Source organism: Anopheles ziemanni, chromosome 3 (genome assembly GCF_943734765.1).
Source record: "Anopheles ziemanni chromosome 3, idAnoZiCoDA_A2_x.2, whole genome shotgun sequence".
In the NCBI taxonomy this organism is placed as follows: domain Eukaryota; kingdom Metazoa; phylum Arthropoda; class Insecta; order Diptera; family Culicidae; genus Anopheles; species Anopheles ziemanni.
Window position 1 is genome coordinate 31315232 of NC_080706.1, and position 70212 is coordinate 31385443.

The 70212-nt window shown below is 44.7% G+C and overlaps 8 protein-coding genes across 8 annotated transcripts; 1 reads left to right on the forward strand and 7 right to left on the reverse strand.

Annotated features, from left to right (window-relative positions):
* Window positions 1-4111: 4111 nt before the first annotated feature.
* LOC131284546 (pupal cuticle protein 36-like) lies at window positions 4112-6213 on the reverse strand. Its single transcript, XM_058313407.1, has 3 exons — window positions 6204-6213; window positions 4509-4634; window positions 4112-4431 (listed from the first exon to the last, which is right to left on the reverse strand). Exons 1-3 carry the CDS (start codon window positions 6211-6213, stop codon window positions 4112-4114), a joined length of 456 nt encoding a protein of 151 aa, XP_058169390.1.
* A 2325-nt stretch (window positions 6214-8538) lies between these two features.
* LOC131284547 (uncharacterized) lies at window positions 8539-11139 on the reverse strand. Its single transcript, XM_058313408.1, has 2 exons — window positions 10695-11139; window positions 8539-9374 (listed from the first exon to the last, which is right to left on the reverse strand). The coding sequence occupies exons 1-2, from the start codon at window positions 11137-11139 to the stop codon at window positions 8539-8541; spliced, it is 1281 nt and encodes a 426-aa protein (XP_058169391.1).
* A 612-nt stretch (window positions 11140-11751) lies between these two features.
* LOC131284548 (keratin, type I cytoskeletal 9-like) lies at window positions 11752-13006 on the reverse strand. The gene is made up of 2 exons (XM_058313411.1): window positions 12990-13006; window positions 11752-12463 (listed from the first exon to the last, which is right to left on the reverse strand). The coding sequence occupies exons 1-2, from the start codon at window positions 13004-13006 to the stop codon at window positions 11752-11754; spliced, it is 729 nt and encodes a 242-aa protein (XP_058169394.1).
* Window positions 13007-13126: 120 nt separating this feature from the next.
* LOC131284549 (keratin, type I cytoskeletal 9-like) lies at window positions 13127-14158 on the reverse strand. The gene has a single exon (XM_058313412.1). It carries the CDS (start codon window positions 14156-14158, stop codon window positions 13127-13129), a length of 1032 nt encoding a protein of 343 aa, XP_058169395.1.
* A 13287-nt stretch (window positions 14159-27445) lies between these two features.
* Window positions 27446-30178, forward strand: LOC131286579 (glutamate--cysteine ligase). The gene is made up of 4 exons (XM_058315555.1): window positions 27446-27773; window positions 28124-28868; window positions 28937-29719; window positions 29902-30178. Exons 1-4 carry the CDS (start codon window positions 27512-27514, stop codon window positions 30068-30070), a joined length of 1959 nt encoding a protein of 652 aa, XP_058171538.1. The 5' UTR covers window positions 27446-27511; the 3' UTR covers window positions 30071-30178.
* A 1829-nt stretch (window positions 30179-32007) lies between these two features.
* On the reverse strand, window positions 32008-41300 carry LOC131286394 (kelch-like protein 5). The gene is made up of 6 exons (XM_058315341.1): window positions 41142-41300; window positions 36368-36428; window positions 34395-34956; window positions 33450-34268; window positions 33044-33376; window positions 32008-32306 (listed from the first exon to the last, which is right to left on the reverse strand). Exons 1-6 carry the CDS (start codon window positions 41146-41148, stop codon window positions 32232-32234), a joined length of 1857 nt encoding a protein of 618 aa, XP_058171324.1. The 5' UTR covers window positions 41149-41300; the 3' UTR covers window positions 32008-32231.
* Window positions 41301-42473: 1173 nt separating this feature from the next.
* LOC131286067 (pre-mRNA 3'-end-processing factor FIP1) lies at window positions 42474-44942 on the reverse strand. The gene is made up of 2 exons (XM_058314932.1): window positions 42852-44942; window positions 42474-42783 (listed from the first exon to the last, which is right to left on the reverse strand). Exons 1-2 carry the CDS (start codon window positions 44822-44824, stop codon window positions 42654-42656), a joined length of 2103 nt encoding a protein of 700 aa, XP_058170915.1. The 5' UTR covers window positions 44825-44942; the 3' UTR covers window positions 42474-42653.
* Window positions 44943-55318: 10376 nt separating this feature from the next.
* LOC131288078 (actin-binding Rho-activating protein-like) lies at window positions 55319-64535 on the reverse strand. The gene is made up of 4 exons (XM_058317177.1): window positions 64482-64535; window positions 57069-57211; window positions 55699-55858; window positions 55319-55543 (listed from the first exon to the last, which is right to left on the reverse strand). Exons 1-4 carry the CDS (start codon window positions 64533-64535, stop codon window positions 55319-55321), a joined length of 582 nt encoding a protein of 193 aa, XP_058173160.1.
* Between the last annotated feature and the right edge of the window lie 5677 nt (window positions 64536-70212).

Genomic DNA, 70212 nt, shown 5'->3' on the forward strand with positions numbered 1-70212 from the left:
TTTAGTGTCAACGAAAGAGTGCGATCATCAGATGTACATACACCTCATCTCAATTCTCGGCAGGGGATATGATAGAGTCTTGCCATCAAATCAATGGCCATCAAACGTTTTATACTCCGTTTTACTTCCTGGGTGTCCATGCCGTGTAGGTTTACAATAATACATTCAGTACTGCAATTGAAATATATTTCTGATTGAGCAAAAGAGCGGAAATTCTGCACCACTCGTTTATGAGTCCATGTTCGAATCTTCTGTCATACAAAATGTATTGACTCGTATGAGCAAAGAACAAAGCACGCTACTATAAACCAGCTTCGAACGATGTGTCTAACGACGAAAACCGAGTTCGACGAAAACCGGGGCCAGCCTGTATCCTGTCACATTTACCGCATTTTCAGCATTATAATTTTGATGCAATCACCGACGATACCATAGAAAGATGAATCGAGGTGCCATAAATGACCCATCAAACTATTTAGTTATTGCACACAATTGTTTTTATTACACTAGGTATAACGGCCCGGTTACACGGGCCCATGTTGATGAAAGGGGAATTTGCATTAGAATCTACTAAAGTTGTGGTAAAGCCTCAGTCCAGTTAAAAGATTGAACCTGTATCAAACTGAGAGAGGCAAAATCCAAATCCCGGTATGAGAAAGATAATCTGCAGGCCATTGCATATTTAAAAACCGTGTCTAATTTTGTTTGAAAAAAAATGTATGTACAGTATTTTCAAGGAAAAATATGCTCAACTTTAAAATCACGTGAGAATGATGATTTTCTGAATCCCGTTGTTAACAAAATGGTACTTACCAAACCATAGGTACTTAATGGTTGTCCCACTGTCCCATAACAAACCAAATCAATTTAAAAATATATTTGCTTCAAAGTGTCTACTCAATACCTTCATTCTTTCGTTCGTTCGTGTGAAGTTCTAGGCCACTGTGAACGCCTGTTCAATTGATCGCGATTAAAAATTCCACTTCTGTCATATGTACTTGTTTTTAAGTATTTTTCTACTTTTTTGTGACATTTCGAACTTGTTTAAACCTTTCGAAGAATTGTTCGTGCATTACCAGTATTAGAAAAGATACAGCAAAGTGATTCAATTGAGCTTGCCCGTGCATGTTGAACACGGATTTGATGCACATTTTTTGGAACCATGTTGAAAGATTCATCCGGTATTTCCTTTATATATCTGATCAATCGAACGCATAATGCCCGGAAACGGCGTCATTATTCTTTTCATTTTACAAAATTTAGAAACATTTTGAAAAACCAGTTTTCCATTTCTCCAATCGAGCACGTTTCCCCAGGTCAACTGTGGTTGCTATAGCGATCCTTTCATTTTCCCCAAGCAAACTGATTGCTATGGCGATCAATGCAATGCAATGGGATGAGCGTTTAGAGAATTTCCATACAAAGATGTGGTTTTGCATCGATTTTAGTGCGTCACTTTATCCAAGTAGGAGCAGCGTTAGGATTTGCAGCGTGACGTTAAGGATTTTTTATAATAAGACTAGGTAAAACGGCCCGGTTACACGGCCCAGTTACAGGGCCCGTTTACAGGGCCAGGTTACAGTGCCCGTTTACAGGTCCCAGTTACAGGGCCCGTTTACATGGCCCGGTTACAGGGCCCGGTAACACGTCCCGTTTACATGGCCCGGTTACAGGGCCCGGTAAAACGGCCCGGTTACAGGGCCCGGTAACATGGCCCGTTTGCAGGGCCCGGTAACACGGCCCTTTTACATGGCCCGGTTACATTGCCCATTTACAGGACCCGTTTACAGGACCCGCTTACAGAGCCAGGTAACCCGGCCAATTTACAGGACACCGTTACATGGCCTGGTAACACGGCCCGTTTTCAGGGTCCGGTAACACGGCCCGTTTGCAGGGCCCGGTAATACGGCCCGTTTACAGGGCCCGGTTAAAGTCCCGTTTACTGGGCCCAACCTTATGGAAGTAGTTTTATGATTAATTTTATTCTGCGTTGGTTATTTTCATCTCGTTGCCACCTTTCCCAAGAGTAAATGCAATGTTCGATTCGAAATTGTCCTCAAAATCACGAAAACGTTTCATTTCCTTTTGTATGCCCAAAGAAAACGGAAACTATTTTAGTAAGATGGTGCAAACAGTATTACGCATACGGTACATGGGGTACACGGTGGTGCAAACATTTTTACGCATACGGTATTTGGTTTCCCTTAGCAACCGCCTAGCGGTTAAGGGGAAATTTCTACGCTGTAAAGGGGAACCTAACGCGTCAGCACAGTCCATCTCACTTTCGCCCTCCCATCGCTCGCTCACTTCTCGCTATTGCTATCTAATGCCAACGTTACGTTTAAGCGCAATTTTAGAGTGGACTAGGTAAAACGGCCCGGTTACACGGCCCTGTTACAGGACCCAGTTACAGGACTCGGCTACAGTGCCCGTTTACAGGGCCCGGTAACACGGCCCGTTTACAGGGCCCGGTAACACGGCCCGTTTACAGGGCCCGGTAAACGGCGGTAACATGGCCCGTTTACAGGGCCCAGTAACACGGCCCGTTTACAGGGCCCGGTAACACGGCCCGGTTACAGGGCCCGGTAACACGGCCCGTTTACATGGCCCGTTTACAGGGCCCGGTTACATTGCCCATTTACAGGACCCGTTTACAGGACCCGTTTACATGGCCCGGTGACACGACCCGTTAACAGGACCCGCTTACGTGGCCCGGTAACACGGCCCGTTTGCAGGGCCCGGTAAAAGGCCCGTTTACTGGGCTCAACCTTATGGATGTAGTTTTATTGTTGATTTTATTCTGCGTTGGTTATTTTCATCACGTTGCAGCACCACCTTTCCCATGAGTAACTGCAATTTTCGAAAAAATTCGAAAATTTCGAAAAAAAAGTCTATTACAAACTATGAATGAAATTGTGTAGCAGATTTCCGATTTGCTTTGTTTTATTTTCCGGCAAAGTAATCATCGATAATCAAAGTAACCATCGATTACCAAAAATCAGAGCGCAAGGAAAATTTCCCCTTCCATCCTGCATCCTTGGTATCCTTAGCAACACAGTATAGCGTTATAGGGGAAACTAACGCGTTAGCAGAGTGCATCTCACTTTCGCCCTCCCTACGCTCGCTTTCCATGCTATTGCCATCTAATAACAACGTCACCTCTAACTGTAATTTAAGAGGGCGATTGTTGTAATTGTGTTGTTGAACAGCATATGTACTGAGTCTTTCTATTATGAATAGATGTGATTATATTGTTACAGAAATTGAAATTTTGTCAGCCGAAAGTCTGTTCCATTACTTACCCGAAAAACAACAGATTTTTTATTTCGCCGTGAGAAAGATTTCGTCATTCCGTATGCGACAAACCTTTGGTATGAGAAAGACTTGGACGATCAGCAAGCGACGAACCCCCGATGGCGACCTTCATGTTCACCTTCCAGACTGTTGCGATGTGATCAACGATACCTCGCAAGCGCCATCAAGCTCACGCCATTCGGATCAAACACCCAAAACGGTTATGGTCCGATTGTTTTCGATTCAGATGACCCACGGCAGAACCAACGGTGGAGAATAATAATAAAACGCACGTGATTTTTGTGTTTCAAATAAGATAAAGCAATGAAATTATTATTTATCCAAACGTATCACAATCAACCACCGTCAGTTTGCTGACTTACTGTTGTACGTGTAAATTGTGTGGCAGTTGTCGTCCCGTCGCTAAGTAATGCCATTCGGAACGGACAACGTCCTCAAAGTCTCATGAGTGCCATGGGAAATTTCAATGTTTTTTTTCTTCCGTAACATTAAATTTATGAATCGTTGTTTTGCTGTTTTCAACAACGTGTTATGTGTTTCTCGCGTGTTTCTGAGTGTATTTTGTACAGACTACCGATTTCTAGAACGTAATCCTGGCCGTCAGTAAAGTAAAAAGGTGTTGAGGTTATGTTTTTCCTTCCTCTCCTGTTCGGCGCTTAACTGCGACGCGGATGTTGTTTGCGTTGCAGTTGGTTTTTTCGTGCTCGTGTTGGTTCTCCGTGTGCGAATTCTGTCAAGGAAACGACGGACCCGAGCGATCGGGACCTAGTCACCATTCGGGGGGGAGGCATTCAACTTAACCGCTGAACGACTGGGCGCCAGCGTTGGCGGCCGATCCGGAGAATCCACCGAAGCCAGGGAATCCACCGGCACCGCCGGAGAACGATTGGGCGCCGGCCGAGGCAGCCGAGCCAGACAGTCCACCGAAGCCTCCATGGCCACCGCCCTGCGAGAACGACTGCGAGGCAGCGTTGGCCGACGAGCCGGAGAATCCACCGAAGCCGGGGAAGCCGCCGGCGTTGAACGACTGGGCGCCGGCGTTGGCCGCGCTACCGCTGAACTGGGGCGAGCGGGCGACACGCACCACCGTGGCATCCTCCGGGATCAGGTAGGCAACTGTGGAAAAGCGGGAGGGTTGAGAGAACGTTCGATCCCATCGCCGGGCGCCACACGGAGCACAACCGATGACTCACTTTCGTACGGGGCACAGTTGGCGACGGCCAGGACGGCGGCCAGGGCAAGAGCACACACCATAGCTTTCATCTTGAATTCGGTTCGGTCACGTACAACACGACAAAAAAGAAGAACGGCGAGAAACACTGGGGATGCTTACTGGCGAACTGGAATGGAGTTACTGATATCGTCCCCATGGGACACTGCGTGCTTTATATATTGTATCAAGACTGTCCCCACACTCAACCCGCACACCGGTCTTGTCCTCTTCGGCATACCCCCCGAGATTCTCCCACCACCTCATAAAAAAAACCACCACCACCACCGGTTGAAGATGAACCTAGCCACCAACTCCTCCGGGGCCTTGTCGTTTTTGGGTAAGAAACGATCAAATCGTCCCAAGACCAGTTTTCCGCCGTGCGCAAGCTCGCGACCCGGCTATCACAGCCGAACGCACACAGCTACGCACTGTCACACGACAGGCGCTCCTAGACGTCCTTCCTCTGTCTTGCCACGTTCCCACGATGGCAGACACGTTTTACCTCTCGTTCCAATTCCGGACAGTTTGCCCTGGCGAGCCGTCGTCTTCGCGCAAACGTTGCAAATGTAAATTTAGTCCAAAAATCGTTCCATCCCCCCCCCCCCCCCCCCTCTCCCGCCCCGCACATGCCCAACTCCCGGAAGGACCACATACCAAAGACACCGAACACACACACACGGTCTCTTCCTCGAAGACGATGCTTAGCTCGAGTAAGATCTTACAGGCGTAGATCGCGAGATTTTGTTTGTTATCATTACCTGTTGGTGTGGGTGCCAAACAAAAAAAAGGGGGAACAATGTTTTGAGGGAAGTGTGGGGCGGGCGGGTGTCGCGGTGCAGATCATTGGCCATTTAGTGTGGTGACAATGTGCCGTGAAGCGGCTCGTTCGTAAATAAATATGTTTAACGATTTTGATGGAGTTTTATTTTTCCCTTCAGCGCTGTTCTGCCTCCTTCCAGTATATTTAATTTGTTATCTCAACATTGGTCTTGAAAAACCGGCTTTTCGGTTGATGTCGGATGTTGGACGGGGTGGACTTCCCCTTTTTCTAAAATAAAAAAAAAGAATCGTTAAAACCAACATCAACGCTTTCCCATTTCCAATCCATCCGGCAGGCCGAAGCGACGCGTGCAGACCGAGTTTTATTTACCCATGTGTGTGACCCATCGCGCGAATTTTTGGGAGCTGGCCGATAAAATGTTTGCAGACCCGCGAACTGCGTTGCGGAGTCAACCGGATGGGAACGAAGGTGAAAATGGTAATCTGCAGAAGGCACAAAGCTACAGGACAGAAGCTTCGAACACGGTCGCCATAATTTTGTTTTTGATGTAATTTTTTATTTTGGGTGAGTTGCCCGATTTCGGAAATCAAAAGAACTGGTATAAACTAGCTGGTTTTTTCCCCTTTTTTGTCTGCATCATAGGGCCGGCGCAGACATTTGGGGAGAAAGCGTTCGTTTGCTTTTCAAGCCAAAGAGTTTTTTTGTGAACGGTTGTATAATCAGCAACTGAACACGGTTCCCTAAAACCTCTTCCTAGAAACGACGCTAGGACTTTTATTTGGATAAGCAAAGGAGTACGGAAGGGTTTAACAAGTCATGTATTATAGAGTAAAACTATGAATTCGAAAAATTAATCCTAATTTTAAATACCCGTGACGATTGTCACCCACGTACATCCATACATGTATCTCAAAACAAATTCCAGGTATTGTTTCTTATTCGCAGTGTTGTCGTTTCAATTATTACATTATTGAGCCCTATTCTAATGCCCTCTAAGTCATGCATCTTGCAACAAAGCGGACTCAAACCTCTCTTGATATAGTATTTTGGTAGATTTATTTACTTCTATTCAATAAATTTTGCTTCCTACTCGCAGCATAAAGCTAAACAAAATTAATACTTTAATGTAGCGGACGATTTGTTTTGAAATAGTGTTTTTATTCTACTTATCAATAACCTCTACTTCCTACATGAGGGAATAAAAAATGAAAACCCTTTTATGAAAAAAATCCCGTCTCATTCATAAGGCAAGGTCGAGGTTCAAAAAGCATCGGTGTTCTCTCGCACATGATTGCCGATGATGTCGACGCCGGTCACAGCTGTTTACACATTTTTCTAGCCCCGTTGAGTATCACGATGGCGTATGTAAACATAACCTTTGCCAAGGTTGTGGGGCTAGTCTTTGGATGTTGTATTACACTCATCATCCCACATCGGCCACGTTGTGTCGTTTGTTGTTAGTAGGAATCTTAAATACTATTTAATATTGACTTGTAAAATTTGTCATTTCAAGTACCTTTGATTAGAAATTACCTTATCAAGCAAAACTGACTGGGAAAGAAATAAACCGGATTCGTAGAGAAAAAGCTGAGGTGCGCTGGTGGTTAATTTCATGTTCGAATTCAACATATCGATCATTTGTGTGTGTATTTGCCATTGTTATTGGCTTGAACGGGTGGCGCAAGAAACCTGTTATATAACCGGAAGTCATTTATTCAACGCGCGGAAGTGATTAAAATCTGCGGGAAGGTTTAATAAATCCCAATGGTATAGATAATTAAATTTCCAAAAAAGGTTCGATGGGAGAAAAAACGAAACGTTTTATATGTGTAAGAAGAGATTCAACTAGAAAAACATCCCTGACCATTCTCATTTGGCTGCTGATGCTGCACACAACCGTCAGAGTGGACCAGCAACGGACCATCACAGTTAAACTAGTTTCTTCGGGGATTCCCCGGGACAATCTGCAGCTCAAACCGGGTTGGCCCAATTTATTGCAACCTTCGTCGGGCTAAACACTAGCGTAAACAAAGTCACGGTTACTGCTCTAATGGAACCGGACTGCACACTTCGTGGTCCGGGATTTTCCGGCAATCTCGGGCGAGCTGGTCAACGCCGCCGGTCAAACAAATAGGCATTGAGGCGCGTGTCTCTCAAGACCGTTTGGGAGATACTGAAATGTTGTTGTAGTCGAAACACAAAAACTGTTCCATTTATCATCGCCACAAATTTCCTTTTTAGTATATCGGTGCAGTTGATACCGAGGCAGAGTATCGTTTTAGTCCACACAAAATAAGCACCAGCTTGACCGGTTATGAGCATAACCTCTTTGTATTTGCAGGACGGTCTTATTTTTCACTCTCGTGCAGATGCTTCCTGGGTTGCCGTTTTACGATATTTCATCTTCTTGGCCGCCAGGTTCGTTTTACTATTATTGGCAGAAATTCATCGAAGTTCCTTTCTTATGGGGCTCGCGATCCAACTTCGCGGTTTCATCTTCTTCTGTAGTCACATACACACGTAGCTCTTACGGGAACCGGTTCTGGCGTCGTGCCGATCCGCAGACAATTCGCTTCGCGTTGTGTCCATCTCGGCGCGAGTTTCAAGTTTTGTTATTATCGTTTCGGATGTTTTTTTTCGTCTTCTTCTTTTCCTTCTCTTTTTTTCTCTTCACGTTTGTATACTTTTGCGTCGAATATGTTGCTTCTACTCCAGTTTTCGCCGCTACATCCATGTTGATCAGTGCGAATGGAGCCGAGGGACGTTCTACCTGCTCGAATTTATATAATTTGGAGGACATTTGACATTTTAACCTGGCCCGAATGTTACATGCTCGCTTATCGATTTGGTGATAAACATGCAAAACTATGCCCCCGGGTGTTGGATCGGGAAAAAATGTAAATTTTTGTTTATTTCTTGCGATGTATTTTTGTTGAAATGTGTGCGAACGTCATGTAAATTCGCTGTAACGTGAAACAAACATCCATTAATTTACTTAATAGTTTAAAAAAAGCGTAATACAAACACGAGCACTCGAACGGTCAATACAGACAGCTCTGCAACGTTTGATCTCGGTTTTGTCTGTAAACATTGTGTATTATTTTTACCAAACTTTATTGACTCATGTAAACATTTGTGGTTTTTAGAGATGACCTAATCTAATCGATCCTATAGACGGGTACAGAAAGGACTATACCGCTACAACTCGACTCGGTACTGTTTGTCGTTCTTAGTAGTGTTGTTTGTAGACGCTTGTCTGCACCGATCCGCCACCATTGCCGTGGCTGGTCGAGGAGACGCTGCTACCCACAGCGACGCCATTTCCACCGCCATAGTTTCCTCCATAACCGCCTCCCCCACCATATCCACCGCCATTGGAGCCACCGAATCGGCTGGCCGAGGCAAAGCTTCCACCATTCGGTCCAAACGAACTGACAGAGCCACCACCATTTCCGGTCGAGACGTAGTGCGTGGTGCCACCACCGCCTCCACCCGAAGCGCCTCCAAAGCGGTTGGCCGTAACGAATCCACCACCACCGCCGCCTCCATTCGTGCCGTACGTTGAAGAAACGCTAACTCCCCCGCCGGAACTTCCACCGAAGCGGTTCGCCGTCGAGAAACCACCACCATTGTTGCCTCCGTGTGGCTGATTGTGGGGAATGTAGTTCGTCGAGGCGCCACCACCTCCGAAGTGCGTCACCGTAGTGCCGCCCTGGCCGAGGCCGTTCGATGAGCTGCTAATGCTCACCCCCTGCACACCTCCACCGTATCCACCATCGTCACCACCGAACCGATTGTTAAACGAAGTCCCACCAACCGTAGCTCCAGCTCCACCGTGGCTGAAGGAACCGGCACCGGCTGCCGCGCCAACATTGCTGAATCCGGGCTGTGAGCACAGGTCCATGAACGGCAGGGGAGGGAGCTGTATATGCGGGAAGGTGTTGGTGAAGAACTGATTCTGTGCAGCCTGCGTGGCCAGAGCCTGAGCCTGGAAACCTCGGCATGCCTGACTCCAGGCATTCACTTGCGCCTGCGGATATTGGTTATAGTTGAAGCCGTTTGCAGCTGCGGAACAAAAACAACGGTTGTATTAGAAACGACCGGCATCGTGGACCATCTGGTTGTATATTTACCAACATCTCCTCCGAAAAGTACCACCGTGGTTAAACACAGCAGCACCAACATGATGACGGTCCTTATCTGTGGACTCGGCAATTCCCTGCAAATCGATTATCTGCGGCTCAAACGGCGTTGTTCGGATCGTTTTCTCACTAACGAAATCGAAGAATCCCCTTCTCTATTTATAGGGAGCTGAAATCTCACGTGAAAACTTCCGTACACCAGCTTATTCCATCCGATGTGAGTCAATTACACTGTTTGCGTCCTGCTTTTAACCGACCGTCATGGCGGATGCTGGCAATCGAACGTACCGTTCGTACGTTCGTTCGTGTGCGCTCGCCTTTTTAGCATCGTCGATCCCGTATGCCATCGGCGTCATCGCCGCAGCAACTCCTCTCGGTCTTATCGATAGTCCGAGGGCACAGGGTGGTGGGTTTTTTAAATGTTTTTTTTTTATATATACCCGGATCAACCCAAACCGGCGCAACTTCACGACTTCCCGCAGGGAATCGACCCCCACCGGGAGGAGGAGGCTTAGTTGGAAACGAGCGGAATTACATATTGATCATGTAGCTAAATTCAACCGATATTGGTGCAGAATTGAGAGACGAGCGTCCGATTCCCGGGTTGTAAGCCTTTTTCTGTGGTGCGTAGGCTTCAACCTGACCGGGGACAACAGGTTTGGATGGCATGAATTGGCCGGCGATTGAATGAGAATTAAAAGTCATCGTATTATGACTCTTGGTTTCGCGTTTTTCCAATCAACGGTCACGGAGGAACGGAACCACCGGCAGGGGTCGGCGAATGCTGAAACCTGACGTGTTTTATTGAGGAATATGAAGTTACTCCAAAATTTCCGAAGCGTAATGTTCCAAACAGTACGAGTTGGCGGCTCGCCGCAAAAACAGCAAATCGAAACGAATAAGCCCGTGTACGAATGTCGATGGATTTCCCCGATCCATCACGACCGTTTGATGGCACGTCAGAAATTGCTTTATTATGTTTTCAGCGCGGGGTCAGCTTCGTGGTGCGTGAGCTGAAAAAGGGTAGAATAACGCCCCAAACATTGAACTTCCGCCCCTTCCAATCATTTGAATTGTTTAATTGAATTGATACTTGGAACATAATTCTAACAAGAAATTTATTTTATAATTCACTACATACACCGTTCAATGTGGAATGTTTCCGTCTTTTATACCCTTGTTTCACTTTGGGTCCTTTTCACCGAAACGACTCTTTGGAAAACCTAATAATTTTAAAACTGACGTCCACCTTCTCCGACAGATGATCCGGTTTGTTGCCCGCCAACGCCAGGTCCGAATCCTTGCCCTCCCGAGCCTTGCGATAGACCAGGGATCGGCTGGTTCTGGCTTGGACTTCCTGTGCCGCTAGATTCTTGACCGATTTGACCTTGTCCGGGCTGCTGCGTGGCGGTCGGTCCAGAACCACCTGTACCGCCTACAGAAGGTTCTGGTTGTTGTGGTTGTTGTTGTTGTTGTCCTCCTGGCGCTGGATTGTAAAACACAGGGAACGGAGCAAAGCCTTGGCCGAAACCGGATCCTGGTTGAGGGAATCCGGGGAACTGTCCAGAAAATCCAGTGCCAAATCCAGGCATTTGAAAGCCGTTGAATCCAGGGAATCCGAAACCGCTACCTCCAGCGGGTGGCCCACCTTGTGGTCCTTGTGCAACCGGGTGGCTTTCGGTGGGCATAATTCCAAGAAGACCCACCGTAAGTGCACTGAAAAGTAAAACACGCATCTTGGCTCGCTGATGAACTGAGTTATGAACTACTCCTTGGGACAAACGAAAGTATACAATTCACTAGGCAGACTGAACTGTACCGCGGAAGGTTCCTAAAGGCCTTTTATTTGGCGATTACCGTTTGATTTGCGTGGCTTATTCGCATTCGCTAAAGTTAGCGGTCTCGATTATCATCGTTTGGGGTTTTCAAGTTTCGTAAGAGATAAGACTCAATGAAAAGTGTTGACCATAGCCGCAACCATAAGTAAATGTCGTTTGTCGTAACATGTTTTCGCCGTTCATCATGTTGTTTGTGTTTTGTCAGTAATGATTTATTTTTCATGTGATCAACTTAGCGCTAACACATCCACGAAGCATCATTATGACCCATGTGAGATTAGGATGCACCATGTGAACAATCGGGTAGAGATAAGTTCAATGTTATTCTTACGCATCTAGTTGAGATCGAAACAATCCACGATTGACTGCGAATCGCTAAGATACAAAATCGTTCGACATTTATGAAAAACTATTTATTGCACACCGAACATAACTTTACAATGCATATAAAGATCGAGCTGTTTACGATTTCCATACCCAGGCTCCAGATTGGGTTTTCTTCACTGTACCATCTTCCGATTCGTCGGTGCTGATGCGCACACCGAAAACTTCACCAGCTCCTCCACCGGACAGATTAGCTTCCGTGTGGCGTCCACCTTCTCCGAACGATGATCCCGCGGCTTGGGCGCCACTGGCGCTACCGGTTGTACCGTGTCCTCCAGCGCTTTGCGATTGAGCACCAGCACCGCTTGCACTGTGGGTACCGTGACCGGCGCCGTGATTCGACTGACCTTGGCTTGAGCTTCCGGCGCCGCTAGATGTGCCAATGTGACCTTGGGCTGGCTCTTGCTCTGCATGGGATGTTCCAGAGCTGCCCGTACTGATGCCACCGTGTGGTTGGTGTTGCTGGCCTGACGAGGAGGAGCTGGACCAAGATGAACTTGTCGCGCTGCTTCCAGACGACACACCGCCGCTGCCGGCATGTGAACCAGCATTCGAGGTGGATCCACTCACTGTACCGAAGTTGTTGCCCATTGCAGGGAATCCCGCGAATGTTGGAAAGCCTTGGCCGAAACCAGCTCCGGTTTGAGGGAAGGGAAACTGTCCAGGGAATCCAGCGCCGAAACCAGGCATTTGAAAGCCATTGAATCCAGGGAATCCGAAGCCGGCACCTCCAGCGGAAGCACCACTACCACCTCCGGTTGCTTGCTGTGGTCCTTGTGCTACCGGGTAGCTTTCGGTAGGCAGAACACCAAGAAAACCCACTGCAAGGGCACTCAAAAGCAAGGCGCGCATTCTTATTTCTCGAAGTCGGTCGGTCAAAAACTAAAGCTATGAAATAACCCACTAGACAAACAAATCCATACAATGCACAAAGTAGACTGAACCTTTCCGAAACACGTTCCTATAGTCTCAAGCATTTGCGATTACAGCTAGATTCTAGTATGTCTTGTTTTTATTTGTTCTTGTGTTATCGGCGTTTTGGTTTTCATGCTTGGGTCGAGACGATAAGAGGATTCGTGTACGTGAATCTGGTTGACGGGGCCGGCTCAGTCGATAAGGAAGAGAAGTTTGTCATAACATGTTCTTAACGTTTGTTTCTACATTGGGGAGTTTATTCTAGGATTATGTCTACCGAAAAAGCAATAAGAAGGTCCATGAGGAAGTATATTGCACGAATTGCATCATTATTGTGGTACACCAGAGATCTCTCTACCGAGATTTCTTAAATAATACCTATATAAAGTTGAATAACTTACATCATAATAGTAGTCATTTCTATTCATAATAAGTGGGCGATGTTTAGTAAAATTTGAATGTAAAACAATTTTGTTTTCAATTTATTTTAGGTTTAAAACTCTTATTTAAACGTCACTAATACTACGCGTTGCTAAACTTAGTCCTTCCAAACCCAGGCTTCACTGGCGGTCTTTTTCACGGTTCCATCCTTCGATTCATCCGTGCTCAGCCGCACGCCAAATCCTTCGCCATCCTGGGACTGTCGGTGGTGGAACTGCTGATGTTGTCCACCCGTTCCCTCATGACCGTGGTGTGCTGGTGCATGGGCAGACTGAGACTGAGACTGTGCCCCGGCGTTGCTTCCAGAGCTCACCGGTGCGTGTCCATGTCCGTGACCGTGAGCCTCGTTGACGGAGTGTGATTGCGCACCAGCCGAGCTTCCCGACGCCTGGTGGCCGTGCGCCTGCTGGACGGACTGCGATTGTGCGCCGGACGAGCTGCCCGATACTCCAGCGCCATGATGACCGTGGTCGGCGGAGGTCGACTGTGATTGGGCACCGGCCGAACTACCGACGGCAGCGCCGTGTCCATGATGTCCATGCTGTTCCTGTCCAACGGAGTGTGCCTGCGCCCCGGAAGACGATCCGACCGCACCACCATGGTGTCCGTGGAGATTCTGCGAAGACGACTGTGATCCGGCCGAGCTTCCGCTAACACTGCCACCGCCGTGATGATCGTGGGCGATCGATTGTGAGCCAGCACTGCTTCCGGAACTGGACGCACCGCCATGTGCAACGGTCTGGCTGGACGAATGCGACTGCGAGCCGGTCATCTTGCCACCGTGGGAAGACGAGAACGAGCTGGAGGATGCAGAGCTAGAGGAGCTGCTGCCGATTTGGGGAAAAGGGAAGCCTCCTACTAGCCCTCCGGAATGAGACTCCGGACTCCATCCGGCCACTCCCTGTGCCGGACTCGCTAGCAATGGTGAGGAAAATGGAACAGCACCGAAACCAGGGAACCCTGGCAAAGTGGGAAAGCCCGCTCCGAAGCTGCCCGCCTGTGAAGAACTACCGGCGGAACTACCACTGACACTTCCACTACCACCATGCGCTCCGAGATCGGTCGGGTAGCCATGTGCCACGAGGGCACTGGAGGCGAATAGTAAAACACTGCACACGAGCTGCTTCATCTTCTACTGTGGGGAACAATTGTTTACAAACAACAGATACGATAGTGATAGAGCTGCCGGGTTGTCGAAAGGTCTCACGGGAATTGCAGTGTATTGTAAGACTTCTTGATGAGACGATAGTACGTTGACTAACTGGTCTAGAGTATGTTCTATGCTTATATACGTCCAGTGCTCAGCTTCGGGACGGACTGACTTACTGACCGAAAACAGCTGATAATGCCGTCCCATTACCGTGTACCCTTCGTCCGCTTTGCCTCACGTTCAATGCCACCGCAAGACCAAGGCAAGGAAATTCCCTTGCTCGGGCGTCATGAGTTCGATCTGCATGGAGACCCCCGTAGGGAAAAACCCTCCCAAACGCGATCGATGATCTACTGCCCATCTGTTTACGGTGCTCGTCTGGAGAAACTTGTTTTCACTTGGCTGACCGACGGCGAATGTCACCCGGTGGACGATGGTGCGTTGAAGCCGGGAAGGCGGGTTGTTAGAAACCGGTCCCAGCGCCAGCTAATGACCTGGACCAGTTGGGGATCGGAAGTAAGAGCGTATTGTTACTGCAGTTGTGATTTCGAAATTTTGTTGATTTCTTTGCATTCGTTTCACATGTTTCCACCGTCGAGTGCAAAGTATTGTAAATTGATTTTATTTTAATGGAAATTTGAAATATTCTTACTAAGAACAGAAAGTAATCATCTTACAGTAACTCGATGAAAAGGTTATCAGAGTAATGTTCATCTCATATACATTTTCTTTCGTATCCGACACAACATCCGGTTTAAGAACTTTAGCTTACCATGTGTGTTCATGCATTTTATTTGTCAAAAGTAGCGATATTGAATTTCACAATCAATGCCATTAAAATGAATACACCTGAGCCAAATGAGAGGGATCAGTAGAGAGAGATATTGTGTCTTTTCCTAAAAGACAACAGCTTGTTGGTGACCCGTTTGAGGTACCACTTTTACGGAGCTATCGATTTGAGATCTTCCATCACCGTAGGATACGAAAAACACCTCTGGCTGCACTACAGTAAACGTTGGCGGTTGCTCACGTTCTTGAAGTGCTAGAAAATCGAAAAAGGGACGCAATGACTAACGGTTTTGGCATATGTTAACATGTAACGAATATTGTCAATATTGTCATAGAACACACGCTTAGAGCCGTATTCTTTATAAGGTATCGCAATCAATGAGACCTGGACATTAAACTAACCTCTACCCAATCGATGGGAGTTCCAGACAGTAGCTCCATGAACCAAGTCAGCAAATACCAACAACGCGCTTAGCAGCAACAAAAAGTACTGTTTTAATTGCATTTTGAGAACAAAACCTGCGGTTCTCTGAAACGGTTCGTTTGATGTTACGATCGTTCGAAGTAGAAACGACACTAAAGTCTCTGAAGAATGACATCCTTGATGCTGTGATGGTGTCTGCGTTTTTTTATGAATATTTAACACAAAAAACAAATACAGCAGAAGTGGGGGTATTCTTTATTAACTCGCGGAAGGCAGATGTCCACCTTCTTCGAGAATTCTTGTCCACCCGCGGGTATATATCCAGCAAAGCAAATACGTGCTACGAACTTGAAGCAATATAACCTGTTCTTTGGTACCATGTTTTCGGCTCACAATCATCATGCATGTTAGTTTATGTGACACAATTGGTTATCTAAAATGGCTTATATGTAAAAACAGCTATTATTTATATATAGATTGTTTATTTTTTATATAGACAACGAGGTAGGAATCTCAACCATTTTTGAAGTCAAATATCATGTTTGTTTTCTGCAAAATAGCAAAATTGTATTTGTTTATTCTTTGCTCAAATGTAATAATAGGTCAGTTCTAAGAATTGTTGAATATAGAATACAACGCTGTAATGTAAACATGCGACGGAGGCCGTAGCGACGGAGGCTGTAGTGTCAAAAGGATAGTGGAATAAAATATCCTTCTTCTTGTCACAACCATCATCCAGTGAGCACGTTTTTCTTTCAACTACGCTCTGCTACGAGAACATTCAACAGGTTATCGGCCCAGCTCAATTACGTGAAAAAAAAAAAAAAAGTGTAATAATGGCAGAAAAACTAGTGTCGTTCTATAAATTGAATGGAGCAAATTATGAAAACTGGAGTTTTCGGATGCGGCTGCTGCTCGTAAAGGAAGGATGTTGGAACGTAGTGCATGAAGCGAAGCCGGAACCTTCCACACCAGTCTGGATGAAGCAAGATGAGCTGGCCATGGCTCACATTGGGCTCGCTGTGGAAGACAGCCAACTTGTGCACATAAGGAAAGCAGGTTCATCGGCGGAAGCATGGAAAGCATTGGAGGCGTTCTATGTGAAAAGGACGATGACCACTAAAGTGTCGGTTATGCGGAAAATATGCAGCACACGTTTGGAAAAGGGCGGCGATATGGAAAATCACATCAACAAGCTATCGGAACTGTTCGAGAAGCTTAATGATTTATCACCGGAAAAAGTGCTAGACGATCAGTGGATTATCGCTATCTTATTCAGTAGTTTACCGGAAGAGTATGACGTACTCGTAACTGCTTTAGAAGCAAGGCCGGATGAAGATTTAACACTGAATTTAGTGAAAGGAAAATTACTGGACGAATGGCAAAAACGAAAGAATCGAAGTGATAGTGATTGTACAGAAGCCATTTTGCAAGTAGGCTCAAAACAAAATGGTCGCGTTTTCAAATGTTTCTTTTGTAAGCAACCGGGTCATCAAAAGGTCAACTGCTTAAAGTATAAAAGATGGAAGGATAAAAACGAGGTTAAACAAAATGTTAACACAGTTTTGCAAGACAAAGAGCGAAAAGATTCAAGGCACTGGGCGTTCACAACAAAAGATTACTCATCATCGTTCAATAAGTGGATATTGGATTCTGGTGCTACGTGTCATATTTCGAATGATCGTAATTTTTTCGAAACACTTAATGAAACCATAAGAGAAGATGTATGGGTAGCCAACGGCATGAAAACTTGCTCGAAAGGTAAAGGATCAGGAACATTGTTAGTTAAGGATGGTAAAGGAAATCGTCATTCCGTAATCCTAAAGGAAGTACTATTTGTGCCTGATATAAAGTCAAATTTGCTATCAGTGAAGCGTCTTGTACAAAACGGATACACTATTACTTTCAACGGATCAGGAGCACAAATTCATCGGGATGGATTTGTTGGTGCTGTTGCAACACTTTGTGAAAATCAGTTCATTATGAAGCTAAGCGCGGAAAATACAGTTGCATTAGTTACATCCGATGCAGAATGTGTTCATGCATGGCATCGTCGGCTAGGACATAGAGATTGTAGCGTTATACCCAAATTAGCAGATTTAGCAACTGGAATCACTCTTAAAGGTTGTAAATGTTCATTCACCTGTGAGGTTTGCTTAAGAGGAAAAATGCAAAGAAGCTCATTTCCAAAAGTGTCTGAGCATAAGAGTGTGAGTGTATTAGAGTTGGTCCATACGGACATTTGCGGACCGATGCGAACTGCTACTATAGGAGGTAGAAAATACATGCTCACATTCATAGATGATTACAGCAGATATACAGTTATCTATTTGCTACATGAAAAATCGGAAGCGTTGCATAAACTAAAGGAGTACGTTGAAATGGTAAAGACGCAGTTTGGAAGGAAACCAAAAGCATTGCGTTCAGATCGTGGAGGTGAATACACAGGAAAAAGCTTTAAAGAATTTCTAGCACAAAATGGCATTGCGCAACAGTTAACAGCTCCGTATTCTCCTGAACAAAATGGAGTAGCTGAAAGGAAAAATCGGTCTTTAGTTGAAATGGCCAGGTGTATGCTGATTGATGCCGGTATGGATGATAGTTACTGGGGCGAAAGTGTAAATACCGCGAATTACTTACAAAATCGCTTACCATCCAGGGCAATCGAGGACACCCCATACTTTAGATGGTTTGGTCGGAAGCCAAGTTTAGGACACATAAGACCGTTTGGAACAAAAGTATACTGTCACGTTCCAAGGGTTCGTAGGAGCAAACTAAATGAGAAAGCAAAAATGCTGAGGCTAATAGGATACAGTGAGGAGTCTAAAGCATATAGACTGATAGACAATAGTTCTGGAAAGATCACTGTTAGCCGTGATGTAAAATTTGTTGAATCTGAGAAATCTCAATCGCCTGAATTCGAACATGAAGAGACAGAAGGTCATGAAATTGTTATATCGTTATTTAGTAATCCTAATGACACTGTAGAACAATCACATACAGACAGCAATGTTGAGAATGATGAAACTATAGAAACTGACAGTGAAAGTGAATACGATAGTGCGTCAGATAGTCAAAACACGTATGTACGGCGATCTTCAAGGGTGACACGCGGGCAGCTCCCGAACAGATACTTGTGTCTAGCTGAGTCAAATGATGAGGAACCCAAAAGCCTTAAAGAAGCGCTGGAAAGCGGAAGTAAGGAAAAATGGCAGGGGGCGATGATAGAGGAGCTCGATTCATTGCAAGATAATGATACCTGGGATTTGGTTGATCTACCGGGTGACAGACGCCCGATCGGTTGCAAATGGGTGTATAAATTGAAAAGAGATCAGAATGGAAAGATTTCAAGATTTAAAGCACGATTGGTAGGATACAACGGATACAACCAGCGCTACGGAAAAGATTATGATGAGGTATTCGCACCAGTTGTGAGGCAAACAACATTTAGAACTCTATTATCAGTAGCAGCGAAACAGAAAATGATTGTGAAACAATACGATGTGAAAACAGCATTTCTCAACGGCAACCTTAAGGAGGAGATATATATGAAACAACCTCCTGGTTTTGTCGTGAAAGGTCAGGAAGGTAAGGTATGCCGTTTAAAGAAAAACATTTACGGTTTGAAGCAAGCTGCCAGGGTATGGAACGAGAGATTAAATGAAATCCTGGAGAAAGACGGATTCAAAAGTTGCGACTCCGATCCTTGTTTATACAAAAAGATATCTAATGGAAAACACTGCTACGTGCTGGTATACGTTGACGACTTAATCGTTGCTAGTGAGGATATAAAAACTTGCGATGTTTTGGCTGAAGTACTTTCGAAATCGCTTGATATAAGTAGCATGGGTGATATACGGTACTATTTAGGAATTGAAGTAGAGCGTGATAAAGCTGGAGACTTTTACATTCTTCAAGAAAAGTACATCAAAGAGGTCATAAATTCATGCGGGCTTGATGAAGCAAAAGTATCACCAATTCCATTGGATACAGGCTACGGAAAACACTTAGCAAAAGAAGAATATCTTCCAGATAATAAGCAGTATCAAAAGCTAGTAGGACAACTACTTTATATTGCTATCAATACTAGACCAGATATATCGGCTTCGGTGTCAATCCTTAGCCAAAAGGTCACGAAACCTTCGATGAATGATTGGAATGAGCTGAAAAGAATAGTTAGGTACCTCAAAGGAACTATTAATCTTAAGTTGCGGCTTTCAAATTGCAATGCAGAAACTGAACTCTGCGGATACGCCGATGCTAACTGGGCTGAATGTAGAATAGATCGAAAATCGAACAGTGGCTACCTATTCAAGTTTTGTGGTGGTACTGTATCTTGGAGTTGCAGAAAACAGACATGTGTTGCATTATCTACTGCCGAAGCAGAGTATATTGCGCTATCCGATGCAGGGCAAGAGGCAATTTGGCTAATGAGATTATTGAAAGATCTAGGCCAAACTAATGTGAAAGCTATCATATATGAAGACAACCAAAGTTGCCTACACATGCTAGAATCGGAGAAGTATAGCAATCGTACAAAACATATTGATACCAAGTATCATTTTGCGAAGAGTTTAAGTAAATCAGGTGAAGTCAAATTTTTGTATTGTTCGACGGAAAAGATGATTGCCGATTTACTAACTAAACCGATCTCTCGAGTGCGTATTGAGATGCTTAGGAAATTATGCGGCTTGTCAGGATAGACGTAGGGATAAATAAGAATACAGCGTTGAGGAGGAGTGTTGAATATAGAATACAACGCTGTAATGTAAACATGCGACGGAGGCCGTAGCGACGGAGGCTGTAGTGTCAAAAGGATAGTGGAATAAAATATCCTTCTTCTTGTCACAACCATCATCCAGTGAGCACGTTTTTCTTTCAACTACGCTCTGCTACGAGAACATTCAACAAGAATAAGTGTATTTGATGCATTCCATTACGGTTTTTAGTTATAGAAACAAAAAAATTTGTAAAACTATATAGCCCATACTGATGCGATATCGACAAGTTATCATTAATGTCGCAATTACCGTTGAAAATTAAAATATAGCTCAAAACAAGACTAAATTTAGTTAAAACATTCCAAGGATGATAAATGCTGTCTGTGATTAATATTTTAAATTATTTAACATAGCGGCAAAGCTAGCGTACAAGATTTAGTACATTTGTACGCAATATTGTACATGTTTGTTGTCGGTCGTATATCTTGGTTGCAGGAACCTCACTGGAACACTGTCACGTTGACATTATTTTGACTAGTGATGGGGAAAAGTGGAAATTAAAATATCAAATTAAACATTTAATCTCACTTATTTAACAACGGTAAAAGTAAATAACAGTTTCTAAATTATTTTAAAGATTATTAAAACCATAAAACACATAAAATAAGAATTTTTTATGAGAGCCAAAATAGAAACAAACTGGGCCAAAATAGCAATAAAAAGTGTGTTCGGAAATTGATAATTTTTCAGTGAAAACATAAAATAAACTCAAAAATATGAATTTTAGTGCATGCTTAGATAGCTACTGGGGGTGCCCATGGCGCAGCGGTAGCGCGAGGAAACACCACACCACAGGTGTGGGATCGAATCTCGAGTCTGGCACCCTCCGGTATTACGAACGGCTGACCACCGATCTATAATATACCGTCTTTTGGTCACACAAACTCTCTTCCGAGGGAGGCCTTGTCCCACTAGGGGATGTCGCATTTGATAGCCTACCGCATGGCTTGCTGCTGGCTAAACTCGAACGGATGGGGTTGAGGGGGCCTCTTTACTCCTGGATCAGATCGTTCCTTAGCGGACGATCTTACTCTGTGCGGGTGAGGGGGGTTCTCTCTGATCCGTACTTCGGTGTATCGGGTGTGCCGCAGGGTAGCATCCTCAGCCCTCTCCTGTTCTCTCTATTCCTTAATGACTGTGTCAGTGTATTGCCCCCTAACGAGCACTTACTGTATGCTGACGATGTCAAATTATTCCGCCCCATATCCTCTCCTTCCGACTTCTTACTCCTTCAAGAATCCCTCCAAGGCATCTCCGACTGGTGCTCCGCGAATGGATTGACTCTCTGTACATCTAAGTGTTGTGTCATATCCTTCAGTCGCTCCGCTGGGATGACCCACTACGACTACAGGATTAGTAGTGTTGCTTTGTCGCGGGTGTCGGTTGTCGAGGACCTAGGGGTGTGGCTTGACGCCGCCTTGTCCTTCAGTGTGCAGATTGACAGGGTGGTATCCAAGGCCAACAGTATGTTGGGGCTTATTTCTCGCATGGCATCGGAGGTGCGGGACCCGCGCAGCCTAACAGCGCTGTACTGTTGCTGGGTCAGACCGATCCTCGAGTATGCTTCCGTATGGAAGGCTTCCGGTATGGACCCCAACAGGTGTCACCGCCCTGGGAAGGTTGGAGGGGGTTCAGAGACGCTTCACGCGCCTGGCGGTGAGGCGTCTTCTCGGCTACAATGCCTCCTCCCTCCCGCCTTACGAGTCGCGGTGTCAATTGTTGGGGCTATCCACGATTCAGACTCGCCACCGGAACGCTCAGGCTATTTTCATTGCCCAACTTCTCCTACACTCCATTGACGCTCCGGATCTCCTCTCTCATATCCCTCTATATGTCCCTTCTCATAACCTTCGAGAAAGGCCTCCTCTCCTTATTCCCACGCGCCGTACGCGTTTCTCCCAGAATGATCCATTTATCGGCGCCATGTCTTCTTTCAATAGTGTTACCGGGCCGCTACACGAACCGAAAACTCCAACCGAGAACTCAAAAACCGTATAAGTTTACGTCAAAATCTTTTCGGTTCGTGTAGCCGCGTTTTGTGGTACCAATTCTGTGAGCCACGCTACACGAGCCGCAAACTCAAAAACTTTGCGGCGCAACGAGGTTTTTGTTTTTGATTTTTCAGTTAACTCAAAAATCTTCCTTCAAAGCAAACAAGATCTTATTTCAATTCACACAAAAAGTAAAAGATGGATAATCTGTTGATGAGTGAAGTATGGCTAACTACCCTATCGCGGGTCATCGAGTTGAGTACCCAAAACTTGCAACAACGCAACAGGCGTATAGGGCGGAGGCAAGAAGATGGCAACCGTTTGCTGGACAATACTGTAGCAGAGCAAGCAAATGAAACTATAATTAACTTTCTTCGCATGAAGAAGGAAGATTTTGATGTTCTCAAGTTACATAAAAAGTGGTAGAATAAAATATTTTAATCTTTATCATTAAACTTTTTTAAACTTTTAGATTTTGGAATCAGTTGGGGGGCCGGACTTTGCGAACCCCTGATCTATAGTGAATTTATAATTGATATTCTAGCTATAAAATGACAAAATATTACCGTAACTACAAAAGAAACACGTAAATTTATCACCATATGTTCATTTATTTTGTTTTTGAGATTTGTTATGTTTACATTTATTTCTTTTTCGTCTTCTTCTTCTGACGCATTTGAGTTTTCGGTTAGCTGCCAAAAACTTCTCGGGTGCAGTTTTCAGCTCACGGAGCTGAAAAGTTTTTGACGTAAACTTCTCGGTTGTTCCCCTCTTCTCGCCGAAAAGTTTTTGAGTTTTCGGGTCGTGTAGCAGGGCTCTTAGCCACCTGTTTGACTACAACGTCTCCATCCCTGCCTTTCGTTCGCGTCTTAACAACTCTCTCTTGTAATCTATCCCTCTCCTCCTCTCGTGTTCTGTCTTGTTGTAAGTTTAACTATAGATTTAAGATACTTTGTATAGCCCGCGTGGCAAACATTGTGTAAAATAAATGTAATGTAATGTAATAAATGTAATGTAATGTCGTGCCACATAAAAAAAAAAAAAAAAAAAGATAGCTACTCTACATTATCATACCCAGTTTATCGTAATATGATCGGTACAATTAATGCAACGATTTCTTTTGTAGTGACCCTTCCCTAAGTGGGTAAATAGGTATTTTTACCCTAGTTTTATTCAGAATTCGGTAAAAATGTAAAACAGGTCCTGGTCTGAATCATTGTTACTGCGTGGGCTAAATGGGTTTGTTTGAGTAGAACAACTCGGATAATCGACATTGTACTTTATTTCTTTGTAAAAAATAGGATCCAGGATTTTTTCTAGAGCCTAAATTGAAAATCGCTCAAAAAATCAATCTATGTCCAGAAATTTAAATTTTTGCTGCTATCATGTAGTTTCAGCACGAGTTCCAGCAATCTACCATCGAAAAACTTGCTGTAACTACATGACAGCTGCAAAAAAAAGGAATTTTTGTCAACCGGGTTGTCTCAAGATCGACTCGTTATGTGAGTAATTCGACTCAAATCATTGTGAGTCGATTCAAATAGTTTGGGATCAAGTCAGAATCGAATCAAATCAAGTCCCAAATGAATCAAATCTGATTTGAATACCAAACAAATCAAATCTGATTCGAATCCCATCGAATCAAATCTTTAGAATCCGTCAAATGGGATCCAAATCTTTAGAATCTGTCAAATAGGATTCGAATCTTTAGAATCCGTCTAGAGATCGAGTCTTCGAATCTTGCGAGTCCCGATTCTGCCAACACTAGTTTTGGCGAAACGCGGCCGTTGCAACAACAACAGCAGCTGATAACAATCAGTTTTGAAAACATACTTGTTTTTGTGTGAAATAGTGTCAAAAGTGCATGTTTTTAAGTTTCCGAGTTGTATTCGCCTAAACTAGTGGTTCAAAGTTATTAAAATTGTTACAGTTCACGGCAGACAATTGGTAATCTTCACCCTTAGTTGGCACTTGCTCTCTGGTCAAACTTCCATAGATGCTGAATCCATGACCGATAAAAGATTGCCGAACGACTAACCGGCCCAAATTCGTCGGAAGCAGATACATTCCGGATGGATTAAAACAAGAATTTGTACCCGCCTTACCATAGGGTGTCATAAGGATACTCAAAATACTACTTTCTCGTGTGGCAATCGAACGAGATGTCTTAACAGCTGATGCTGAGCCTTGGATCCTATTTTGGTTGCGAAATGCTATCTGATAAACGCGTTTTTCAAAGCCGATCATGTTTGTTGGGTTTTGTAAGGAATCCTAATGAAATGAACAATAATTGTTCTACAATTCACACAGAAACGTTGTAAACATAAATTAAAAGACCTGGTCAACAGTTAGACTGGTAATTTAGTGCTACACGCATGGTGCTATGCCACTACTTAGTACATAACAAACCCCAACACAAATCCCAACGAACACTTTTGAGAGCTTTAACTAAATGCTCCACCAGGTTGCGGCGTGAATGCGACGGATTTTTTTTTGTGGTTTTATGTTGGATGATGTTATCACTTCTGTGGTAAAGAAAACTATCTACCGGTGTGGTGATCAAAATCTGCAGTGACATCATCTTCCCATGATGCACCTCGACTGTGACTTGCAATTTTAATCGTTGCCATCACCAACCAGTTCCCCGGAATTATGATAACAAACCTTTCTTTCCAGAACATTTTATCTCGACGCCCATCCTATTCCAAGACGTCCATGCAATACATGCATTCGTGACGTAAGCTTCAATATGCAAACCTTTTGGTGGCGATGAGGTTTCCCATCAATTGTTGAATTTCCTGAAGCACCCTTTGGCGAAGTAGTATGTTTATGTTTTTGTTACGGGCATTGCGGAAATGATAAATATTTGTTTACGCGACCGATAATTCTAGAACCGGCATTCCGTGCCGGTCCTGAATCAGCAGTTCAAAAGCTGCAACAGTTGGTACCGATTAGTAGAATTTATATCGTGGAAACTGATTGCGTGGACGCATAAAAATTGCGATCCCCAGTGCCCTCCCCCCACCATTTTTCTCTTATTCTTCTTCTTAGAAAATTATGAAACAATCAACGAAAACTGTTCCGTCGCTAAGAATACAAGCAACCGCCGGAATCGTCATCATTCTGCCGGATTGGTTCGTCTCCCAAGACGGCGCAGGGTGTTCGGCTTGAATGGTGGGGGGTCTAACGACCTCGGGGGAGCACCACCGATATGTATGTGTGTGCTGCTCGTCTCGTCGTTTGCTTTTGGAGCAACGACAGAAAAAAACCATTACGTAGCTAAATGCTCCATCATGTTGGGGCGCGCATACGACAGATAGCGGCAACCGTCATCGACGCACCGATTCGTCGGTTAACAGCTAGAGCAGCGCGTAGCAGTTGACTAGTATTTAGGAAACCACCGTCGTGGCCGGTGGAATCGCGACCGCGTTCTCTCGAAGTTGTTTGGTTCCTTTCCTTCCCGACGCAAACCAATCAAGCAACCGGCACGTTCTTGATAATCAATTCTACTACTTACCGTGCCTGACCGCGTCTGTGTTGACGGACTTTTCAAAGAGTGAGTGATTTTTTTCGTGTCTGTTTGTGAACAAATTGCGCCATCAGCGCCGCCGTCGCGGGATATCGCGCTGGTGAAAGAAACAAAAATAAACCAAAGCAAAGCGCAAGTTGTGCAATACGCAAGGCGATACGCCTCCCGGCAAGACCGTAGGAATACTGGACCACTGCTCTGCTAGTGTTGGATTCGGCCTTCGGCTACTATGTGCCGTTTTGGTCCATAGACGGTTGCTATGCCTACCAGAACACCCGGGAAAGGGAACACAAACCATACGACTTAGTATCGTTTGACGGTTTGGGGAATGTCCCCTTGTACTTCGGAATCTACACCCGGTGGGTTATTCAGATGCCGACACGATCGATTGGCCGCTTCAGATTGACCTTGATCCGACGTTTTCCGCTCAACCGCACGATCATCGCGGTGTAACGGCTGGAAAAGAGTCGATCTTGTGACACACATTTGTCTGTACCCAAGTGCATTGCGTAACGTCGTGATTACCCGTTCGCCTTGTGGTCAAGTGCTAAAATAAGAACGAAACACTTCACACTTTATGCTTCATCATGCTGCTTATCGAAAAATTGTAGTTTTTTTTTCATTCATGCTAAATCCTCTGCTTCGCTACCGGGGGGCATCGAAGGATCGGTTTTGTTTGGCCACCCCTCGGCCCTAGAAAAATCATGAGGAGAGTAAGTTGGCAAAGAAGCGATTCATAGTCGGTCCAGTATGGATTTGCACCGTCATCCTCTCTATCGAAGAACGCGGAAAATGACGCGATGCCGGCAGAATGTAAACTCAATGGGCCGCCGTCCGTTGGTAGGCTTTCGAAGTTAACGCTGCAAAGATCGGTTGCACAATTTAGCTTGTCTATCGTCCGACCCTGACCGTACCGATTAGCATTTCAGAAACATACATACCGGATGTTGCTGCCTGAATGTTTAGGCCAGCCGCTGTTCTACACGCCAATTGGCCAAGCAGAAAATCTGGACCACGGTGAAATCTAGCCACATGGTGAATTAGAAGTCTAGACTATAAGTAAAGCCCTTTGGAATTGTGAACCATGTGCGCTCATTCAAATCAATGCAACAATTCAGATGGTGCAATATTTTACTCTTCAGTGTTACGCACCTACCGGTCTACAATATACCGATCCGATGGATACAGAAACACTCCTCGGAGATAAGCCAAATCCTTTTGATAGAAGAAGACGTCGTGCGTCAATGGAAAGATCTCTTGGGCACAGGGGACTGAGATATTTAAATTTTGGTAATGGACTTTCCAATGTAGCATTTCATACAATAACATTTAAATTTGATAAAAACAAAATTTCCGAGTGTTTCGATTCAGATTTTATCCCATAAAATATACCCGGTATTGTAATGGTTTTTCTAAATTTATTTGCTGGAGCAGACTTAAAACTTCTCTTTAAACCCAATCATAAACGATCTTCTTAAAGCGTTGCTTATTTGTATGAGCTTGAAACGATGATAAGAACAAGGGGTCACACTAATTCAAGATTGATATTTTTGAAGGAATCTCATTCATTTCGACTTATTTTTTTTTAATGTGCATAGCATTTCCAAATCCAAATGATAATCTTCTATCAATGTGTGTTTTGTAGTTGTTGATAGCTTTGTGTTTACTTCCAAGTTGTGAATGATTGTTCTTTTTTTCCTTGCAGTACTTTTACGTTCGCGCTTGGTTGTGAAAACGATTCTACACACATTCTCAAGCATCGAGCAAGATTAGTGTTGTGGACTAGTGTTCGGATCGAAGCCAACCGCCCGGAAGGAAATGGGTCTGTTGAGCGAAGGAAGCCCCCTGACGTGGGACGAAACGAAGGCGCTGGCACAGCATGTCCGCGAGCACGGTATCGAGCAATTCATCAATCTGTATGCCCGGTTGAAGGACCGGCAGGGTGACGTGCTGAAGTGGGGCGATGAGGTGGAGTACATTATCGTGCGCTTCGATGACGAGGGGCGAGCGGTACAGGTGTCGTTGCGGGCGCAGGAAATTCTGGCAAAGTTGAACGAGAAGGAAGCGGCGGATCCGCAGGGTAAGTCGGGTTCGGGTAGACGCAAACGATGATCGATGATCTTTTTTTCTCTTGTTCAATGGAATAAAAGGTCAAGGGAGGGAGGGAGAGAGGAAGATTCTAGTAGGTATGGTGACACGTGATTTACACTATCACGCTAGGAACGTGTCGTGAGTACGCGGTTGTGGTTCCGCGATACGGTTAGAAATATTCAAAGATAAAGCGGAGGATCTATTTACCGTATACTCTTGGTCCGTTGCACACTTACAATGATGGCTTGAAACGACCCCGAGAGTAATTTGTACCTTCAAGTAGCAAACATCCCATGTAGCAAACTAAACTCACCACTGTTTGTTCATTTCTTCTTTCAGGTGTGAAATCCCTCTGGCGTCCCGAGTACGGTGCTTACATGATCGAGGGGACACCCGGCAAACCGTACGGTGGCCTACTTGCCCACTTCAACGTGGTCGAGGCGAATATGCGCTACCGGCGCATGGAGGTGGCCGCGCTGTTGCCGCCCAACGAGTTCGTTATGTCGATCACCAGCTTTCCTCGGCTCGGATGTCCCGGATTCACGTTTCCACCGGCCGTTCCCACACCGGACGATGAGGCGTGTGCCGCACGATCGAACTTCTTTCCCGACGAAGCCATCTTTCCTGGTCACCCGCGGTTTAAGACGCTCACGCGCAACATTCGTCAGCGGCGGGGCGAAAAGGTGTCGATTAATTTGCCCATTTTCCCCGATCGCGACACGAAGACACCGGTCGAGGGCAGTATCGCAGCGCTGCCGAACCACGTGCACATGGACGCGATGGGTTTCGGCATGGGGTGCTGCTGTCTGCAGCTTACATTCCAGGCGTGCAACATCAGCGAAGCACGCACGTTGTACGATCAGCTGACGCCGATGTGTCCGATCATGTTAGCCCTGACGGCAGCTAGTCCGGCGTATCGCGGCTTTCTGACGGACGTGGACTGCCGCTGGAACGTCATATCGGCGTCGGTCGACTGCCGGACGAAGGAGGAACGCGGCGAGCTGCCGCTGAAGAACGATCGGTTCCGCATCTTTAAGTCTCGCTACGATTCGATCGATTCCTACCTCTCGCCGGCGGGAGATAAGTATGTGGTAGCGCACGGTGGTAAAGGAATGCTTGTAACTAAGCCATCTTCCTCTTGCTCTTTGGCAGGTACAACGATGTGCCTTTGGTGCTCGACGAAAAACTCTACAAGCGGCTGCGCGAGGGCGACATCGATCACCTGCTCGCCCAGCACATCGCCCATCTGTTCATCCGCGACTCGGTGTCGCTGTTCAGCGAAAAGGTACACCAGAACGATCGCGAGGACACGGACCACTTCGAAAACATTCAGTCGACCAACTGGCAGACGATGCGGTTCAAGCCGCCACCGCCGAACTCCCCAATCGGCTGGCGTGTCGAGTTTCGGCCCTGCGAAGCCCAGCTGACCGACTTTGAGAACGCCGCGATCGTGTGCTTCGTGGTGCTGCTGACGCGCGTCATCCTCTCGTACCAGCTCGACTTTCTTATCCCGATCAGCAAGGTGGACGAGAACATGCAAAACTCGCAGAAGCGGGGTGCCGTGCTGACCGAGCGGTTTTGGTTCAAGAAGAACATCACCGCCATCCCGACCGGCGATCGGGCGGGATCACCGCAGCAGGCGTTCCAGCCGACCTCACAACACAACGGTACAGCTGCTGAAAAGGAAGGAGTGGAGAAGGCCGAAGCGGAAGACGAGTATGAGCTGATGACGATCGATCAAATCATCAACGGCAAGGGCACGTTTCCGGGTCTGGTACCGCTGATCAACAGTTACCTCGGTTCCATGGATGTGGACGCGGACACACATTGCACGATCCAGCAGTACCTGAAGCTGATCCAGAAGCGTGCGTCCGGCGAGTTGATAACCACTGCCAGCTGGATACGGAAGGAAGTTGTCCAACATCCCGAATATAAGTAAGTATTTTTACAGACGTTCTCTCGTATATGTTTAGAACCATCTACATTAAACTAAAAATCTGTATATATTGTCTGAAAACGTACAAATTATAATAAGTTTAAACCAAAAATTTTAAACTATGTCAATGTGAATTGAAAAAAAAACTCCTAATCAAACCGTTTGTTTGCGATCTTTACAGAAACGATTCCGTACTGAACGAAGGCATCTGCTACGATCTGCTGAGAAAGGCCAAGGACATCCAGGATGGCGTGCTGGCGTGCCCGGAGTTGCTCGGCAACAACATCGCCTCCAAAACGACGGACAACATTCCGGCCGCCATCGAGAAGCATCTTACTAAGCGATGTTAGTAGCATTTACACAGTCGGACCTCCTTTAGGAGATGGAAGAGCCGTTGGTGTAGGAGCTGACTTAAGTTTATATTTTACTTTCTGTCACGGGATGTTAATTACGCCTCGTATATGACGACGATCGACCGGTGGTTGATCCCGCGCCACACCGGGACGTCGCCTGGGCTTGCACTCCCCACGGATCTCTGGGGCGATGTGCGACCCAAACAGAATGCGGGTATTTGTTATTGTACGTCAGAGCGAGCGACCGGGAGGCCTAAGGGCTGGTGATTTTGTTTTAAGTCGTGCAATGCATTTTTGGCAAAGTTTGTAGCAAGTACGGTGGTTAGGCTTGTTTGTCGCGACCGTGGAACTGCAACCGAGTGGATGATTGAGTAAGTTTTGGTTTATTCTTCTCCGAATTATCCGTTCATACTGTTGGGATAAATTGTTTAGTGTTTTCCCCTTCATCCCATCGCTACTTTGATTTTTTGATGTTCTCCTTCCTATCACGTGGGCAGGTGAATGTGGAACACACTTATTAGAGTCGACTATATAACGTAGTTTTTAGAATTGTTTGTTAAGTTTGCAGTGAGCCGATGTTTTATATTTGTTTACTTTTTTACTATGCACAATTCAGGGACACTTTCAAATTTCGTGTTTTGGCAATAGCATTCACCATCCAAGATCATGTAAAACTAACGGCTTACAAAACCAAAATTTTGAAAATGTTTAATTATAAGCAAAAGCAATTTTGAGAGTTCTTGTTCAAACTATTTTCGATGTGAATAACCAGATACGTAAGCAAAATCAGATGGTTTAAAGTTCGCAAATTCACACACGCAGACACACGCCAGATACCTGAGAAGATCATCGCACCGATCAGAGTGAATAGGACGAATCAATAGGAAAAGAGTAAGTACACTACTCGTTTGCCACATACAACGATCATACCTTGCTGCCACGGACGGACCATTCCTAACCGTGGGCCCAAGGAAGAGGGTCCGGAGGTCACATCTGTGGGAGGAATGGATGACTGACGCGAAGAAACGAAGAACAAATCCTTGGATAGCCAGCACACACACAATAGCAAGCAAACAGAACAAATCGTTATACACAAATATATGAAGTATATATACAGATTTATATTAGATTTTCAGTAAACATAAATGTTTCTGGCGAAGTACAGTTTTTTTCGTGCATGTGTGCGTGTGTGTGAGGAATGAAGCTGAGAAAATATTCAAAAAATATACTCTTTGCTTGTAATTCTGGTAAGTAAATTATTAACATTTCTTTGGGGATCAACAATAATCTATGCGTTAGAAATCGTGTTTGGCATTGGACTTTGCTTAGTTGGACGCATAAATTGTTTTTTGTTGAACAAGCTTTTATAGCATTGCTGTAACCAAACTACAACGCTGCAGTAAAACGACTATCCTTTGCTCAGAAAATTGTATCCACTATACAAGTGTTGATTTATTATATTTCCATCTGTTCACTCGTTTCCTTATATGCTATGTTTTGTTTGTTTGATTTATATATTTGATTGAATTGCATTTAATACGAGAGGAAGGAAAAACTCATCCCACTTAATGATCATTTTTGCTACCCCTTTCCGTTCCAAGCCTATCTTTCAGCACTTAAGTTTTACCAGGATCAGTCCTTTCGCAAATTTTTCGTGCATGTTTCCTCTTCTCTCTACATCTTACGCTCACTGGGTAGGAAGGCAGGCGGAGGTGTACGGTTAGGTTTTGGCTAATGAATCAAAACATCACGTCTTCTCTTTGGCATCCATTTCAACTCTCTGCATCTGCAAATCATAAGGCTGTCCAGGGTGATGTTACTGCTCTTCCGCCTACTCTTTTTTCGATCAATCTCAAAAGCTACTGTTCTCGGTAGAATCGAACTAAAATCACAGCTTACCGAACGTTACCGACCAATCAAATCGAATGCTCGAGTCTCCGATCTTTTCCGTGAACAAAAAAAAAACAAGAATGATCATTAAAGGCTTACGTGTGGCTCACCTCTGTTCCACTTTCTCCTCAATACAAACATCTCAATCTCGGAATCTGAAATCTCTTCTCTTAGCACCAAGCTGTCTCCCTACTTGCACGCGTAAGGTACCGCTATCCTAATGTGTAAAAAAAAAGACCAAATGAACGATGATCACGTCTTTCCACTTTTACACGTAATAATCACAAATGCGGAAGTGTCTGCGGTAGTAGTAATTGCTGGCACTGGTGCTACCGCGCCATCCCTGCGGAAGATAGTGCATATGCGCCCGATTGGTGATGATTGTTTCGTCACATGTTGTGCGGCGAATAGGAAAGATGGAAAAGCGATTTAAAAAGAAAGACGAAAAAGAAGAAAAAAGAAATACAAATACCAGTAGAAAAAAAAACGGAAGAAAATGGAACACATTAGGGGATAAGCTGGCGTTTTTTTCCCAACTATCGTTAGGCAGGTCAAGCAGTTTCGGCAGGATGTGTGGCAAAAGCTAAAAAAAAGTCTAGGATTCATAAAGGATTTTTTTTTAAAGCCTCAGTTTGATACAGGGCCATGGCATCCCTGGGAATGTAACGTTTTCTCGTTTGTTTGTTAGGGCATGCATAAAGCCACTTGTCTACATGGTTTCTTGCACTCCTGGAATGGCGCTCATTTTGTGGTTTTACTTCTGAAATTTGGGCAGATAATTAATAAGACTATCACACGCACGCAAACACACACACACACATACAATCACAAATGTATAAGAGAATGCTATTTAAAGGAATAGCTTATTATTCCGAGGAATGCTTCCGAGGTAGCCGTTCCCATGCTCGAAAAGGATGCAGGGTGGCAGTAGGAGTAGGATCTTGTGTTGGTCGGCAATAGCAATGGGAATGCTGGAAGGAACGTAGGATGCAAGCGGATATGCCACAGCCGGAGGAGCTCGCTGGTGCTAGGGCATGACTGTGGGTCGGGTGTTTTGCCGTGGTTTTGGTGGTACTAAACCGTGGTGCTATTGTTGGCCACCGTGGTGGACGTGGACGGCGAAGAGGTAGATGCAACGGCATTGCTTGGCGATGCTGGATTGACTCCAGGGGCGATAGTGGTGCCGGCTTGGGCGCTTGGCACCACTCCCGTGGCGCTGTTCGGGATAGCGACGACGCACGCACCGGCGCGGCTGTAGTTGACCGGTGATATTTGGGTCCACTCGTTCGTCTCCGCGTCGTACTGCTCGACGATTTTCAGGTACTGATTGCCATCGTACCCGCCGACGGCAATCAACCAGTCGCCGAGCACACTGACTCCGATCGCATCTCGGCCAACACTTAGCGACGCAATCTAAGACGGAGAACGATTAGCGATTGTTAATAATTAGCGGTACACTTCATGTGTGTGTTTCGTTCGTTCTTACCAGTGTCCAGGTGTCGGTGGTAGGATCGTATCGCTCGACCGTTTCCGTCCGGCAGACTGCCGGATTGCTTGCCGGGCAGTCGTGCCCTCCGAGGGCATACAGGAATCCGTTCAGCACGCCAACTCCGACACCTCCACGGCGCCGGTTCATTGGAGCCCGAAGTGTCCACTTGTTGGTGTGCGGATCGTAGCACTCAACCGTCCGATGGCAAACGCTTCCATCACGACCACCGATCACGTACAACCGATTGCCCAGCACGGCGACGCCCGCAGTGGAGCGCATGGCCGACATGGGCGCCACGTAGCTCCAGGTGCGCGCCAACGGATCCCATCGTTCGACCGTGTTCAGGTAGCTCCAACCGTCGTGTCCACCGACGGCGTACAAGGGACCTTCCAGGAACGCCACACCGAGCCCATGCCGGGGCGTTCCCATGGGAGGCACCAGCGTGAACCAGTTCATCGTATTGAGATCGAAGCTCTCGACTGTGTTGAGTGTCTTGAGACCGTCGCGCCCACCAACGATGATCAACTTGTCGTCCAGGACGGCCACCCCGAACTGTAGCCGGCGGGTTGGCATGTTTTTAAGCAGTGTCCACTTGTCTAGACGCGGATCGTAGCTCTCGATGCTGATCGCACCCTTGTGCCCGTCCATGCCCCCGACGGCCAGCAGCCGACCCATGGTGGACTTTCGGGGACGGGTGCGTGACGTCGCGATCAGTGAACGACGTCCAGGGATAAGATGCCACTTGAACGCTTCCATCACCAGCTGCTGGCACTCGTTCGCTCCTCCGCAGAGAGCCTCCACGTGGTCCACTATGAACTGTGGGTTGTAAAGTAAAAAACAATCATTAAAAAACGATACCATTTGTTTTAGTTAACACACCCAGGAATTATATCTTAGACGCATCCTTAGGTGACTCGTTGTAAGGCAAAAGTAAAAACTCACCGAAGGTTGCAACAGTGGTAGCTTAACCAGTGCCAGCAGCTCCGGAATGTGGCGCTTGCGGGCCTCTGGGTCGTACTGTATCCAGGCCATCAGGGCGTGGAACACCTCCTCCTCGTTCGGCACATTCAGATCGTCACTGCGCAGCAGGTTGGCCAGCTGGGCCGCGTCGAGCATGAAAAACTCCTGGTTTTTCCACACCTGCTGAAAGTGCTGGCAGGTGTAGGCCGTGGCGAGCTTCAGGAGCGCGGTGCAGCCTTGCTGCTCGGCGAACAGCGAAAACCCGAGACAGTTGGACGGGTGCAGCTGGCGGGCGAGAAAGTTACAGCATGCCGTCACAATCGTGCCGAGTTGCAACAGGCAGGCCGTCGCTAGCAGTGTTTCAACCGTGTCCTCCCGGATCTCGATCGCGCCCGTGTAGCAATACTGTATGAGCGATTGCAGTGCGTCCCCGCCCACCTCTTGCAATGTGATTTCTTCCTGCTGGCTTTCACGCAACTGGCCAGTGAACATGGCACTGAAGTAGGCCGACGAGGCGGACAAAACAAGGCGATGGGCTGGTATCCTGTAAACGAAACAATGCATATCATTAGCACTACAATCCAAAAAGTGGCCAATTGAATATGTGTTCTCTTTGAACTGTTTAAAAAACGGCTGAAGATGTTTTCAATCGAAACAAGTTTTTCTTGGAATACAAATACTTTGGGGTGGTTGCAAATATTAATATTGAAACAAAGCTTTAAACATTATTGAAAATTTCTCATTTTTCCTGTACATTTAGATGGCGTGATGAAGCGGTTAATTACATAACAAAATAAGGCAAACATATTCAACAAATACACTAAACAACAGAACAGATTAGAAAAAATCTTCAAAATGATTCTTCATTACCCAAAAGCAATGTGTAGTTTAATCAAGTTTATATTTTTTATTCAGCAAAATCAATTTTCGTCAATCGATTATTCCTCTTTTTTTAAGTGATACAACATCCCTTAATAGGACTAGGCCTCTCTCCGAAGAGAGAAACTTTGGCCGAAAGACGGTATATTATAGATCAGTGGTAAACCGTTCGTAATACAAGTATCAGTATGTATACATTTTCGGTGTAAAACGATATTCCTGTTAGGGTATATTATTTACTCTGTTAATAATTCTTTTTGTCTATTTATCAAATACAATAGACCGATTATCTTAAAACCAATTAGCTAACCGATTTAAAGAACTGGGACTGCATTATATTCATATTTTCCACATCATACTGTTCACTGTGGGAGGCAGAAGAAAGCCTGCACTCAATCGTCGGCATGAATGGGTGCATTTTACTCGCGTAATTTTATTTTCAGCCATCCCTGCCGGGACAGCAGCATCGGAGCCCCCTCGCGAGTAGAGGTCAAGTGCAGGCTAATCGTCGACAACTGTCCCTTCGGGACGCGCGAACGTTGTTCCCGACGAGGGAAATGATTTATAATACAACGAACGATCGGCGGCCAACCCGAAGGAGAGTAGAGAAACTGAAATATATACACGGAGAGTGCAGTACCTAGAGAAAACGGCAGGCCAGGCCATCCGGCAAATTGATTTAATTTAGCTCGTTTTCTCGTCAACGCCACTGCGCCGCTAGCAGTGTGGCACCGAACGAGTGCGGAAAACTGAAACGTTTGTGTCATTTGGCAGACAACAAAACGCATCTAACGTCGTCTGTCTTGCGGTGATTGGTACACGGCGAGGGGAAGGTCCGTTGGCTTTTGCACAGTTTATGCGGAACCGAGAAATCTATCGTCTGGCGGGGTGTAAAAACGTTCGATCGTTGTATATAAACATTCGAAATGGAGCTGGTTGGGAAAGGTTATGATCGTGCATTTGGTTTTTGCGTTTTGCTTGGTGCACTGGTTTCGCGGAAAACAGGACGGTTTATGTCCGGAAAATGCAACCGTCGCTGATGGGGGAAATCTTCTCACAGACACGGACACACTTACCTTCGGCCATCGACGCCAGCGATCAGCACCACATCACAAAGCTTCTCACTCTGGAGGTAGTCTGTAAATAGAACGGATAGAGCAGAGTGATGGATTAATATCTTGAATGGTACGCATTGGCATTGGGAGCGTGCGAGGCAAAATCTGCAAAAACATAGCTACAAGACAACGTATGATATGTAACTCGTAATTAGAATTTCCCAAAGCGAACGACTCTTTTTCTCTATTCCTCTTCCACCACGATGGAAATGAAAACGGGAACGAAGGGAATCGCTACTACGATCATAACACCACCATGTGGAGACAAATTTTCCCTCCTAAGGGTCTATAAACGAATGCAGCTTCCCGCGGGCAGACGATGCGATGGTACATTTCCAAGAAAAGCCTGCCAACCGCGCGTCTCCAAAGGGGTGAACGAGATGTTTATAGCGTCCTCACCGGTACAGGGCCTTCGGCAATAAGGAGAAGCAAAATTGAATACGAGGAGTTGATCTTGTCATTGCTCGACCGTTATATGCACGTGCACTTTCTTCGCTTCGAAGGAAAATTCGCCTGAAGCTGACGACCCTCTGGAAGGTTGGTTAACCTTCTCTTTGTCTGGGGAGGTGGGGTTGGTTTGCTTTTCCGGTTTCCCGCGATTATCGTTGTTGGTGGGTTACACAAAGGGACAAAAGCGATGCTCTTAGTTAGAACGTTTTGATTTAATGGGATTGATGACATTAGGTGTTAATTGGGAAAATGTGGCCACAAAGTAGACAAAGAACAAATTTATGTTTCCAATTTAGTTAATCCACGTAACCTTTGAAATTAGCGTGAAACAACAATCAAGGCTCTTTAATTGCTTTCACATGAAAATGGTTATGCGATTCTGTTTGGTTTAGAAAGAACTTGTTATAATTAGCATTGTTCTCTTATTTCGTTATTATACGAGAAAGAAAAAAATGTAAAACAAGTAAAATTGTGTGCTTCATCTGCTAGTTCAACAGAAGTCAACACATCAATGAAAATTATATTTTATTAAAATGGAAAATCGCTTAGCAGGGTTTCATTTATAGTAGCAATGAAACGTCGCCCGTTCTATTAGCCAAATTAATTCAACCGGCGGCTCATTACTGTTATAGTAGACATAGGAATAAGTAATTCACGATTACTATGGCAACGATAATACTATATATAAGCAGTGCATCTGCTAATAAAGATCATTCGGTTAAGGAACCATTCTGCAATAGGTTATGGGCCCAGAAGAGTAAAAGCAAAAGTCGAAAATGAGTACTGGAAGTTCCGTTGAACAAAACGCTACGGAGGGAAGAGGAGCAGGATTGCCGACGGCTGGCGTAGGACGGCTCAACGGAATCAATCTTCCCATGGTAGAAAGGTTACGTGGATGTGAAAATTACTCAACATGGGCGTTTGCAATGCGGATGATCTTGATCCGCGAAGGAACTTGGAGTGCCGTGGAACCTGATGAAGGCGAAGTAGTGGACAAAGAGACAAAATTGCGTGCATTGGCAACAATCTGTCTGAGTCTGGAGAGTTACAACTACAGTCTGGTTCAGGACGCAACGGATGCAGCTTCAGCATGGAAGAAATTGGCCGCAGCATTTCAAGACACCGGATTGACCAGGAAGATCGGCTTGCTTCGGAAGTTGACGAACATAAGGTTAACCTCTAGCATGAGCGTAGAAGAGTATGTTAACGAGCTGATGTCGACTAGCCACAAGCTTGCTGCGATCGGATTTCAAGTAGACGATTCCTGGATGGTAGCATTGCTTTTAATGGGATTACCGGATCATTACGAACCAATGATCATGGGGCTGGAAGCATCAGGAGCGAAACTTACGTCGGATGCGGTAAAGGCAAAAATTCTGCAGGACGTGAAGTGTGATAGGAATCTTGATGGCAGCATGAATAACGAAGCATTGTACATAAGAAGAGAGTATAAACCAAAGGCGCAGTATAAGAAAAGGAGCGAAAAGACGTGCTATAATTGTAAAAAGCCTGGACATTTTGCAGCCAAGTGTCCAATGTCTGGAGAAAAAGGAAAATCAAGTTCACTATGGAGTTCGTTTGCTAGTGGCGATGCAAACAGTGAATCTTGGTATTTTGATTCCGGAGCAACTTGTCACATGGCAAAACCGAATCAACATTTTAGTGATGAGACAACGTTGCAGCAAGCGATATGGACAGCGAATAATGGCAGCATGATGGCTATAGCACGAGGTACAGTAAAATTAGAAGAGAATAACGCTAACGTATATGAAGTTCTGAAGGTACCTAATTTGGTTACGAATCTATTGTCTGTGAGTGCAATATGTAAAAAAGGGCACACTGTGATTTTTACAGCAGACAAATGTAAAGTTATAGATACAAATGGAGAAGTTATTGTATCTGGGAAACAGGAAAAAGGGCTTTATAGATTGCTACAACCGAAACAGACCGGAACACCGCATGCTACAGGACAAAGCAAAGAAACTCAGCCAGTTTTGAGACGAAGTAGTCGCCAGCGTAATTGTCCAAATAGATACAATGAGTTTGTAAGTTACAACACCATTTCAAACCATCCACCGGAAGAAGATATTCCGCAGAGTTACGATGAAGCTATGAGGAGACCTGATCGTGAAAAATGGATCGAGGCAATGAAGCAGGAGATGGTATCCCTGAATGAGAACCAGACGTGGATGATCACCGATTTACCAAAGGGTCGAAAAACCATTCGAAACAAGTGGGTTTTCTCCATCAAGCGAGGATCTGATGGAAATGTGGACCGGTACAAGGCGAGACTAGTTGTTAAAGGATGTTCGCAGAAACCGGGAATCGACTATGAAGAAGTGTATGCTCCTGTAGTGCGATATTCAACTGTCCGATACCTGATGGCACTAGCTACGAAGTTTGATATGGATGTGGACCAGATGGATGTGGTTACCGCATTTTTGCATGGAGAACTAGGTGATGAGCAAATTTTCATGGAGCAACCCGAGGGGTTTGCAATTCCAAATGGAAAAGTATGTAAACTGAAGAAAGCGTTATACGGTTTGAAGCAATCGAGCCGGGTATGGAATGCAAAGTTGAATGAAGTACTGCTAGAATTTGGCCTACAACGATCGAAAGTTGATACTTGTTTATATTGGAAGATGAATGAAGATAAAATGCTGTTCGTAACAATATATGTTGACGATCTGATAATTTTCACGAATGATAATCCTTTGAAGAAAAGACTAAAACAATTTCTAATGCAGAAATTCAAAATGAAGGATTTAGGCACAGCATCACATTGTCTTGGCATTCGAATCAAGAGAGATCGAAGTGCAGGAATATTATCACTAGATCAACAGTTATATATCGAAGAGATTGTTAGGCGATTTAGAATGGTCGACGCAAAACCTGCAACAACTCCCATGAATCCTGATCTTAAATTGGAAAAGTCAATGTCACCAAAGAATGACGCTGAAGTTGAGGAAATGAGAAGTGTACCGTTTAAAGAAGCAATTGAATGTTTATCCTTTGTAGCGCAAATAACTCGACCTGATATTGCCTTTGCTGTGAATACTGTTAGCCAATTTTCTTCAAATCCCGGAAGACAACATTGGGAGGCTGTGAAGAATATAATAAGATATCTGAAAGGTACAGCGAGCAGGAAATTGCAGTACAGAAAGGATGAAAGCGGAGAATTGGCAGGATATACCGATGCTGATTGGGGAGGAGATCCTGACAGTCGCAGATCAATGAGTGGATACGTGTTTATGTTGCAAGGTGCAGCAATAGCATGGGGCGTAAAGAAGCAACCAACAGTAGCTCTTTCATCTTGCGAAGCAGAATACATGGCTCTCTCTCGAAGCATTCAAGAGGCAATATGGTGGAAAAACCTTTGTTCGGAATTCAGCGATGTAGGAACAGTTCTGATTTATTGCGACAATCAGTCTGCAATCATCATCGCTAAAAACGGATCGTATAACCCTCGGACGAAGCATATAAGCATACGCTACCATTTTGTGAATGAAAGCTTAGAAAATCAAGTGGTGAAACTCGAATATGTATCGAGTAAATTACAACTGGCCGATGGATTCACTAAGCCTTTGCAACGGATGAACCAGGCTAGGTTTTGTAATAGTATAGGAATCGTGAATTAGGGAGGAGTGTTATAGTAGACATAGGAATAAGTAATTCACGATTACTATGGCAACGATAATACTATATATAAGCAGTGCATCTGCTAATAAAGATCATTCGGTTAAGGAACCATTCTGCAATAATTACATGCACAAATAAAAAAGGCAATAAAAAATAAATTATAAACGTGTTTAATTACTTTGCAATATTTTTAATATTTTGATACAATTGCGTTAACCACGTTTTTATGAGTGCTATGGAAAGTAAACTGGCGAAGACGAAACAATCGTGAATCGAACCGAAAAACAGGCCCCTCTGTAGGGAGCAATAAATTAGCCGCAGCTTCAAACCTGCCGGTGACTCAACCCGCTGTCCGTTGATCGCGGTAATTCCTTTTTTGAAGAAAACGAACAAACAAAAGACGAGAGCAAGAAACATAACTATCCCAATATGGTAACAGGAAAGAAACCCGCTTGAACCGCCAAGCTGAAGCCGGTTGGCGTCTATTACAATCCGCAAGCGAATCGTGCGGCAAGCAGACGTCGGAACCCCCGGAAAGTGCAGACCTTGAACCTGTCGGCCAGACCTCTCAATCGACCGTCCGTTGACCTGATCCCGGATGGAACACCGATTAGGTACGTCTGTGAGTGTGTGATCTGTTTATTACCTTGCATACGCTTCAGAACCAGATCGGAGTGATCGCGACACCGGAAGTACTCGTCCTGGCTGACGGACGAGTTCAGGCTGGCCAGGCTGAAGTGGCTCTCATCCGTTACGAGGCTGATGCGGGCGCTAGCACTAGACGTCGGGCTGCCCTTGCAGGACATTTCGTTGCTCATGGTGTGCGGATCGCTGTCTGCAGAATAATTTCTTTTTCAAATTTGTTATGACGGGTTTCAGTTGTGTTCTCAGTGATCACAGGTTTGAACTAAGTTAAATTAAGAGTTTCTAAAGGCGTATGTCTCTACGTAGACCAGCCACTGGCGAAGCAAATTAAAGGATGCGCGATGATTCGTGTATGAGGTTGTCAAGGTAATGCACTTTTCCAAGCAACTCCAACCGGATAACTAAAGCCACTTTGATTGCCACTTCACCTTCGCCACTAAATCACTCTTGGATGCTTGGATGCGTTTAATTTCCCAACCTGGCATTAATTACTCCACCGCTTGCGCTGCTTCTTCCGGTGCTTTTCGTTTCGCTCAGATTGCAATTGCTGCTGGATGTCGCGTGCCTTGCTGCTGCCGAAGACGAAACCAGACTGGGCCGTCGATCGTACGTGGTTCGCGTTCTGAGTCAACGGTGCCAGATGCTTTCCTCACTAGACACCAAGTTGGTGACACCCCAAGGCCAGACCGCACCACATCGATGGCGTACCACAGATGTATAACAATTTCCCAGGGGGGTTATAGTTTCCGCTTCCCCCGCTGACAGTTCTGGAGACCTTACAGCATCATTGCACCATCCACTACCAGCACCGAGGTAAGTACGCTTCCCTAACCGTTCGCAACACTATTTCGCTTGCCATGCATTTTCCCCGTCAGTCACCGTTGTTGTTTACGCTCGTGCACTTTCCGATGGTGGATGTAAATACGTGAGATCCGGAGGTGTGGCAGGATGCTCTGCTAACCGACTGTTGTCTGATAACACGACGCGAGAAGCGTTTCTTTGTGCTTCTTGGACAAGCGCGCCCGCGATACGAGTCTATTTTGTGTCCATTCCTTTTTATTGCACCAGCTTCTCACCACTACCACCAGTCGAGAAAACGCTATTTTGTTTTTGTTTTCATTTCCATTTCAACAACAGCATGTGTGTATGCGTATGTTTGCTGGTCGAATCTTATTGAAGTGTCAAGTCGATATGTCAGCTTCATTTATACCACTTGAGGGCGAGTGATGTAAATTTCAATTTCAAGTGGAAATTTCTTTTTCCTTTCAGTAAAAGAAACATTTACTAAATGTGCTAACTTTATGCAGAAACAATATTTTTATCTATACTTAATGGTACACGATTTATTATACATAATTTTTTTTTTGTTCGAACCGATATCTTCCATCCAAGCGATATCGGTTTCGTGCAGCTGTATTTAACTTTTATTTTATTTTTACGAATAAGTAGTTCAATATTTCGACCTATAGCCATGAATTGAGCTATTTGAACTGAAAATCGTCAACTCCCATGCTCATTCGCCATCTTCTTTATCCTTCCGGTGGGACTTTTTCTTATCGCGACTGTGACGCTGCTCCCTCTCGCGACTGCGATCTGAACGTCGCGATTTGGACCTCTCTCGGCTTCGGGAACGTTCGCGGTGGCTAAAAGAAGAGACAAAGAATGCATGCATTACAGAGGCACCAAACGTCTCATAATAAGCGAAACTTACCGATCTTTATGCCGATCTGGTTTTGTGGAACGTTTGTCTTTATCGTCCCGAGATCCGGAGGTGGCTGGTAGTGATGGAGTACCAACCGGGATTATTGTTCCTGCCGCACCTAGAGCGACCGCCCCGTCTCCAGGTACCTCCTCCTTGGGGACGACAACAGAACCCTCACGGTCGGATCTATGCTCACCCCGCTCGCGTTCCTTTCGCTCCCGTTCGCGCTCTCGATCACGATCACGCTCTCGTTCGCGCTCACGGTCTCGCTCCCGGTCCCTGCGATCGCGTTGTTCTCGTTCCCGATCACGATCCCGCTGATCGCGCGGATCTCCTCGCTTACGATCGTTCGGATTTCGAATGTCACCTCGCGCGCCTGGGGGCATTCCGGGTGGATGTATCCTTCCTCCACCGGGACCCATTCCGGGACCTCCGGGGCCCATACCGGGTTGCATCTGTTGGGGTGGTGGCATGACCATCCTCTCACCTCCACCGCCTCCCATCATATCCATGTGCTGTTGTTGCTGTTGTGGGGGCATACCACCCATTCCCGGGTGACCCATCATCGGTGGTCCGGGTGTAAGTGTTTTAATGCCTGACGGTTGCCAGTTGCCATTGTCGTTACCCCACTGTGTCTCCTGCATAGGATCGTAGTAATCGGAATATTCGACCTCTGGTAGGTAAAAATCTGGTGGTCCTCCGCCGAAACCTGGTGGTCCTCCCATCGATGGCTCGTACTTGTTACCAACAACGGTCCGACTGTACTCTCGGCGATCGGCCGTCATCACCTGAATTACATTTTCCTTAGGTTGACTCGACATTCCCATGCCGTCATCACGCCGACCTCCACCTCCACCACCCATTGGCCCTCCGCCCATCGGTCCGCCCGGTCCACCACCGATCACCTCGATCGGACCGTTCATCTTTCTCGGTCCACCCATCGGTCCGCCGCCCATCGGTCCACCCGATCGTCGCATGTCTCGCATTCCCATGTTCATGCCGATCGGTGGAGCCGCCTGCGGATTGTTAATCGTCAGGCCGGCCATTCCCACACCGCTTTCGTGCTGCCGCATACGCTTCTGTCGCTCGCAGTATGAACGCCAGGTTTCCTCGTTGAATCCGTAATTGAAGTAATCGGTAATGTCCGCACCGGGTTTACGCCACGGTTTCTCATCCAGCGAGTCGATGCTAAACTCGTGTGCTGGCACACCATTTATTGTGCCAACACTTTCGAACTCTTCCATGCTGAACTTCCCTGCCGGTTGCTTCGTTTTGTCCGTTACGCCAGCCGCATTCGATGCCGTCTGGTTGGGTAAAATGGGGCCACGCTGTTTGATGATGTTATAGCTAGGTCCAGATTTGATGTCTCCGATCACGACATTAATATCGTCGTCCTCGTCACTATCGATGTCGCTCTCCATGTCACTGAGCCCTCCCTTATCTTTTCCATTGTCATCCCCAACCTTTTCCTCTCCGGACGATTGTTTCCGCTTTTCTTTATACTCTCCATCATCACCCTCGTCTTTCCCTTCCGAACGGCCACTTCCTTCCTTGGCACTTGCATCGCTTTGTTTACGTTTGCCAGATTCGATCGGATCATCATCCATCAGCTGTGAATCGTCCTGGCTTTCATCCGGTTCGTCTCCTACGCCCCCTGATTCCTGCAAATCGCTTGCATCCATGGCATTATCGTCGCACTGCTGGTCGTGGCTGGATAATCCGTTACCGGCGGTGGCTGATGAGACCTCGCCGGAAGTTTCATCCGTGTTTTTTGGTTCGTTAGAGGCACGACGCTTTTTACCAAAGTCTCCCGCATCGTGCATGGCCGCTGATGATGATTCCTCGTGTTCTTCGTCCCACAAGGGATTTTTCTCGCTACCGGCACCGTCGGTCTCGGTAGCTGGAATCGAGTCGCCTCCCGCAATGCCATCCTGGTGGGAACCACCGTACAACCAACTATCTTCGTTTCCTTCGTCTGCCATTTTCGACAAATTGTTGCTCAGTCGATAACAGGTACAGTTCCGCACTACACAAAATGATGAAAATGCAGCGTAGCTTGCTGTATCTATTAGAAATTGTATTTCTTTCCGCAAAACCCAGCGCGCTCCAAAATTATTAAAGTTGTGACAATCTGGTATGCGTCCCTCACTTTTGACAGCACAAGTTTGACAGCCAATGTTTGTACAGATGAGAAGGTATAGCACAAAGGCGTATCACATTTGACACATCGAAACCCTTGTGGTACGATGGACGAAAACGTTGAACTGCGGGAAAGTTCCAGCAGCTTTTTGTCAATTAAACTTTTTATCCCAACAGCAACAAAATCTAACTTGAAACGACAATTGCTTTTAGTCAAATAAGAGACTGAATAGCATTTTACAATTAATGCTTCAGCGAAATGATCCTATGTGTATGTGGACACAAGACCCCTTTCTCTTAAGTTGATTCGCACGCCGGCAAGTGCAAGAGGCAAGAAGCCGTTAGCACTGTTGCAGGTACTTGCCGGTAACTAAACCACTAACCCAAGTATACAGAAAGTTATGAAATTTAAATTACTATGATGTTAATATCTTAATGATCGCTTTTGATCGAATTTGTACATGCGACGCATTGAATGAACCGATTACCGATTTCCACAAATGTACCTTGCCTCAAGTAACATATTACATTTTTACCATCTTTTCTACTTTTTATACCAGCTCTCGGTAAGAGTGCTCTGAATCGCATGTCTAAAGCTACGTTTGGTGAAAAGAGGCAGCTATTATCGAATTACCGGCGGCAGTTACGGCTTCAACGGCAAAGATTCCCATAATCAATGAACATCTTCCCGTATGCCGAGGCAATGGATGATCTTGCTACTATGTAGCAAAACCAAGAAACACGACGCCCGAAGCTTCATTAACCCTTTAACCGATTACATTTGAGTATTCCAAACTAAAAAAAAAGATAAAAAAAGAAAAAAATAAAAATACTCATGTCCCAGGAGTTTTCTTAGTGGGTAGGAATCCCACACTACCCATTCTCTTAGGAGAATGGGTGTCTTGATCGGGGATAACACTTGCCCTCCCGAACCAGAAGATCTTTCTCCTGGTAAAATAACAAAAAAGAAAAAAAAAACGATTTCTCTCTTTTCAGAACCGGAACCAGCGCGTTGTATCGAATGAATAGATGAAAACATCCCTAGATGAATGTATGGAAGCTCCTTATGAAAACAAACTTTTCCTCGACATGTTTAGTTCGATTCACTTTCTATATGTGTATAAGATGCAACACTAGTCAATTCGCGATACGAGCATTTGGTGGATTTCAGTGGATTAAATTGGTTCGAATGTTGCCATCCTCTCTTCTAGTGGTTGAATTTGATTCATTTATTTTCATATATACTAAACGTTTTGAGCTACGAATCCGCACGCACTGAAACAAAACTATATAAACGCACAGCCTACCGTGGTTGTTGAGAAATTAAAAAAATGGGAAATTAGTCAACCAAACTTCGCATCAAGTAGTCTGATTGTGGAAAATGTAACAAAAATGTTTATAAATCAAACGCAGCACTCATTTAGAATCAATTGTTTATGAGACGAGATGGCATGCAGATGTGATATTATTCGCTCCCGCTCAAAAAGGCGCTCAACCCAAACAACAACTATACTTACCGCCTTTCTGAACTTTATATTTTGCAGAAAGAAAAGGTCTTCACCGACAATCGGAAATCTGGTGGGGAAATGTGTAGATTGCCAAAGAAAATCACCAAATAGACGCGAAGGATTTAAAAAATTGTTCACCATCTTAGACAACGACAAATATGGCTATACACCGGAAGAAAAAGAACGCAGGAGGAACACCCAGATTCCAATATATTACAAATATAGGTATAGAGATAGAAATTATAGGCCTGTAAGTAGATATAAACAACTTTTTCGTATAATAAGGTGTTTTTAGATTGAAGAATGGTATTTAAGCAACTTTCGTTTTATTTATTTTCAGATCACGAAGAAACCGAGACTCTCGGATATTGATGAAAATGAGGAAATTTTCTTCTGATGTTTAATAGTTTTTCAGTAATCGATTAATTATGTATTTACTTTTCTCTCTTTCTTTTCTTTTCTTCTTTTTTTAAAAATGTAATTTAATAATAATCGGGTAAAGGCAAAATGATGCCTCGTGTGCCGTGTCTACTGCTTTTGCTGTATGCATACAGCCTTTGCCTCGGCACACGGAAAGATGTGCCTTGATTATGGCAACCTTCGCCGTTGAAGCCCTAACTGCGGCGGGTAATGCGGTAATAGCAGCCTCTTTTCCGAAAACGTGGCTTTACAAATCCGATTCGATGCGCTCTTTCTAACACTGCATATCTTCAAGCATTTGCAAGCATATTAGAATACTCTCACAGAAGATCAGTCTCTAAAATTTAAAAAAACAAAAATTATTTTTTATAAAAAAATTTATTGATTGGTCCTTTGGGGATGTTCCGATAAAAATATTCCCAAAGAAGATCAGTCTCTAAAAAAACACAAAAAAATTTTATAAAAAAATTATTGATTGGTCCTTTTGGGATGTTCCGATCAGAATATTCCCAAAGAAGATCAGTCTCTAAAACTAAAAAAAAAAATATTTTTTATAAAAAAATTATTGAGCGGTCCTTTGGGGATGTTCCAATCCGAATATTCCCAAAGAAGATCAGTCTCTAAAATCAAAAAAAAAAATTTTATAAAAAAATATTGAGTGGTCCTTCGGGGATTTTCTGATCAGAATATTCCAAAAGAAGATCAATCTTTAAAACTCAAAAAAAAACATTTTTTTTATATAAAATATAGAGTGGTCCTTTGGGGATGTTCCAATCAGAATATTCCCAAAGAAGACCAGTCTGTAAAATAAAAAAAAAACGGCAAAATTATTCAGTGGTCCATCAATTGCATATCTTTGGGGGTGTTCCGATATGCCTTCCAAATGTCTGAGAAAAAGGTGTGCTAGAAAGAGTGCATTGCAATGCATTTCTAAAGCTACATTTGGTGAAAAGAGGCAGCTATTACCGATTTACCGGCGGCAGTTACGGCTTCAACGGCAAAGATTCCCATAATCAATGAACATCTTCCCGTATGCCGAGGCAATGGATGATCTTGCTACTATGTAGCAAAACCAAGAAACACGACGCCCGAAGCTTCATTAACCCTTTAACCGATTACATTTGAGTATTCCAAACTAAAAAAAAAGATAAAAAAAAGAAAAAAATAAAAATACTCATGTCCCAGGAGTTTTCTTAGTGGGTAGGAATCCCACACTACCCATTCTCTTAGGAGAATGGGTGTCTTGATCGGGGATAACACTTGCCCTCCCGAACCAGAAGATCTTTCTCCTGGTAAAATAACAAAAAAGAAAAAAAACGATTTCTCTCTTTTCAGAACCGGAACCAGCGCGTTGTATCGAATGAATAGATGAAAACATCCCTAGATGAATGTATGGAAGCTCCTTATGAAAACAAACTTTTCCTCGACATGTTTAGTTCGATTCACTTTCTATATGTGTATAAGATGCAACACTAGTCAATTCGCGATACGAGCATTTGGTGGATTTCAGTGGATTAAATTGGTTCGAATGTTGCCATCCTCTCTTCTAGTGGTTGAATTTGATTCATTTATTTTCATATATACTAAACGTTTTGAGCTACGAATCCGCACGCACTGAAACAAAACTATATAAACGCACAGCCTACCGTGGTTGTTGAGAAATTAAAAAAATGGGAAATTAGTCAACCAAACTTCGCATCAAGTAGTCTGATTGTGGAAAATGTAACAAAAATGTTTATAAATCAAACGCAGCACTCATTTAGAATCAATTGTTTATGAGACGAGATGGCATGCAGATGTGATATTATTCGCTCCCGCTCAAAAAGGCGCTCAACCCAAACAACAACTATACTTAGCGCCTTTCTGAACTTTATATTTTGCAGAAAGAAAAGGTCTTCACCGACAATGGGAAATGTGGTGGGGAAATGTGTAGATTGCCAAAGAAAATCACCAAATAGACGCGAAGGATTTAAAAAATTGTTCACCATCTTAGACAACGACAAATATGGCTATACACCGGAAGAAAAAGAACGCAGGAGGAACACCCAGATTCCAATATATTACAAATATAGGTATAGAGATAGAAATTATAGGCCTGTAAGTAGATATAAACAACTTTTTCGTATAATAAGGTGTTTTTAGATTAAAGAATGGTATTTAAGCAACTTTCGTTTTATTTATTTTCAGATCACGAAGAAACCGAGACTCTCGGATATTGATGAAAATGAGGAAATTTTCTTCTGATGTTTAATAGTTTTTCAGTAATCGATTAATTATGTAATTAGTTTTCTTTCTTTCTTTTCTTTTCTTCTTTTTTTAAAAATGTAATTTAATAATAATCGGGTAAAGGCAAAATGATGCCTCGTGTGCCGTGTCTACTGGTTTTGCTGTATGCATACAGCCTTTGCTGTCCGCGACAGCCGAGCGGTATCGCCGGTTAGAAAATCGTCCCATGAGCGCCGGGGCTCACCACCTCGACGGCGTGGGTTCGAATCCCAACCGAGACCGGACCCTCCCCTGTACGAGAGGACTGACTATCCACGTACAACAGGGAAACAAGTCTCGTAAGCCCTTAACGGGCAGGCATGACCAAGAGGTCGTTACGCCAAGAAGAAGAAGAAGATACAGCCTTTGCCTCGGCACACGGAAAGATGTGCCTTGATTATGGCAACCTTCGCCGTTGAAGCCCTAACTGCGGCGGGTAATGCGGTAATAGCAGCCTCTTTTCCGAAAACGTGGCTTTACAAATCCGATTCGATGCGCTCTTTCTAACACTGCATATCTTCAAGCATTTGCAAGCATATTAGAATACTCTCACAGAAGATCCGTCTCTAAAATTTAAAAAAACAAAAGTTATTTTTTATAAAAAAATTTATTGATTGGTCCTTTGGGGATGTTCCGATCCAAATTTTCCCAAAGAAGATCAGTCTCTAAAAAAACACAAAAAAATTTTATAAAAAAATTATTGATTGGTCCTTTTGGGATGTTCCGATCAGAATATTCCCAAAGAAGATCAGTCTCTAAAACTAAAAAAAAATATATTTTTTATAAAAAAATTATTGAGCGGTCCTTTGGGGATGTTCCAATCCGAATATTCCCAAAGAAGATCAGTCTCTAAAATCAAAAAAAAAAAATTTTATAAAAAAAAAATTTTTTTCTGATCAGAATATTCCAAAAGAAGATCAATCTTTAAAACTCAAAAAAAAACATTTTTTTTTATATAAAATATAGAGTGGTCCTTTGGGGATGTTCCAATCAGAATATTCCCAAAGAAGACCAGTCTGTAAAATAAAAAAAAAACGGCAAAATTATTCAGTGGTCCATCAATTGCATATCTTTGGGGGTGTTCCGATATGCCTTCCAAATGTCTGAGAAAAAGGTGTGCTAGAAAGAGTGCATTGCAATGCATTTCTAAAGCTACATTTGGTGAAAAGAGGCAGCTATTACCGAATTACCGGCGGCAGTTACGGCTTCAACGGCGAAGATTCCCATAATCAATGAACATCTTCCCGTATGCCGAGGCAATGGATGATCTTGCTACTATGTAGCAAAACCAAGAAACACGACGCCCGAAGCTTCATTAACCCTTTAACCGATTATATTTGAGTATTCCAAACTAAAAAAAAAGATAAAAAAAAGAAAAAAATAAAAATACTCATGTCCCAGGAGTTTTCTTAGTGGGTAGGAATCCCACACTACCCATTCTCTTAGGAGAATGGGTGTCTTGATCGGGGATAACACTTGCCCTCCCGAACCAGAAGATCTTTCTCCTGGTAAAATAACAAAAAAGAAAAAAAAACGATTTCTCTCTTTTCAGAACCGGAACCAGCGCGTTGTATCGAATGAATAGATGAAAACATCCCTAGATGAATGTATGGAAGCTCCTTATGAAAACAAACTTTTCCTCGACATGTTTAGTTCGATTCACTTTCTATATGTGTATAAGATGCAACACTAGTCAATTCGCGATACGAGCATTTGGTGGATTTCAGTGGATTAAATTGGTTCGAATGTTGCCATCCTCTCTTCTAGTGGTTGAATTTGATTCATTTATTTTCATATATACTAATCGTTTTGAGCTACGAATCCGCACGCACTGAAACAAAACTATATAAACGCACAGCCTACCGTGGTTGTTGAGAAATTAAAAAAATGGGAAATTAGTCAACCAAACTTCGCATCAAGTAGTCTGATTGTGGAAAATGTAACAAAAATGTTTATAAATCAAACGCAGCACTCATTTAGAATCAATTGTTTATGAGACGAGATGGCATGCAGATGTGATATTATTCGCTCCCGCTCAAAAAGGCGCTCAACCCAAACAACAACTATACTTAGCGCCTTTCTGAACTTTATATTTTGCAGAAAGAAAAGGTCTTCACCGACAATGGGAAATCTGGTGGGGAAATGTGTAGATTGCCAAAGAAAATCACCAAATAGACGCGAAGGATTTAAAACATTGTTCACCACCTTAGACAACGACAAATATGGCTATACACCGGAAGAAAAAGAACGCAGGAGGAACACCCAGATTCCAATATATTACAAATATAGGTATAGAGATAGAAATTATAGGCCTGTAAGTAGATATAAACAACTTTTTCGTATAATAAGGTGTTTTTAGATTGAAGAATGGTATTTAAGCAACTTTCGTTTTATTTATTTTCAGATCACGAAGAAACCGAGACTCTCGGATATTGATGAAAATGAGGAAATTTTCTTCTGATGTTTAATAGTTTTTCAGTAATCGATTAATTATGTATTTACTTTTCTCTCTTTCTTTTCTTTTCTTTTTTTTTAAATGTAATTTAATAATAATCGGGTAAAGGCAAAATGAAGCCTCGTGTGCCGTGTCTACTGGTTTTGCTGTATGCATACAGCCTTTGCCTCGGCACACGGAAAGATGTGCCTTGATTATGGCAACCTTCGCCGTTGAAGCCCTAACTGCGGCGGGTAATGCGGTAATAGCAGCCTCTTTTCCGAAAACGTGGCTTTACAAATCCGATTCGATGCGCTCTTTCTAACACTGCATATCTTCAAGCATTTGCAAGCATATTAGAATACTCTCACAGAAGATCAGTCTGTAAAATTAAAAAAACAAAAATTATTTTTTATAAAAAAATTTATTGATTGGTCCTTTGGGGATGTTCCGATCAAAATATTCCCAAAGAAGATCAGTCTCTAAAAAAACACAAAAAAATTTTATAAAAAAATTATTGATTGGTCCTTTTGGGATGTTCCGATCAGAATATTCCCAAAGAAGATCAGTCTCTAAAACTAAAAACAAAAATATTTTTTATAAAAAAAATATTGAGCGGTCCTTTGGGGATGTTCCAATCCGAATATTCCCAAAGAAGATCAGTCTCTAAAATAAAAAAAAAAATTTATAAAAAAATATTGAGTGGTCCTTCGGGGATTTTCTGATCAGAATATTCCAAAAGAAGATCAATCTTTAAAACTCAAAAAAAAACATTTTTTTTTATATAAAATATAGAGTGGTCCTTTGGGGATGTTCCAATCAGAATATTCCCAAAGAAGACCAGTCTGTAAAATAAAAAAAACTGTAAAATTATTCAGTGGTCCATCAATTGCATATCTTTGGGGGTGTTCCGATATGCCTTCCAAATGTCTGAGAAAAAGGTGTGCTAGAAAGAGTGCATTGCAATGCATTTCTAAAGCTACATTTGGTGAAAAGAGGCAGCTATTACCGATTTACCGGCGGCAGTTACGGCTTCAACTGCGAAGATTCCCATAATCAATGAACATCTTCCCGTATGCCGAGGCAATGGATGATCTTGCTACTATGTAGCAAAACCAAGAAACACGACGCCCGAAGCTTCATTAACCCTTTAACCGATTACATTTGAGTATTCCAAACTAAAAAAAAAGATAAAAAAAAGAAAAAAATAAAAATACTCATGTCCCAGGAGTTTTCTTAGTGGGTAGGAATCCCACACTACCCATTCTCTTAGGAGAATGGGTGTCTTGATCGGGGATAACACTTGCCCTCCCGAACCAGAAGATCTTTCTCCTGGTAAAATAACAAAAAAGAAAAAAAAACGATTTCTCTCTTTTCAGAACCGGAACCAGCGCGTTATATCGAATGAATAGATGAAAACATCCCTAGATGAATGTATGGAAGCTCCTTATGATATAAAAAATATAAATATAAAAAATATAATATAAGCTCCTTATCATATAAAAAAAACCTTGCGCGATGTCGCACGAATCGCGCTAGGTTTTTTTGCATGGAGTTCAGCGCCTGTCAGGCGACGTCGCGTTACGCGACAGTGCAGTCTGGAAAGCGTGTTACTTGGGGTCCACACTACAGCGCGACGTCCCGTCACGAAACGCGACGTCGCCTGACAGGCGGCCGAACTCCATACAAAAAAAATGTCGCACAAATCGCGCTAGTGTAGAAGCAGCGAAAAACGCGACGTCGCGCTAGCTCTTGTCAAATGTCAATTCGAAACGTAAACAAACCGACAGCTGGACAAAAACGTAAACAAACCGAATCACAAACGCGAACAAAACGACCAATAGTCTTCACGAAACATCGGATTTTTCGTTGTACTACTTATTTTTAGGCTTCACAAATGTAATTCAGTTATCAAACTATGTTTTAATTGATATTTTTACCAAAGTTTTTTCGGGTGCCGAAACGTAAACAAACTGCTCTTCAACAAGTAGGAGATGACGGAGAAATATATACCTCCTACGGTGGGGCAAAATATCGTCGATGGTTGTTTTAAGTGGTTTTCTCAGTGAATTTCAAATGTAGAAGCGCCAAACTCACTCAGGGTGCATAAAATACGTAGCTAAGAAAATATCATGCATTACTACCTCAAAATTCAACAAAAAATTTTAGCCGAGTTTGCGCCCCAATGTGATACATATTTCCACATACTCCCCTACCTCTGTCGCGCTTGGCTTGCGCGATTGTTCTGCCGAAACTGGGCTACTTTTGAAACGGGAGTTCGGCCGCCTGTCAGACGACGTCGCGTTTTGTGACGGGACGTCGCGCTGTAGTGTGGACCCCGAGCTAAAAACATATGAGGTCATCATGATTAGCAGGGCCGAAAACGACGGTACCTGTCAGTTTTCTCGACGCTGTCCCATGCAAAAGGTGAATAACACTTTGAAAAAAGCGAATTTTATGTTTTGTATGAGACAGCGTCGAGAAAACTGACAGGTACCGCCGTTTTCGTCCCACCAATCAGGATGATCTCAATAATTTAATTTTTACAAATGAAAATTTATTGAAGAATTTTTATTTATTGAATTATTTGTCTCAATCAACCTGTTTCTTCTCGACATAATATGTTCACAGCTATCTTACCTTTTTCTTTCTTTTTCTAAACCTTATCTTCTAAAGATCACTCGAGAAACAAAAGATTGTGGTTTAGCTTCCATGTGGTTTGATTTTATTTATTTTCTTCCAAATGTTTCTAACAGCGAATCATCTTCGGATGACGGAAAACTACGATTACGGTCCATTCCACTACTATAAAGTACGAGTGTATTGCTAAATCTTTTCATTTTTTCCTGGATGTAGGCCTTACAACTAGCTTAATACTGTCACTACTGACAATCGGGCCCAAAGCATATCGAAACTCAAAATCTAAAAGCAAAGCTAACGAAATAAACCTGGAAGAGAGGCTCCATGCAAAAACGAAAACAATATGTTAAATAAAGAGTGGGGGCAGAAAGGGGTACACGGATAGTTTTGATAAGGAGATATTTTTTCTTAACTATTGCTATTTGGTTCCATATATTGCTACGCAGCACTCGCATTTTCTTCCTCGTCCTCAATTCTGCCTCTCGATTTTTTGGTATACATCCATGGAATCAGTCGAACGAACGCGTTCGAATAAGAGAACACAATATCGTAATAGAAATACGTAACAAAAATTTAAATCTTCAAACGGCTTCGTGCTGCTCTAGGTGCATCGGCCTTATTTCGCACAGTCCAAGAATCTGCCAGCATGAACTATCCAGCATGGACGGTTCAGCTGTAAATGACACAAACCGGAAGTAACTGACAATGCGATCCGAGTTGCTACGACAACTAACAGCTACTAAATCTTGCGCCTTGCGCAAGCCACCAAAATATACAGATATACGACCAAACAAGTGCGCGATCACGTGTGGCAATTGTTCCTGGTCACTTTCCCGCCATTTACAACAAATCCACGATCATACAAAACATACATACATTCACACACACATATACAGTGGGAAATTGATTGGAATCAGCCATTCGTGCTGCGGGGTATATTGGTAAATTAAAACAACATGGGATCACCCAAGGTCTATTTACGCTCCTAATAAGACCGTCAGACTACTACTTGCTAGTCTGCACGAATCCTGTCGGCTCTGCTCCTCGCCTCCTGACTGACGTCGCAAGATCTAGGGTAACATATTGGTGGGTTGGGGGTTGGGACTCAAACTGCGGCGAATTTCCGTCTGCTTTCCGACCAAGATGTCCCGGATCTGGGTGATAGGCTTCGTGAGGTACACCGGCACATGATCGTCACGGCGCTGGAACAAACATTCACCTTCAAACTGAATAAGGTCGTGCTTGCGGGCACGCAACAACAGACCGACCAGTTTATCGTTGATGTGTGTGTAGATCTGCAAGGACACGTCGGTTGAGATTGAATATTTTGTTCAATTAAATAAAAATAAAAGTTAGGTACATATAGGTCTACAAAAAGCCTTTGAGAGCAGCGGTCTGGTTCACTAATCAACTAATGCATTCACGGTAAATCCGTACTGTTGATACCTACATTAAACAGCTCGCCGAAGTAGATCATTTTGATATCGGGATTCTTCTTCGATACTGGCTGCCCATCAACATCGATCACCTGGCACAATTCAAGCATTTCCTGGTACACCTGAATGTTTGCCTTCTTTCCTCGGTATTCGGTGAGGCTGCCCGCTTTTGGTCTACAGAAGCAAAGAGCGCAAACGGAAAAAGAAAGAAACGAGATCGGATCAATATAGCTAGAGAATTCGGATAAGTCAAAGAGACAACTACGAGCTTTTGTTTTAGTTTACTTATGTACTAAGTTAGAAAGTTGTTAAATACATATTTTTATTGGGGTAAAGTTTATTGCATAATTGCATGTAAGTTGTTATCAGATTATACTTTCTTTAAAGTTTAACTAATATACTATATCTCCTAGTGATCGAGACAAGGAAAGATAGATCAAGAAATCTATAACAAAATCTTTTTTATTAAATAAAAATGTAAGAATTTGCCATTGTTGTGTAAAATCTAAAGGATCTGCTTCCGGAAAGTCAAACAGTGAAATAGTAGACGAAGCTAACAGAAGAAGTTCAGCTAATGGTGACTAGTTTGGCAGTTCTTGTGAATGCGGGGTGGCGAAGAAGTGCGACTGTATTGTTGCCTCCACTTATCCTTATTAGCCTACGTCCGCCTGTATACAACTCTCCTGGACGTAGATCCTTTTGGGCGTACCGCTAGTTGTGTATGTAAGTTTTCGAGGGGTTTTATTTTCCAATACTGAATAACGAGTTATAACCAAAGCTGTCTGCAAAAACGATGTACAGTGAAGCCCCTACCGGTAGGGTGGATCCGTTACACTTGGCCAGATAGCAAAATTACTCGAGGCTATGGGAGGATCTGAAGCGGCTGAAGCGTAACGACGCTTTTGGAATGTATGCCAATTGTATGTGCGCGCCGGTGTCGTTCGGAAAACCTGATTATTGCTAGTGGTACTCACTGCAACCACTTTTGTCTACCCAAGGTTACATCACGGCTATCGGACACGTAAGCAAAAGGCGGCCAAAAACTGCATAAGCAAATGCTAAACTAAACGCATCAGTGTATATCAGCACATACTGGACGATGGAGTATGTCTCCGGAAGTGTGGCTAGACTTTGCAAGCTTGGTATTAGTATAGCTAAGGCCGATGCTAGTATCGACGGTAATAAGCGCTTATGAGCTAACTAGCTTTCACTAGAGCATGTGTAGTTCATGTGCGCTTTTGGAGAGTCTTAATTTTTGGACGCAAGGCTACGTAATGTTAGCTTAGGTTTCGCGACTTTGGGGCTAGGTTAGAGCTGTACGGGTTATCTGGAGCAAAGCATAGGGTTCATGCGGCCAAGGCTCTCGGCTGATCCTTTCACTTACTTTCCGTACTCCTCCTTGCTGATCTGTAGCCTCGCCATGCCGCGTGTCGCCTGTGCATCAGAGAACGGATTGGTCAGTTGCGACTCTCGGTGGCTTTGAGCGGTCTGATTGAAGAGGGCCACCTTCGATGACAGTGGAGAATCCTATGGGCGAGTCAAGAAAAGAATACAAAGAGTTTAATGTTATTGCCTACCATGGGGGGGTTTTGAATAAGTGGTGGCTCAAAAGTGAGAATATAATATCATTAGGGGTATTTTTGTTTGTTTTGGAACGAATAAGATATACAACATCGGACTGGTGAACGCGCGCCACACTGCCGCATGGGATGTTCGTCGACGGGATTGAAGAGGTTCTGTAAAGACTGGGCATCGGTTTCGCTGATGTCACTTCGCTTTAGCTCATAACAAGCAACCAGACGTCGCACGTTCGGGCCGCGCATCACATCCGGCGCTGGATCACGCTGTTGGCGTCGATCCAAAGACAGCTGGTGCTGCCGGCGACGCCATGACCGCTGCCGGCGAAGTTCCTCCTCACGCAGGATACGTTCGCGGATATGGTCTTCCTCACGCTGAAGTCGACGTTCCAACCGGCGTAGACGAGCTTCCCGAGCCGTCTCCTCATCCTCTTCGTCCTCCCACCCGGAGCTGAGTTCCTCTTCTGGCTGACGCAGCGCACGTCGCTGTTGCGTTCTCGGACGCTGATTTCGGGTGCGCTGACCGCCTCTACGCTGTTGGCGTGGCCTTGGGGTTTCTTGCTCCTCCGCAGGCTCCTCGGGATCTTCGTCCAGCTCTTCCTCCTCAGCCGCTGGTGGATTAGGACGCCGACGTGTGGCCGCCTGGCGCCTGGACGTACCGGCCGCTGCTCGGTTTCCCCGAGCACGCCGTCCCGTGCCGCGTGTCGCTGGTTGCTGTTGCTCCTCTTCCTCCTCCTCCAGCTCGGGATCTTCTTCTTCCTCTTCGGGCTGTTGGGCAGGCTGGGGCCGAGGACGACGCTGCGTTTGTCCCCTCTGTTGCTGACCTGCTCTGCGAGTTCCCGCCGCACGAGCAGCCGGCCGTGGTGCCGGTTCCGGCTCGGGATCGTCCTCAGGTTCTTCCTCTTCCGGTTCTTCCTCCTGGCGCTGCTGTGGCCGAGCACGGCGTGCTCGTCGAGCCTGTGTCTGCCGACGAGCCGGTGCCCGTGCCCGTCGTCTCGGTTCTTCCTCAGCCGGTTCTTCCTCCGGTTCTTGCTCCTCCTCCTCCTCGGGTTCCGACTGAGCCGGTCGTCGTGGCCGTTGCGCGGCCGGTCTACGCTGAGAGCGGCGCGAGGCAGGACGTGTCCTCGGTAGCTCCGGCTCCTCCTCGTCCAGAAGACCGTCGTCCTCTTCGTCACTCAGGAAACGACGGCTGGCTCGGCTTCCGGCCCGGCTGCGCCGCCACGCGTCGCGCTCTTCCAACCGCAGCAAGCGGCGCTGCGTTAGTTCCAAGCCGGTGTCCAGACAAATGCAACAGCTTCTCTGGCATTTTTGACAGTTGGTGTGCTCTGGTGCACCACGGAACACTCTCGATACGATACCACCCATTTCGTGGGTACTTAGCCAAAGGATTCACTGGCCAAGACACACGCGCACACGCACGCTTAGGACACCTCCTCAGCTGGAGGACGCACAAGTACTTCTTTGCGGTGCTGTTGACTCAAACGGGTAGTGTATTCCCAACTAACTTCGAAACGTTGGAATGGAACACTTTTGTGGAGCTAGAACTGTTCAGTTCGAATGATCGAACGCTACAAACTGATCAGCAACGTGCGGCAGGAGCTTTTATTGATCGGAAGCCTTTCGGGGTTAGTCGGTCGCTAAGTTCTTGAGCTGCCGTTCTTCTACCGGAACTGCAGCGTTTTGCGTTTTTCTTCTTTTTTCTAACCTGCTATTTTTCATACAACGGAAGCCGGCTTGCGTGTGGGCATGTTTCACTTGACCCCTGCGAAGGAGGTGAGCCGAAGCCTTAATCGAACACTCGCACGAATGGCATAGGCGTTGCTGAAGGTTTAGGCGGCCCTGGTTATCGCCCAAGATTTTTGGTAAAAATTATCACCCCCTCTTCACTGTACTTATGTAACTTACACGGGCAGGATTAATTAATTACTTCTGAAATTGTAATTTCATCCCCTTTAAAATTATATTTCATTACGTTACAACAGTGTTTCTCCTTTGTTTGTTGAGAATTGAATTGACAGTCTTATATTTTTTCATTGTGGAACTTTACCTTACAAACTATTCCGGTTTAAGTAAACATGTTTTCCAATCATTCAACCATCGCACAAACGATGATTTTAATAGATCATGCGTGCTCTATGATGCCGGGAAGCTACTCGCCTGGTGGATTAAACATACTTTCCGGGTCGGACATTGCCAAGGACTGATTTAACAGTGATTCTGTTCCACATCATCTTACGAGCGGCGCGTTAATGAGGGAAAATCGCGCGAATAAAGTTTAACTGAGGTCAAATTGGTTGACTTCAAATGTGTACTTATTTTCACCTTTACTTTCTCATTCAAGGCCGTCCATTTTTTCCCTCTCGCCCAGCGAAGCATGGACTGCTGGAAAAAACGTGGGTGAAAACGGAAGAAATATGCAGTCATCATCACACCCGCGATCGTATCAGGGTGGAATGAGCCAGTGTTGGGACCGTTTCGGGTTGAGCTTTCAATTTTTTTTTTTCGGGGTTTGCTTTATCTAATTGTGAGAAAGAGGGAATATGATCATGTTGAAGGGTTTAGATGCATAAAAAGTTAAAATAATCAGCATGATTCACAGCGTCCAGAGTGAAAATTTAGAATCTAAACTATGATCGTAAGGAAAGTTATCGTAGGAAAAAAAAAATTCTTTATCTTATTGAATTGAGAAAGAGAAATCTAAAGACGCCCAACTATTCAATTTATCTAAGACGAAAATCTCCAAGATTGTTTTATCAACATGTCGGTGCTCGAAACCATTAAACCATCGGACATTAAAGATCTCTTCCCATCGCAGTGGGATGCAAATGCTGGTGGTTCGAAATCACACACGGTCGAAAATAAATCATCTGGTGGTAATTCGACTTGCGCCTTTGGAAAACATCTCCTCCTAATTACAACGGCTGCGAGGAAGAACGCGAAGATGATGAAAATGAAGAAAAACTTAAAACCACCGTGCTTATTAAGGTTGTTAATTTCGTCGAGGGCTCCCAGTGCACCCCGAAAGACTCCGATAGAGCATTCTTTCTCCCAGCTAACGGGAATTTATGAACGCCGGGCCATTGTGCGCCTCGCAAGCTTAGCATCTTGATCATCACTTTCGATTGTAGGTCAATTTGGCTCCCATTGGAAAGTAACAGCAAGTCGCTTTCGAAGGGTGTAGGCAGCAACAAAAAAAAAATAAATAAAAGAAAACAAAATAACTTCAGTAACAAAACAACCCACACAAAGTACTCACCGAAGGTACCATTGCCCAATGTGGCTCGATTAGCGCATGGAGTGCATTACATTGTGGGGAAAAAACGGTATAAAGTACCATACGTGGCGTTTTCTTTAGTGGCTTTCCCACTCACATACAGTCAGATGGTAAATAGAAAGTCATTGGCGGAGAGCGTCGGCAAGAAAGAAAGACATCGAAACGTAGCAAAACGAAAAAAAAACTGCTCAAATCCCAAATCTTGTGTCGATCCGCGACTAACGCTTGGCCATGGGAGGCTGCCAGGCGCCTCCAGGTGGCGTTGAGGATCGACCTCTTATTTCTCTAATTAATCTAATCAACTAGCGTCTGTTTGCAAATTTTTCCTTTCCCTTTCGTGCCACGCTTGGCGGCTGGTCGGAGAAATTTGGGAAATCATCTGTCAGGAAAGAGATAAATCATCATGTTTCGGCTGCCGTTATACCGAACCTGGGTGCAGAGTACTTTAAAAAAAAAAAAACAAAAATGCAACAGAATTGCAGTGAACCGGAAGTGTGGAACCACCGATGACCTACCATCCAATGCCTTGGCCTGTATTGATTTTATGGTTTGGACGTTGCCACAGAAGCATAAAAAAATTAACCGGTCCATCGCGTGACTGGCGTCCAACTGTAACATTCCTACCAAACACAACAACATACTGTACAGTACGTGATGGTATCCGCATCAGTTTTTATCTGTTCACATGAGACGCAAAGGAATTTTTTCGCCTATTTAAATTGTGTTTTGTTACATTTGCCCGTTTAATTGTTTCCTTCTAGAATGAATCACGCTCTACGATTTATCGAATATTTTTATCATAAACGATACGTATCAAATTCATAGTTAGTTGAGGAGAAATACTTATCATTGTGTTCCATAACTATGCTCGAAAATTGAAATCATCATAAACAATACACGGCGGGCTGCATTCAATTGATTTAAACTTTCGCTATTTGTTGTTTTCGAAAGGACAGTTAAACGATGCTTGCTTTGTTGGCAACACACAAAGAAATATAATCCTACAACTGATATGAGTTTCTCTAAAATATGGCATTTACTTTCTGTTCATTATTGATGAACAATTGCTTTGGTAAATGATGAAAGGTTGGCCCAAATCTAAGGGTTTTTTTCATTAATACATTGTATATTGTATTTTCCATTGCTTTCACGTAAGCCACATTGAACTCCTGTATCATTTTCTTTTTTAATTTATAAAAAATTGTCTTTTCTCACTGAGCCATTACAAATGGACATTAATATTGATACGGAGCTTATCAGGGAGCCAGCGGGACGGAGACTATAGTGCCAAACTTGAGTTATGAAAGCATAAAAGCATTAACCACCAACCGCTGGTCCCGGAGGGCACAACCAAAGTGCACAATTGCGTTACGTCAAACTGGACGTTTTTCTTGATGGTTTTTTAATGATCTTTATAGCTTTGCGTTCAGTATGTCCACCACGGCGAACGACCACACAGCCAGCCCAACAAAAGCTTTTCTTTCGGCAAACAAAAGTCGGCTTCAAAGACATGATTTTACCTGCTCGGTGCGGTGGTACACTCGATAAACAACGGGTCCAACACCGGTGGCAGAAGTAAACCCCCACCTCATAATGGTTGCACGCCATGTGCGCATAATTCGGCCGGTGCGGAAAACTCGAATTATGTTATCAGGTGCGAGGCGGGCATCCGTCCATCAGTCTGGCTGGGAGTGACTAGATCGCACCGACCGACACGCACCGAACCGGACATGCAAAAGCTCCTTTTGCTAGACCACGTGGCTGCTCTTACGCAATGCACCATCGCGTTGGTACGTTTGCAAACGATGTCCGTCGTTAAGCCGGTTGATTGCTTTCGATTGATTACGGCTTCGGGCCCGGGTTCCCATACAGTGGGTTTATCATGCTGCTGCCATCGCACATCGCCGCATTTGCCATCCGTACTGTTTTCCTGCTTTGAATCGCTCGGGTAGCATAAGTGGAGCTCGGAAGAGGATTGGCAGCACACGATGGACGTATGATCAATTCGAGAGAAATTTTAGAATTTATGCAAAAACATACGCTTTCGGTATTTGGCAGGGATTAACTAGATGTTTCAATATATTTTCCCTTTAGTTTGTGTATGTTTTTCCTCAAAGCAAGCATAAACGTCCCATTACAAGGACTCGCCTACGTCCTTGACATTCCAACGGCGTGAACGGTTCCCGAAGAGGAAAATTAATTATGCGCCACATACAACCCTAACGGCCCTGTACGCCCCGCTCCCCAAACAGTTCCCTAATCAACCCACCAACAGTGTAGGTACATTTAAAAATAGGTCTGTATGGTACATCAACAACCAACACAGCGAAGAGAAGCTGTACTGTATTCGGTAAAGGTTTTTCATTGCCAAGTTGACGGAATTCTCTAGCCGTCGGGTGGCCATCCCTTGCCCTACAGCGAGCGTCACACTCGAGTCGTGTTTAATTAATAAAGTGTTCTTCTCTTTTTGCGAGCGAGGGAGGCAAGTGGAAAAATCAGTCCATTGGGTCCAGCCAGGTATAGGTTGACAGTCGCCGAATATTTCGAGCCGATTTTCCGATCATTCCATCCGGCGTCCCGAAATGTGCCACACCGTGCTGCCGTTAATTAATGAACGCCAGATAAATCTGTCCGCACCCAGCTGTTGCTGCTGCTGCTGTTGTGGTATTTGTGGTTCGCCGCTAGGGCCGAAAACAGCTTCAAGTGCAAGTTCGCAGCAAGGCCCTTGTGGCGGGTCGGACAAATCAGTTGTTGCCTCCTCAGCATCTACGGTATGCCACAGAGCAACGTGTGCAAGCACACGCGATCTTGCTTGTTTGTGGTTGATTTTTCTTTTCCTTCTCTCCCGTCTCTCTCTTTCTCTTGCTCTCTCTCTCTCTCTCTCTCTCTCTCTCTCTCTCTCTCTCTCTCTCTCTCTCTCTCTCTCTCTCTCTCTCTCTGATGTATGTGGTACTCTTTCGCTCTAAAAATAGTAGCGGTTCTAACCGGTAGCGAACTTACTCATAACCCCGAAGGAATGTCGGGGCGTTTGCCAAACACTGCCAAAAACGGTGATCTAGTCCAAGCGGGATCCCCGAACACGATGGGCCGCAGAAATGGAAAGCTAGTTTTTGCAAACAGTCTTGTTTCTTAAATCTATAAAGTTTTTGACATTTTAAGAACCTACTAATGATTTATACATCCACCACCCCAGGATATGGGCCGTCATAGAGGAACTTACACAATACAATACACAGATACGCAGATGGTGATACAGCTCCACTGCCATTAAGCTACAACATCACTTAGAAGAAGCAACGTAAATAATAGTTAACGTGCAATAAATCCAAAATATTACTGCATTTTAAATTGGACAAAAAAGGATCCTCGGCCAAAGATTCACTAGCATAAGCTCATTCATTCTTTTTATGTAACCACGTGTATCAAAGACACTGACACTGATAAAGCAACGAGGATGCCCTCTCGGACGCCGTAAACGGTCCGATGCGTGCGTTTTTCTAAACATTCAAGCAGAATAAAGAGCAAACTAGAGGTTCTTCTATTGTGCCACCCCCTTGTGAGTGTGGCGTAATCGGCGAGCATCAAAAACCAGTTGCCACGAGCCGAAAACGTCGCCTAGCAACGCGGCTCGAAAATTTTACGAAAAACTTACGCGAGGCAAAGACACGACGACATGTTCAACAAGTGTTTAACGCGTGAGCACATGGCATGGGAGTGTTTTATTTCGAGCGCATTCCCCGAAACTTCATCTTCTTGGATCCTGTGCTAGGATTGGACCGACTGCATAGTTGTGGATTTTTAAACAGCTGTTCGCTTTGAAAGTAGAAGTGTCTAAAAGTGTATAAGAGTCTTAGGAAGAAGAGTATTTTGTATGTAAACTTCAAGCGATATACCCTGCAGTTTGTAATCCGTGAGGTAATATCTGCATACTAGCTCCTCCACTTACCGGTGTCTCGGAGAGTCGTATCGTGATAGAACTTCTTCTAACGGTGGTAGACATTTCACTTAAAAATTGATCGTTGCCTTTGTGTTTAATTATGCTTTACCGAGGGTGGTATCAGAGGAAAACCGTGTCTGTTTGGGCTACCGTTAAGGGAAAAACTAGCATTGGACGTCTACGGTAAAGCTTACCCTAGCCCGATCCTAGAAAGATCCGAATCCTCAGTCGGACGATCGATCGGTCGTGCTCGGTGCACAACGATCGACGAAATGAATGAAATCAATTTCATTTATTCCGAGTCGACTTTCGGTTCATCCGCACAACGGTACTAAGATGTTTGAGACACGACGTGAATCAGCACACGTTCCGTTGGACTGTTTACACCCGGTCCGTGAGGTGCGTTGCCGCCGAGGACTGGACTCCATCAGTGGCACTTTGGTCACGGTCACATCTTTGTTCCGACAGTCCCAGCCGTTGTCTCGCACGATCCGCCGAAGGTCGCACGGGAACGAAGAAGTCGCTCAGGTGCACCGGAGCGTCGTGCCGTACGGTGGAATATATTTATAAATCCCTTTTGGAGGTGACATTGTAAGTAATTTGCGAAAGCAAAATCAAAGTTAAAGAAAAATGGCCAACCACACACAACAGACAACAGGGCTAACCAAACAAAAATAACTCACGGTGTGCCAATCTGCGGCAGTTCACTGTCAAAATTCGAACCTCCGAATATTTCTGACCAGACGGGATGCAGAGCACGTCAATCTGAGGCATCTCGCAGATGTCCATAGGACGAGCACTTTTGAGCAATCGCGTTCCTAGCCACGTTAGCCGTGCTAATCTTATGTAACTGATATTTTTTCTGACGGATACTTACGTTTCTTCTCTATCTCCTCTACTCTCCCCGGAGATATGGAGATTTCCGGATGTGCTACGGAACATACTAATTGCGGTTAGCGTCACGGGGTGCACCTAGTCGTCGGAGTGACGCCCAGTCGGCTGTCGAGTGGAGGTGTGACTCATATTTATGACTCCTTGTTGGGAGGACTGATTTAGCTGTCAGCTTCAAGAAATACGCTTCAATAACATTAGGTAATGCATCCATTACCGAACGACCTATTTCATCGTTTATGATATGCTTTTGTAACCGCCGCATCGCAGCAACCGGACGATGGCTCCACCGCGCCTCCCAAGACCGATCATCTTCTGCCGATGAGTCAAGATGACGCCTTTTGCCACTTTGGTTCGCGACCACTTTGGTATTTCGTGAGTCATAAACTCCCATGCAAGAGCCATTGCGGTGAAGAAATGGCCACAAAATTGAGAAGTACCAATGGACCAGTGAAAGCGTTGTGTGAGACCTAAAGCAATATCCCATATGAATGTCATCCACACATTTCTCATGCAATTGTTTTTGGTTATGCGAAACACTTGCATAATGCATTTCGTATTGAATATAAAAACAATGTTATGCTGAGTGGAACCTCAAAATAGGAAGTTTTTATGTGCTTTTTACGTTTGATTGATGCGTTTTAGATGAGTACTCCAACTACATGCGTTCGGGATAAGTTTCAGCAAAATTCATCAATATTATATAATGGTAAGCACCGTTTGGGTAAACTAGGTCCAAACCTGAGTGCTCCATAGCCACAGTGGCAATATACCTGAGCAAATATAATTCCCTAATTACTGGGCAATAAATGTACGAAGAGTTGAAGTTCTCTTTCCTCCACCGTGCCACCGGGTAACTTCCCCGGCTGGCGGCATTCCTTTTCCGGCCATTCCGGCGATTAATTACACCCCGATTCGCGGCCGATTCGGAGACCTACTGCTCTGACCTACTGCTCCCAAGTCTTCGGGTAGTTCCAGTTTCGCGGCGGCAATCATCTGCACTGTGTTCCATTGCAGCGAGTAAACCAATCAAATGCGGGGCTAGAGTTACACCTCTTTCCCTTGTGTTTGGGTTTCGTGCGCCAACCTTGCCAAACATTGAGCTTTGAGTTCTGGTCAATGCGGGTGTGAGTGTGTGTGTGCGTTTATTTTATCTTTCTTCCAGTACCATAGGAGCTGAGGCCGTCGGTAGCGTCGGGGCTATCGGGCCGGTCTAATGACTCGCGGCCGGCCGAAGAGACCATCGCGAAGGAAGGCGCAAAACCCAACCGCATTCCACCCCGACGTGCTCCCCGATGGTGGTTTGGCGATTTCACCGATTGTTTACCAAACAGTTCGAACCCGAATGCGGCACATTAATTGGCCGCAAATTGTTAACCCCGATTTGTGTTTCCACCGCTTCACGTTCGCTCTAGCTAAATTATGTACCAACAGCAGCCAGCGTGGCGGCAAGTTCCGGAGGGAAATTCGGAGAAAAAATAGCAGTTCATGATGTGAGCAATTCGGTAGACCTGTTGCTACAGAAAACATCCTTCGGTTTATGCAACTCCCAGGATCAGACAGTACTTACCACTATCAACCGAAGGGCGCCAAGCTCGTGTGCTACGTCCGTCATCTTGTGGATACGGTCTAGCTCTAGACTTTCTTCCTGCTGTTGCTGCTGGGTCTGACCTTTCTGGTCCTGTTGCGCTGCTGCCTCTATTTCCTCACCCGTCCCTGTGATACCTGCGCTCAGCTCGCGAACTCGAGCGACTGCCTCTTCACTGTCACCGGAAGTAGCAATATCGGCAACCTCCACACTACAACTACTGGCGCGAGTATCCCCTCCGGTTGCCAAGTCGAACGACTTTGTATACCGTGCCGTGTGACCGAACGCGAACTCGGAAGGCACCCTTTCACCCGGTTCGCCCGACTAACGAACTGTAGGAACGTAAAAGCGGAACTCGACTGGCGGAAGTGTATTGCGATTTTCGCGGATGGATACGTTGGGAAGAAGCACGTGAAAATACGCCACTCCAACAAAGGCCTGGGATTATGCTGATAACAGGCTGATGCCACAAAAATGGCTTTCCACTGTAATGTTTATTGTTTGTCTCTCGGGTTTTCGGTTTGGGAACGGATAAAGTGTACCGCCGCACGTTCGATAAGCTCAACTGGCTGACACTGGTTTATCGTTGCCTTATCGGGTCCACTTAACACATCGCACTCGTTGCACTTAATTGACGGTCTCAAAACTTGCGGTCTCCACTTCGACACGTGCGCATCAATTTGTGCTTCAAAAGTTCGCCGATATCGTCAGCTGGACGAAGCACGTTGGCGGAAGCGTTCCTACAGCGGAAGTGACCGAACACGGATGTGCGAAACTTTGGGAACACTCTTTTTGAGGTAGCTTTGTCCGGTTCACTCTATATCTCTCTGGGATACAACTCTGCTCCGAATAATGGTTTGGTTACGGTCGACCGGAACGCGAAAATGCCAAAGTAGATGATCCACGCTGTGCATGCGACTCCCAACGGATGCGGACGGTGCGCACACCGACTCTTCGCCTGGGCTCTGCCTGCGCCGGTGACTCCCAAATGGCGCGATACCGATGTACTGAGAACTCCGTGCTCTCCTGCGACGCCTCGGCGGGAAAGGCTTTCGACTGATCGACTGGCGAGCTCGTATCGGGCACGAACACCGTGTGCGTCGTCTCTGTACTGCTACTGCTGTCGCTCCAATCACTCCAATGATCGCTAGACAACTAACCGTACTCAGCGCCGTGGAGTCCGCGGAAAGCAACCCTCGGCCTAACCTGGCAGTCTGCTTGTGCTACGGTGCGAGAGACACTTCTGCGCTTCACCGATCGGCGGACAATGTTGGCCAGACCGGGCAGCAGCTCAATCATGTGCTGATGATCGCAGTGCCGATGATGGCGGAGATGATGATGGAGAGTGCCTAAAACCGAAGCGCGCGCGCGCGAGCGCGAAATTCCTCAGCTCTGTCCATTTCTTTCCGCAACAACGCACGCGCTCCACCCGTGTTCAATCCGCGCGGGTTGCGTACCTTTTCGTTCACTCTTCCAATTTTCCACTGCTTTCTTTCGCTCACTCTTTCTCTTAGATTTATTTCCCACCCTGTCAGGCCGCCCTTTTTCACTCCCTCGCACGTGTGTTTGGTGTGTTTTTCTCTTCATTCACACCGGTGTAAGCGTAGCACTATTTTCATCCCACTTACAACATCTTACAAAGTATTTCCTTTTACATTCTTCACCACTCTACTGCTTTCTTTGTTTTTCCTTTTTACCGTTTTTTTCTCTCTCTCTCTTGCTCTCTCTGCAGCTTACTCATTTTTCGCTTTTTGTGTCTCAACTTTTCCCATAAGCGACTTAAATTTTCCCACCTTTCTCCAATACTGGTTAACCCTTTCAGCCCACCCTTCATCAGCCGCACGTTATGTTTTCATTCACTGAAGCGTTTGTTTTTATTTCTCTCGCGTACCGCTTCGTACATCCCCGCCACTTCTCACCATGCCGCTACTTTTTTCGGGCCCTCAATATATTTTTCCCGTGTGTTTTCATTTTGTTTTTATTTATTTATCTTTCCACCCGGTATGTTCATATCATCAGCATGCTCTGCATTGATCACAGTTAACGTGGTTTGAACGGAATTTTAAGCTTTTCCGTTGGTTTTCGCTTTTTTGTTCGGTGAACGGTGTCTTATTGTTGCATCCCAGTGTCACATCGGATATGTTATGCATGAAGCATAAACCTTAATTGAATCATTTTCGGATTTAGGCTTGGTTTCTATGTGACCCAGCTTTTTTATGCAGCGCCAACTTTTGGCGTTTTTCAAGTTTATAAGGGTGCCCCTGGTAAAGATAGGTATGGAGAAGTTATGCAACAGAAAATTAATTTCGTCACGTGGAATGTTTCGAAGGTCAGGGATGAAGGAAAATTAGGATACTAAAATTAGCCATAGTATGTCACGGCTAGCTGCCACTTGTGGTTCTATATTTGATATCGGTTTTATTGCACAATAAAAATTCTTCCACGAAATGCGGTCAACATTCTACCACCAAACGCAGCGTGATTTTTTCACACTTCACTGTTACACAGCTTTGCTTTTCATAGGCGATTTTTTCTAGCTTTCATTTTTATCTTGTTAAAGGAAAAACAACCGTAAATTGAACATTTTTTCGTGTTTCAATATTTTTTGTTTTTTGTTTTTCTAAATATTTAAATTGTTTCACTGCCAGGCATTTCATTACAATTGACATGCTAACAATTTTGCTTTCTAATTTTCTTATTAATGCTTATCGTACAATTTTTGACTAGTTTGTAAACATTTTTTCGTGTTGTTTTGCGACATGATCGTGACGAAAAATATCAGTAGCCTGTCGAGTGGACGAGAAGAAGAAAAACCAGATACGTCCAAAATGCGCAAATACCAACGCTACGCTTGCGTTCGTATTCACGCGCATCAATCTGCTTTCTGGTGGCGCTTCCCGTTTGCGTCCGTTACCACGCGTTGCTGGGCCACACGAGGAAATTCAGTGCTCAGAAGCGTTGAAGTAAAGGGAAAAACAAACATACAGCACTGCCTCGCGAATGGCGTCAACGAGCACGTTTCGGTGCGTCCCGCGAGTGATGCGATGTTGGCCGCGTCGGTGTTTGGTTGGTTTTGGTGGAGGAAAAAGGCGCACGAAAATAACACGCGTCGCCGGCTGCTAATGAGAAGTCACCGGGAGGATGGGGGGAGTATAGGGCAGGTGTGGGGTTCAGTTTGCGCAAGTTCGATGCCTTTGCAGACGGGACTTCTGGCGGAATGTCAGTTACATAAAGCGAACGGTGGCGAACCTAAACACAGCA

What these genes read in the sequence shown, in the direction of transcription:
- LOC131288078 (XM_058317177.1), bottom strand. Translation starts at nt 64,535, where the DNA reads ATGTCTACCACCGTTAGAAGAAGTTCTATCACGATACGACTCTCCGAG. An exon ending in TACGACTCTCCGAGACACCG is followed by an intron (nt 57,212 to 64,481) that starts GTAAGTGGAGGA and finishes ACTCGCCCATAG; the next exon opens with GATTCTCCACTGTCATCGAA. An exon ending in ACTTCGGCGAGCTGTTTAAT is followed by an intron (nt 55,544 to 55,698) that starts GTAGGTATCAAC and finishes GTGTCCTTGCAG; the next exon opens with ATCTACACACACATCAACGA.
- LOC131284546 (XM_058313407.1), bottom strand. An exon ending in CAACTGTGCCCCGTACGAAA is followed by an intron (nt 4,432 to 4,508) that starts GTGAGTCATCGG and finishes GCTTTTCCACAG; the next exon opens with TTGCCTACCTGATCCCGGAG.
- LOC131286579 (XM_058315555.1), top strand. Translation starts at nt 27,512, where the DNA reads ATGGGTCTGTTGAGCGAAGGAAGCCCCCTGACGTGGGACGAAACGAAG. An exon ending in GGAAGCGGCGGATCCGCAGG is followed by an intron (nt 27,774 to 28,123) that starts GTAAGTCGGGTT and finishes TTCTTCTTTCAG; the next exon opens with GTGTGAAATCCCTCTGGCGT. An exon ending in GTCCAACATCCCGAATATAA is followed by an intron (nt 29,720 to 29,901) that starts GTAAGTATTTTT and finishes CGATCTTTACAG; the next exon opens with AAACGATTCCGTACTGAACG.
- LOC131284549 (XM_058313412.1), bottom strand. Translation starts at nt 14,158, where the DNA reads ATGAAGCAGCTCGTGTGCAGTGTTTTACTATTCGCCTCCAGTGCCCTC.
- LOC131286067 (XM_058314932.1), bottom strand. Translation starts at nt 44,824, where the DNA reads ATGGCAGACGAAGGAAACGAAGATAGTTGGTTGTACGGTGGTTCCCAC. An exon ending in CCAGATCGGCATAAAGATCG is followed by an intron (nt 42,784 to 42,851) that starts GTAAGTTTCGCT and finishes CTCTTCTTTTAG; the next exon opens with CCACCGCGAACGTTCCCGAA.
- LOC131286394 (XM_058315341.1), bottom strand. An exon ending in TACCACTGTTGCAACCTTCG is followed by an intron (nt 34,269 to 34,394) that starts GTGAGTTTTTAC and finishes TACAACCCACAG; the next exon opens with TTCATAGTGGACCACGTGGA. An exon ending in TGGCCAACAATAGCACCACG is followed by an intron (nt 32,307 to 33,043) that starts GTTTAGTACCAC and finishes TATCTTCCGCAG; the next exon opens with GGATGGCGCGGTAGCACCAG.
- LOC131284547 (XM_058313408.1), bottom strand. Translation starts at nt 11,139, where the DNA reads ATGCCCACCGAAAGCCACCCGGTTGCACAAGGACCACAAGGTGGGCCA. An exon ending in ATCTGTCGGAGAAGGTGGAC is followed by an intron (nt 9,375 to 10,694) that starts GTCAGTTTTAAA and finishes TTTGTTCCGCAG; the next exon opens with CTGCAAACGGCTTCAACTAT.